Source organism: Drosophila tropicalis, unplaced genomic scaffold (genome assembly GCF_018151085.1).
Source record: "Drosophila tropicalis isolate 14030-0801.00 unplaced genomic scaffold, ASM1815108v1 contig_658, whole genome shotgun sequence".
Classification (NCBI taxonomy): domain Eukaryota; kingdom Metazoa; phylum Arthropoda; class Insecta; order Diptera; family Drosophilidae; genus Drosophila; species Drosophila tropicalis.
In genome coordinates this window covers 249,155-321,243 of record NW_027173139.1, presented here as the reverse complement: position 1 = coordinate 321,243, position 72,089 = coordinate 249,155, and the positions used below count along the sequence as shown (strand labels likewise).

At 41.9% G+C, this 72,089-nt stretch overlaps 1 protein-coding gene and 1 long non-coding RNA gene across 2 annotated transcripts; one reads left to right on the top strand and one right to left on the bottom strand.

Moving 5' to 3' along the window:
* The first annotated feature begins 41,843 nt into the window (after positions 1–41,843).
* Positions 41,844–50,598, top strand: LOC137578713 (uncharacterized). Its single transcript, XM_068292277.1, has 2 exons — positions 41,844–41,905; positions 49,521–50,598. The coding sequence occupies exon 2, from the start codon at positions 49,549–49,551 to the stop codon at positions 50,443–50,445; it is 897 nt and encodes a 298-aa protein (XP_068148378.1). The 5' UTR covers positions 41,844–41,905; positions 49,521–49,548; the 3' UTR covers positions 50,446–50,598.
* Positions 50,599–55,796: 5,198 nt separating this feature from the next.
* On the bottom strand, positions 55,797–57,223 carry LOC137578714 (uncharacterized). The gene is made up of 4 exons (XR_011032750.1): positions 56,973–57,223; positions 56,221–56,394; positions 55,984–56,109; positions 55,797–55,903 (listed from the first exon to the last, which is right to left on the bottom strand). It is a non-coding gene; the product is annotated as an uncharacterized lncRNA (long non-coding RNA).
* Between the last annotated feature and the right edge of the window lie 14,866 nt (positions 57,224–72,089).

The window sequence follows — 72,089 nt, the reverse complement described above, 5'->3', positions numbered from 1 at the left end:
GATCATTGGCGAGAGTTTAGCCAGCTGAGATCGACTTCGCAATGGTTTATTTGCGAGTAGCAATTTATAGTCATCCTGAAAGCAGGTTTGCGCGTTTCGCAAGTATACAATGCGTGCCGCGGTGATTTCCTCGAACGTAAGACTCTTTGAGCACTTGTCTCCAAATGGACCCTTAGTGCGCCGTAGAAAGCGTAGGACATAGACAACCGTATGAACGAGCGTCAACCATGAAGATACTTGTTGAACAAGATGATCGAGTGGATGATCAGGAGCTGCATTTACTAGTGCAGTCAGACAATTGATTTTGACTTCCTTTTGTATGTTCTTTTCTGAAATATTTAAACAGACTTGTGAGTTGTTTAACATTACCATATACTGATCCGCGTCACGTATCCATGACGGGCCATTCCACCATAACTGAAAGTCCTTTAGGCCAGCCATGAGACCTCTGGATGCACAATCAGCTGGATTTGATTTGGAGTCCACATGACGCCAATTATGCCTTGGAATGGTATCCAGAATTTCCGAAGTTCTGTTCCCAACAAATGTTTTTAGTCGAGAGGGTGCATATGATAGCCAATAGAGTACGATTGTGGAATCGCACCATGCAAAAACCGTGACCTTTTGATGTCGAAGTGCCGCCTTTATCGAACGTATGAGTTGACTTAGGAGCAGTGCCGCGCAAAGCTCTAGTCGACGCAGAGATTGCTGCTTTAGCGGAGCCACCCTAGATTTCGCAGCCATAATCGATGTAGAGATCGAGCCATCCTTGTTGATTACTCTGCTGTACACTACAGCAGCGTATGCCTTCGTAGATTCATCAGAGAATCCATGTAATTCAATGTTGTCGGTGTCGTTGACAACTAACTGGGGTATTTGAATGTGTTGTAGAATTTTCAAATCTGCTCGCCACTTGAGCCAATTGTTCGCTAGTTGCTTAGGGAGTTTGTCATCCCATCCCAAATCGAGAAGCCATAATTGTTGAAAGAGTATTTTGAATTGGACCACAATTGGTGCCAAAAGCCCAAGTGGATCAAAGATCCGTGAGACATCCGATAAAACTTGTCGTTTTGTACAATCGACATTTCCTTTTAGACCAACATTATAAGACAATGTATCAAGACCAGGTTGCCAGTAAAGTCCAAGAACCTTCAGTGGAGATGATTGTGTAGAATCAGTTCCTTCTGTTGGTATGCGAGGTGTGTTCGATACCCATTTCCCAAGCTCCAAATTAGCACATACATAAAAAATTATTTTGTATCAGTTCCTCCTCACTGTTTGACCCAGTGAGCACATCGTCAACATAAAAATCCTCTTGTAAGATTTTTGCAGCATTCGGGAATTCCTGCTGATGATCAGTAGCCAGTTGCTATAATACCCTAACAGCCAGGAATGGTGCACATGAGGTGCCATAAGTGACGGTGCATAGTTGATAGTGTTTGATTGGATCCGATGGTCTTTCTCTCCAGACAATTCTCTGGAAGTCGCGGTGTTTGTTGTTCACCCAAATCTGCCTTAACATCTTGACTATGTCAGCTGAGAATACAAATTTATACATCCGAAAGCGCAAGCAGACAGCAAATAGCTCGCATTGAATGCTAGGCCCTGTAAAGAGATAATCGTTTAGTGATTTGCCTTTGGTGTCGCAAAATGATCCGTCGAAAACTACTCTCAGTTGCCGACCCAAAACCGGGTGATGTGGTAGATAAAACCGTTGTCCAATATTGACTTCATCTGGTGGGAGTTCGCGCATATGCCCCAAATCGAAGTATTCCCTCATAAAGTTGACATATTTTGCTCTTAGATTTGCATCTTGATGTAAACGTCGTTCCACCGATTGGAAACGATTAAGAGCTCCTTGTAGAGTATCCCCAAATTCAGGATTAGTGACCTTGAATGGAAGTTCCACGATGTACTTCCCCTTTTCATCTCGAGTGTGCGTAGCGAGAAAGTGTTTCTCCACTTGTTCATCATCAGGTTCCAATTTGGTTGTGGAACTGATGTCCTCTAGCTCCCAAAACCTCTGGAGTGAAGCGTTAACATCAATGTAGGATGTCAAAGCGAAAGTGTTGTTAGGGGCACGTTAAAGCAATGACCCATCCGAAAATCGATGATATTGCAATGAGTTTGCCCGTATTGTCATACAACTTTTTCCCTGTAATTGCAGACCAAACGTGTTCACCACCCAAAAGAACGTCAATTGGAGCGTTTGTGGTGAATTCCGAGTCGGCGAGTTGAAGATCGCTAAAGACATCAAGTGCCGATGCGTCAATGTTCTGCCTTTCTAGTGTTGATGTGATTTTGCCAAGAACATGAGCCTGTACAGTTAAGTGATTGTTTGAATACTTTGACTTGATCTGAAGCGTGCTGCTTCCCCTTGTGGTGTCAGCCTGAACCGAAGAGATTCCTGTGACCAAAATGGATGATGCCGACCGTGGCAATCCAAGTGCTTGTATGCATCGTTCTGATACATATGAAAGTTCCGAACCAGTATCTAGTAAGATACGACATGTGATGTAGTCTCCATTTACCTTTTGAACATAAACCGTTGCAGTAGGCAATATGCTTCGATTTAAACCTTGTCCTGTTTTCGATTTCGCAGTGCTTTGTGAACAAACCGTTGCTGGTGCACTCCCATTATGAGCCACTAGACTTGTTGTAGACAAATCGTGATAAGAAGCGTTTGGACTCCGCTGATTCTCCAATTTACCTTGTTGCAAGTTCCTTAAAGCCATTGAGTTACCTGGATCATGGACCAGCGAATGGTGCTTACCTCTACAATATTTGCATGAGAATGATGATGGACAATTTTTGACCATGTGCCAATTAAATCCATAAATTGTTGACAGCCACACAACTTATGATCCGTCGCCTGACATTTGGTGCAGCTGCCAGCTTGAACTGCAACCATCAAGTGTGTGACCCTTTTTGTATGTATGATTTGCGCCGGCGTTTTGCCTCCAGACGCAATCTCCCGTTTGCTGAGCTCTAATTCCTCACAACGATCATCTAAGAACTTAAAGAATTCCTCCAGTGCTTTCCCATGCCTAATCCACCTGCGCCGTGTATCAGCGTCAAGCTTTTCCAATACCAAATATTGTATCCTGCAGTCCCGTCCTGTTTAATTGATCGCATCCAGACCGCGAACAATCTCATTTGTACCATCTGATACCTTGCGTAAGATGGATACATCAATTTTGTTTGTCGTTGGTAGACCCATAAATTGTTCCAAAACGAGTTTACAATATGGCGTGGCCTATTGTACCTTTCCTTTAAGCGTTCCCAAGCTGTGTTGTAAGCCGTGTCAGTTATCGCCAGGTGCCGCACCAAGTTGGCAGCATCATCGACAAGCAGGGTTTTCAAGTGATGAAACTTTTGAGTGTTGGTTAACTCCCTTTTGTTGTGTATCGTGCTCTCATAGATATCTTGAAAAGCTGGCCACTCTGTGTAGAGTCCAGCGAACCGTTTTATTTGAATCTTCGGCAATTCGCTGCCATGTAAGAATGCCGTCGTGTTGTTTCCCGAAGTTGAACCCGAAGCAGCCACCTCATTGCGAGCGGGCATCGACAAGTTCGAACTGCTCTGGTTTGTAGCTAACTGTTCAAAGAGTTGTTGTTGTTGTTGCAGCAAATGAACGATGTCGTCGTTATATGCGTGCAGACTCATGGCGCCATTGACGTCGCCAGACAATGGTGCTTGTTGCTGTACTAGCTGTTTTTTTCCTAGAAGTAAAGAATATGCCTTCAAGTACTTCTCTTCGTAGGCACGTGATCGACCTCTGGATCCACATAGCCGTCCACATCTTCCAGTAGGGCTATCGAATCCCCTATTCCATTAAATTCCTTCCACACGGACTGGAGTTGATCCATCCGAGCGGCTACCTCAGTAGTTGATGTAGTTTGGGTTCTTTCCGACCAATCCAGAATTCTTGTGATGCTGGCCTTGAGTCGGCTTTGTCGACCCACCAATGCCTTTAGTTCTTCCATTGCAAAGAACTATTCCAGAGTAATAACCCACCAAACTTTCCAATAGATCCAAAGAAATTCGAACGAAAAGCACCTTATTCGAACGAAAACCGATTCCCTTATTCGGCTCGAATGACCAAATTATGATTTGGTCTAGCAGTGGACTGTACCTTTAAATTAATTGGATAATTTTGCCTTGTGATTCTTTGCTACTGAATCAGTTGAGTGCCAATTTATTACTGAACGAAAAGAGAAAAAAGCGCCGACGCAGCAGCGCACAGATATGTGTGTGTGTACAATGCTTCTATATGTGTCGATTCTTATAAATACATGTGACTTATCGATAAACGCAATCCGTTCATGAACAGTAGCTCTTACGGTCTAGGAGGAGTTTGCGTTGATCCAGACGGACGGACGGACGGACGGACGGACGGACATGGCTAGTTGAACTCGTCTAACCAAAATAACCAATCTTTTTATACCCTTGCAAAAAGGGTATATTAATTTTGGTCAGAAGTGTGCAACGCATAGTACGAAGCATCTCCGACCATACAAAGTATATATATTCTTGATCAGCACAACGAGACGAGTTCATAGGATCGATCGGTGGAAAACAGTGACTTTGATCAATATCTTTGTTATTTCCTATGATTGTAGGCCTTTCTTTCGCAAGCATAAGCCTTTTTAGATAAAACGTTCTTCCACATTGATGGCTAATAGGTAAGGATAGAGTTACCAAAAAAGTTGCAAGGGTATACAAACTTTGACGCGGTCGAAGTTAGCCCCGGCCCTCTGGTTTTTTTTCTCTCTTTCGAAAGCACCAGGTGCAAATGAAATCTTATAACTTAAATAGTGCAGTCATAAACTATGCTAGGGCAATCCAGTGTATTCTGTAATCTTTTTCTTTCATTTTCGTAAATTTGTTTTAGGATATCTTAGAGTATAGATCATTATTAGAAAATATAAGATAGTGACTTCAAATTCACAATAAGGGAACGATATGATTTAAGATAAAATATAATTAAAAGTTAATCACGATATATTCTTAAAATATTTAAATTAATCAGATATTTGTCAAAATGGTTCTCACTAGGCGTGAAGAAAACATAGCTCATGAGATCTCAGATGCGTTATGCTCAATTTGTCAAAAAGCAGTATGGGCCACGTAAAATACAAATGGATTGATCAGTTAAAGTTGTAAGTTGTAAGAAAACTTCATGCCATCATCTATTTCATAAAAATTGTATATCAGAATGGATTGATCAGTTAAATGTATGTCAAGTTTGTAATGCGTCGATGCGTAGAGCAGATTTGGAAGTCCAAAACGTGCTATTTGCAGGGATAAAATCAGAACGTCCTGTCAACATAGATGCAATCACAACAGGAGCGGTGCCGAAAGGCCAAAATACACGCTCTCGTATAAATTTTAGTGGGGGTGAACAAGCTAATCAACTGCAAATATAGAGATGTCTGCAGGAGACCGGCCCTCAACGATAAGAAAAAAACGAGGAAGACCTCAAGGAAATGGGTCCAATATACCTCGTAGCAGCTTAGACGCTAGTAGAAGACCAGCGCGAGCCTCGATAGAAATTGATTATGACAGAATTAGCAGTCAAATAGAGTCCATAATAAACCGAAGGACGGGTCAACTGGGAATTGCAGAGCAACATATAAATTCGTCAGCGCAAAACCAAAGTATTCCTAGGAGTTCATCTACAGGCAGACCAAGCAGAACAGGTCCTAACCCAGATAAAAGTACACAGCTAATTCATAGTTGGAATGTAAAATTTGACGGTTCGTCAAAAGGAGTTACGTATTGCATATTCTTTTAGTAGGAAAAGCTGAAGAGTGGTATTAGAGGTACCGTAGAGATGTCGTAAACTTAGAGTGGTCAGAATTTTGTGCAGCCATGAAATATCATTATAAAGATTACAGAAGTGATGCAGATGTACTAGAAGATATTCGGGGGCGTAAACAAAAAGTAGGAGAAACCTTTGAAAACTTTTACGATGAGATAATGACTCAGATGTCACTTATGTCGAAAAGCATAGACGAAGAACAACTCATTCAGTTGCGTAATTTATTGCCAGACATTCGTCATTAATTGTTGTATATATCCTATTCTCTCTATACCTCATCTTCGAAAGCTAGTGCAAATGCGAGAAAATTTATTAGGGGATGTGGTCTCTAGGAGAGCAAATAAAACTTCAGCTAATTTTCAGTATGCTAAACGCAACATTGCAGAAGTAGAAGAGCCAGAAAAGTTCGAACTCTCCGAAAAGATGGATTTAAATGTGTACAATGTTGAAGGAGTACAAGCTCCGCTTAAAGTATTTCGGTGTTGGAATTGTGATGCAGAGGTACATGGCTGAGACAACTGCTTAGAACCGATATATGCGTGGTAGAATTTTGGCAGCAACCCAAGTTTCACCCGGTCACGACCAAAGAGATCTAGCTTTTACTTATTTCGTCAATGATTCATGAAAAGTCGGATGGAAGATTGTATGCGGAAGTATCATTTTTAATTTTCGTGAACAAGGTCTTTTAGATACCGACGCGAACATAAGTTGCGTCGTATTTCTTCCCAAGTTAAAACAGCCGATGGACAAGATCAACCGTCATCGGTTTCATTACGCTGGATATTACCTATAAAAACAAAACTAGACCGATAAAGTTATTCATCATACCATCCATTTAGAAAAGGATGATATTATGAATAGATTTTAGATTACGAAAGCGAATTCAGAATGCCAGATAGTAAGGAGGAACAATCATACCCATTATCTGACTGTCAAAAGAGACAACTTGAAGCCATTATTATTTCCGTCATTTGAAAGGAAAGGGCTTGGGCGAACAACGTTGATTAAACATCATATAGATGTCGGATCGGCAAAACCGATTAAGCAAAGGTTTTACCCTGTATCCCCAGCAGTGGAATGTATACCGAAGTTGATCGAATGATAGAATTAGGAGTTATAGAGTTATCAAATAGTCCGTGGAGTTCTCCGATGAGATTAGTAGTTAAACCTGAGAAAGTTAGATTATGTCTAGATGCTAGAAAAATAAATGCATGTACGACAAAGGATGCATATCCGTTGCCAAGTATTGATGGGATATTCGCACGGCTTCCTCGTGCCGAAATCATTACTAAAATCGATCTTAAAGATGCGTATTGGCAAGTGGAATTATCAGAAGAGTCTCGTGGAATTACAGCATTTACTATTCCAGGAAGGCCTTTGTACCAATTTCGCCTCCTAATAGGACATTAAAACCACCCATGGGTAAACAGGCAGTGTTTGAACGACCGTTTCAACCATTGTACATCGACCTCTTAGGACCATATCCAAGGAGTAAAAAGAAAAAACGAGGTTTGCTTATTGTATTAGATCATTTAACCAAATTGCAATGGCTTTGTCTTGTTTGTTCATGTTTGTTTCTTCAAAGTCAGACTTTTCTATCCTATGGAGTGCCTGAAATTTTAGTTAGTGATAATGGAGTGCAGTTTAAATCAAACGAATTTAATTCATTTTTAACTACGTTTGGAGTCCAGCATATACTTATACAGCTGCATATTCCCCTCAATCAAATGCTTCAGAGAGAGTAAATCGCTCGATCGTGTCAGCTATCTGTTCTATTTAAATTCTGATCAAACAGATTGGGATACCCATATCCAAGAAATATTGTGCCTTAAGAAATAGTTATCATCAAAGTTTTGTTATATATATCCCAAGACCGGGTTCCTTTGATAAAAATAGTATATCCAAGATGAACACGTCAGTGTCCATGCATATCGTTTTTAAAAGGATTCTTTATTCCAAATTATTATTTTGCTTAAGCTAAGTTTACATATATATTCTTATGCTGCGACTTATGCGACAGCTACAAAAGAGAGGGAGAGTGTCAGTACATACATACATATTGTTGGAGCGCTTGCATCAAAGTGCTTGGTCAGCGTTCACACGCTGGGCTGGCTCTAGCTCATGTTACGCTTGTGCATACATTGCTTATGTGAACATATGTATGTGCATATACAAATGTACATACATATATGATCATGCTTAGCTGTAGATTTATGTGAATATGTTTATGTACATACATCAATGTATATATATAAACATATTCAAGTGCACAATTATATTTTAGTCCGTATATGTTTAATTGTTTATACTTGCAACAGAGTGTTACAAGTTGAGCTCATTGTACTGAATGATTATTTGTATGAATATACTACACCTCCCCTTTTTAGAGAATAACGTAATATTATGGAGTTATTAATAATCATTAGTTAGTTAATTAAAGGTAAAATAAGTGTAAGGTAAATGTGTACATTAGGGAAAAAAAATTTTTTTTTTTTTGTGTTTTAGATTGTGTCTGCTTAGACAAATTTTCTTTCTCTCTTTTCTTTTCGAAATCATATGAATATATTTTCGATAATAGATGAATCCATAAAAAAAAATTTTATATACATATATATATATATATTTTTTTTTAATTAACTTTTGATATTATATATTTATTTTATTATTTTTTTTTTTTAATCTATCTTTATGTACTTTTTGTATCCTACCTTTATTGTTTCAAATTTTTATATTGTTATTTTTACCTATTTCTACAACATCGAAGGGTCCTAAATACACTGAATCAAGCTTATGACCAGTTTCGTTTTTTAAGAAAACCTTGTCTCCTATTTCTATTTTAAAATCCGATACTTTTTTATCATTTATTTCTTTTTGCTTAATTTTTTTGTTTTCTAAAATTATTCTAGCTCTTTTATACGCGTTTTCTAATCTAAACTTAACTTCCTTAGAATAGTCTTCTATATTATATATTGGATCTATAGTATTAACGCTATTAAATTGAATTGGTAGGTTACTTTGTCTACCAAATACAAGTTCATATGGACAATAATTATGTGTTACTGATGGTGTTGTGTTAAAACAATACACGAAATACTGTAACCATATGTCCCAATCAGTTTTATCTACTGAAATATATGAACGAATGTACTCGTTGAAGGTCCTATGACTTCTTTCAACGGTACCTAATGTCTGGTGATGGTGTGCTGTAGATGTTATGTTATCTATTTTCAAATATTTGCACAGCTCAGTAATAATGGAATTTTTATATTCTGTTCCCATGTCCGTAATGAACGTCTTCATTGGACCGTACTTCAGAATAAAAGATTCGAATATGGCTTTTGCTACAGTTGTTGCACTTTTGTTTGCAACAGGAACTGCTACTAAATACTTTGTCAGGTCACATATTAATGTGATCGCGTATTCATTCCCATTTTCCGAATGTGGTAGTGGACCGATCGTGTCTACTATCACTCTGTCAAAAGCATATAGTGGTGTTTCGGTTATAATCATAGGTGATCTTGTATGTTTTGTCGTTTTCGACGTCAGGCATTTTGGACATTTATTAATGTACTTTTTTACACATTTAGTCATGTTTTTCCAATAATATCGTCTCTTTATTTTTGTAATTGTTTTATTTATGCCTGTATGACCTCCTTGAATGGGATCGTCATGGAATGTAGACAATATAGCTTCTTTTTCTTTCTTATTATTTACTTGGGTCACCGGCTTGAGTAGCGCTACTCTTAAAAATTGTAAAATACTATTGCTCATATTTTTGAAAGATTCTATTGAAATAGTTTCAAAGATCTTTTCGCTCGGTGCCACTTTGACTTTGGTGATACTAAGTATACCGGCTTCTTTTTCGAGCCTTTGAAAAAACTGACCTAAGTCGAGAATTCCATTGGTATACATATCGCAAATGTCAATTCTTGCTATAACTTTCTTGCCATGTTTGAATGTGGTCGAGGAATCAGTTATTCGCAAGGTCACTACTTTTCGTACTTCGTCATTTACAATAACGTCATATACGTTGGGCTCGGAAGCTTTTTCAAGATTTTGCCTTGGCAATAGTTCTTGTTTATTTTCTGCGCAGAAATTGTTTTGTCTACTTTGGTACCTGGTAGTGACTTTCAGGATTTTTTTGTTCATGTCAATTAGATCGGATATTGTTATCCTTGATAGGGCGTCTGCCACAAAGTTATCTTTACCTCTCAAATACTCTACTGTAAAGTCGTACTCTTCCAATTCTAGCCGCATGCGTGTCAGTTTTGAACTCGGGTTGACCATGGAGAACAAATATGTTAATGGTCTATGGTCTGTTCGCACTGTGAAATGTTTTCCATATATATATGGTCGAAAATATGTTATTGCCCAGTGAATTGCTGCTAGCTCTTGTTCTGTAGTACTCTTGTTGCTTTCACCTTTAGTGAATGCTCTTGATGCATATGAAACTGGAAGCTGGAGTCCATTATAGTTTTGTGTTAAAACTGCTCCACATGCTTGCATCTGTGATTATGCAAAATTCTTTGCTAAAATCCGGGTACTGCAATAGATTAGGTTGAACGAGCTTTTCTTTTAAATATTGGAATGCATTTTCGCATTCTGCTGTCCATTCGAATGGAACATTCGTTTTACATAATCTTGTTATGTGCCGGGAATATTCGGCGAAATTTTTTATGAAACGTCTATAGTAATTGCAAAATGCAACGAAACGTCTAGCACTATCTGCATCATGTGGGACTGGATAATTCTTGATGACGTCAAATTTTGTGTCGTCTGGCAAGATTCCTTTATCTGTGCATTTGTGACCTAGAAATGTCACCTCATGCATAAAGAATGAACATTTTTCTGGATGCAGTTTTAGATTATTTTTTCTGCAGAGTTTAAAAACATCTACTAAATTTTTAATCATATGTTGTTCAGAACAACCAATAACGATTAAATCATCCATATAGAGGAAAGCTTGACTTGGCTCAAGCCCCGAGAATGCTATTGTCATCATTCTCTGAAATGAATTAGGTGCTATTTTTAGACCGAAAGGTAATCGTGTGAAACGATATGAGCCATTGCTTGTTGAAAAAGACGTTATATCTCTTGATTTTTCTTCTAGTTCAATTTGATGAAAACCTGACATTAAGTCAAGGCAAGAAAAATATTTTGCTCTTCCCAATTGATCAAGAATATCATCAATTCTGGGAGCGGAAACTTATCTGACAGCAATTTTTTGTTTATTTGATAGTCAATTACTAATCGCCAGTTTTTTTCTTTAGATCCCGAAAGTGTTTTCTTTGGGACTAGCAAGAGTGGGCTATTATAAGGCGAAACAGATGGTTCAACAATACCCTGTTCGATTAACTTTCCAACTTGTCGCTGGATCTCGTTTATTTGGCTATGCGGACTCCGGTAATTTTTCACATATACCGGTTCATCATCCTTAAGTCTTAATTTTTGTTTATAAAAATTATTTGTTGTGATCGGATCGGTGTCAAGTCCGAACACATCACTATACTCAGTGCATAACTTTTCGAGTTTGTCTTTGAATAGTATTGGGAAATTTTTCTTCAATTTATGAATTACAGATTCTTTTTTTATATCTCTGGTATTTTGAACTATATCGTAGTTCGAAAGTGATTCAAATTTTATATTGTTAACGCTTACTATTTGGCATTTATCTGTGGTATTTAAGAATCGGACAAAAGTACTTTGGGCTGTTGCAATAGTGTTTGCGACATAAACGCCCGGTTTAATTTCCTGATTCGGAATCAAAATGTTATCTTCTGCTGAAGATAGTTCTATTAGTTCTACCAGAATTGAATGTTATTGGAACATTAATTGGGTACGTTAATTTTTGTGGTCTCAGTATAAACCAATCTTCTGAATTGCTGTAATCTAATTTGCAATTAAAAGTTTTTATGAAATCTAATCCTATTATTCCATCGCATGGGATTGCGAAATCTGAATGAAGCATGTGAAATTCGTATGGAATAATTTATTTATCTGTCTGCAATTCTATTGAGACTAGGCCTTTGGAGTTTATTACTCCTTCTCCTATGCCTCGAATGTCTACAGTTTTGTTTACTTGGATGTCGTGAAATACATCAGAATTTTCTTTTATTATTGAAATGTCTGCACCGGTATCAATTAAGAATGTTATTTTCTTATTTCTTTTAACATTCTTAAATAATACGAAATTATTAAGACTTAGGTTAATGGAATAGACTTTATTTTTTAATTTTGAGCATTTGGAGGATCTTGTCCGTTTCCCTGGTCGCTTTGGGTAATTCGGACATTTGTGTTGTTGTAACCATTCTGTTGGTTATTTGTATTTTGTCTATTATTATTGTGTCCACCTCCACGGCCGCCTCTTCGGTAGCGTGAATAATTTCGGCCTCGTTGGGCTCTGTGGGCATCTTTATTGCTCCAATTCGAGTTGTTATTGTTCCAATTCGAGTTGCTTCTCCAGTTACCATTATTGTTATAGCGGCGTCTGCCGCGGTCATTATGCTGGGCATAAAAAATGGTATTATTTTGGAAACCTTCTGTGGAGCCCGTCTCTACTGAAAGAGTAGTGAATCTAGCAATGGCTTCTTTAGCCGAATCAAAGTTTCCTGATTCCATTAATAGCTGGACTCTTTGACTTTTGGTATGGCTTACCATAGCATTTACTGCCACTTTGGTGGTGTATTTTATTGCTTGTTCAGTTGGAAGACCATCCGAAATATATGCGCCTTTAAGGGCGTCGGTCAACTAAGTAATCTCCTTTGTGTATGAAACACAGTTATTGGGGTTTCTTTGCAGATTTTAAATTTTTGCTGTTAAAAGATCCACTGATTCCCCCTTGAAGATTGTTGATAGTTTTCGTATTACTTCATCAATCGTTGTTTCAGAACTTAGGGTATTACCCGCTTGACCTTTTAATTTTGATTTTATGATTTCGATAGCTACTGCTTCGTGCGTTTCTTTTATGCTGTTAAGTACGCGAAGCGCTCCAAGGAAACCAGGTAGATTTTTAATATCACCATCGAAGTATGGTAGCAGCTGGTGGCTGTGTTTATGAATTCTACCACTGTTTGTGTCATTTTGTTGTTTTCTTTGGGAATTGTTGGCTTGTTAAGACTTATTGCTGATGAATCTTCTTGACTTATTTCTTCATCAGCCATTAGTTGCGTTTTTTCTTCCAGTACTATTGAAGTTTCCAAATCTGATGTTTGTTTAAATTCAATATTGTGTCTGTTAAACACAGTTATTGCTTTTTGTTTGTAATCACTGTAGAACGCACTTGCGGCTGCTTTTTGCCATATCTTTAGTTTGCTATAGTGTTCAGTTAATACTGCTCTAATAGCTTGAAGATTCTCGGTTATTATCTTCGTTTGTTTGGTTACTGTGTCTTGGGATGTTTCTCTATTCTGCGAGAGGCACTTACAAGATTTAGTTAATTCTTGTGCGTGTATTCTAGCTTTTCCTATTATATCATCCCAAGTAACCATAGTTTGTTAAGATTAATTTCTAAGATTAATTTCTATTTCTATTTTGGATTCTTGAGAACCCATTTTACTAAAAAACCAGAGGGCCGGGGCTAACTTCGACCGCGTCAAAGTTTGTATACCCTTGCAACTTTTTTGGTAACTCTATCCTTACCTATTAGCCATCAATGTGGAAGAACGTTTTATCTAAAAAGGCTTATGTTTGCGAAAGAATGGCCTACAATCATAGAAAATAACGAAGATATTGATCAAAGTCACTGTTTTCGACCAATCGTTCCTAAGGGAGCTATATGATATAGTCACCTGATCTTGATCAAATTTGGCATAGTCGCTTATAGGCGTAGTAAACTCTCTAATATTAAGTTTCACGACAATAGCTCAGAAAATAACGAAGGTATTGAGAAAGTCACTGTTCGCGACTTGGCCGTTTGTATGGGAGCTATATGATATAGTCACCCGATGATCAAATTTGGCATAGTCGCTTATAGGCGTAGTAAACTCTCTAATATTAAGTTTCACGATAATAGCATAGAAAATAACGAAGTTATTGAGAAAAGTCACTGTTCGTGACTTTGGGGTTTGTATGGGAGCTATATGATATAGTGGTCCGATCCGGCTGAATCCGAGATATACAACGCCTGCAGTATATACAAGCCTACGTGCAAAATTTCAGCTCTGTAGCTCTTACGGTCTAGGAGGAGTTTGCGTTGATCCAGACGGACGGACGGACGGACGGACGGACGGACGGACGGACGGACGGACGGACGGACGGACATGGCTAGTTGAACTCGTCTCGTCGTGCTGATCAAGAATATATATACTTTGTATGGTCGGAGATGCTTCGTTCTATGCGTTGCACACTTCTGACCAAAATTAATATACCCTTTTTGCAAGGGTATAAAAAAAGAAATTTGTCGTTTAGACCTGTTGTTAATTTAAGAAAAAAAATTTGAAAATGTGTAAGGTTTTACTATTCTATGTCTATTATTTCTACATCTGAGTCTGTTAAATCTATTGGTTCTGCACTCGATTCTGATATGTTTATCAGCGCAATTGAGTCCTTGAAAAGTTCGTGGACCCATCCGGGTACGTCTTTTCTTAAAGGAGTCTTAAGTAACAATCTACTGTAAGCTACTTTTATGGATTTTTCCATAAGATCTACAATTTTTTTTTTTAATTTGTAGTGGTGGGCTATCCAATACCTTATTTCCTTGTATTTGTGATTTGTTTCACCTGATTGTATCAGGAAATCAAGGAAAGGTAAATATTTTTGGAGCTTTTTTGTTTCTGCTTTATCCATATTCTACACTAACTGCCTCAGCCTATTTAACTGATTATGGATGTATTTAGTTCTTTACTGCTTTGGTTCCTCCATTAGGTAGAAACGCAGTGTGCCTGCTGCGTTTGAAAAGCAGCATACATATGGTACAGTGAGAATGAAACTCATCTGTACCCTAGTGCCTCCTTTGACTGGGAAATCTTCGCCCGTTATGTCAAGGTAAGCTAACTTAATTTGTACTAAGTTTATGGAGCGTTGAGGTGAGGTACTTCCCTCGCTCCTAAAAACCTCAATTAAGTCGTGGACTATGCTAGGGTGCCTGTTGTTTATTTTTTCAAAGTACCTGTCACAATGGGTCATTTTTTTATTATTTTTTTTATATATATATATATTTTATCTTTTGTTAAAAAGGTTTTGATTTATAATTGCTTGTGTGCATATGTATTTTTAGATCTTATCTAGATCGTTAGCTTGGTTTAGAGCTCTTTTTGTTACACATTTATTGTGTAATAGGTAAGCCTTATATAATACATATGCGCACAATATTATGACAATTATTAAAAGTAGTATGTTCGTTAATCTCATATCAGCATTTGATGATTCAATTTTATTTATGACATTTGCAGTGGAGTCCACTGATTTTGTTTCGATTAACCCCATTGTGGGTATAACGGATATAACATCAAATTTACTTATACTATTATCGAACATATGTATGGGATTTTTGTTTTTATTTATTATAAGTATTCAAAAATATGAAATAAAGTTCATAAAGACAGGTTAAAAACTGTTTTTTAGCAATTACTTTAATTTTTTTTCATAAAATGTCTGAATTTGATTTCTATTTGAAATATTAAAATAAGATTGTTATGGATTCATGCGTATTTTTTTTATTTAAATTATTTGTGAAGAGAAAAAAAAAGTAAGAGAGAAATAAAATTTATCTCAACTGTGTCTTGCACAGCGAGCCAGAGACGTGGAAAAATTATAGAAAATGTGGTTGGCTCACAATTCAGGTATACATTTCATTTGTTTTATTGTTAAAAAAAAAAATCTCCAACCACATTGTTAGTAAAAGTTTAGTATGTTAAAGTAAAAGTTAGTATGTCGCAAGTTGCACTTTCGTGCTTCAACTTGCTATTAAGGTTATTATTACTATTATTAAATTAAAGGCAAGTTAAGGCTTGCGCATTTCTGCGGCCCCCTTGCGTTTCTTCGCTCTTTGGCGAAGTTCAGCTTTCAGTATGTCAATACGCTCTATGCAGCGTTGTCGGTCTTCCTCCGTCTTCAGAGTGGCCAGTAGGTCTACTTCCAGCCTCTTCTGCTGGAGTAGCTTTCTTACTTGGCCTCCTCTTTTTGTCTTCTTTGACTCTGTTGATTTGGTGTTGCGGGCCCGGTACTCAGCTATTGTGAGTGGGCGCGGTCCATCGTTGGGATACAACTCTAACGCTTCTTCTAGCGTCGGCGCATCCCTTTGCTCGATAGGAGCAGATTCCGCAAAGGGAATATCTTCACTGTTCATTGGTGTTCCTTGTTGATTGATTGGTTGATTTTCTTTTGGTTCGCTTGATTTATAAATGGTTCCAACCGCTGCTTCTGCTTTCTTCTGGGCATTTATTCCAATTGATTTAAAATAAAATTTTCATTTAAATAAATAAAATGTTCATGTTTTGTGTTGTGGTTAATATTTGCAGTTGTTGTTCTTCTGACATTAACGTTGATTGATGGTTTGATTTTTGCATTTGGTTTGCAGATTGCAGTTGTTGTTTTTGTTAGCAGATAGCGGGTCCTTATTATGTCACGGTCGCCATGTTATACATATATATCCCAAGACCGGGTTCCTTTGATAAAAATAGTATATCCAAGATGAACACGTCAGTGTCCATGCATAGTCGTTTTTAGAATGATTCTTTATTCCAAATTATTATTTTGCTTAAGCTAAGTTTACATATATATTCTTATGCTGCGACTTATGCGACAGGTACAAAAGAGAGGGAGAGTGTCAGTACATACATACATATTGTTGGAGCGCTTGCATCAAAGTGCTTGGTCAGCGTTCACACGCTGGCCTGGCTCTAGCTCATGTTACGCTTGTGCATACATTGCTTATGTGAACATATGTATGTGCATATACAAATGTACATACATATATGATCATGCTTAGCTGTAGATTTATGTGAATATGTTTATGTACATACATCAATGTATATATATAAACACATTCAAGTGCACAATTATATTTTAGTGCGTATATGTTTAATTGTTTATACTTGCAACAGAGTGTTACAAGTTGAGCTCATTGTACTGAATGATTATTTGTATGAATATACTACAGTTTAAAGATATCTCCATACCATGCGGTGTATGGATTAGATATGATAACACATTTATTTTACATTGTACTACATTGTTTTTCTGTAAATTGTAGCAATATGTTTATGTTTTCTTTGTTACAAATAAGTTTTAAGTTTTATGCAGTGGTACAGTACGAGAAGCGTGCTGTCTCACTTTATAAAAAAGAACAGAGAGATTGAAATAAAAAGAATGAGAGCGGCTCAGTTTTTATGGAGAGCTATAGTTTAGCAAAGAAAAAAAATATATATTAAAAAAACAATAATGGATTCAATAAATCCTGATGATTTTTCGAAGTCCCAGTTACAAATCTGGTGCAAAAACATAGGTTTACCAGATACTGGCACTAAAAATGTGCTAGCCGAACGTTTAAACCAACTCAGCCCTGTAGCGAGAAGGCAACATCCAAAAGATAGAGCTGCTCCTAACGGAGGACTAAGTAACCGCGCGGATCCCCCTGAAAAAGATTGCTTGGAGCACCTAAAGAGCATTTTGTATACATCGGACGATGGCGCCGGTCAGACGCAATATTTCGAGGCAGACTTGTTCCAAGGTCAACAGCAGCAAGAAGTAACGGCAAACGAACAGAACGAAGCAGAAAATGAACAGAACGAAGCAGAAAATGAACAAAACGATGCAGAAAGCGAGACGCAGACAGAAAACGAGAGCATTCTGAATGAGCCGCAAGAAATACCCAAAGCAACAAACGAGAAGTCAAATGAAAAGAGCAACAACGGAGAGCGCAACGCAACAAATGAGAAGTCAAATGAAAAGAGTAACAACGGAGAGCGCAACGGAACAAATGAGAAGTCGAATGAAGAGAACCAAAAAGAAGAAAACATAGTAAAGTACACTTTGGAAAAAAAGGTGGAACTACTTTGCTAAGAAATCGAACTGGTTCGTAGAGAGAACGAGTTTTTGCGCCTTGCTGGCAACCCTGAGTCTGGCCACTCAAGCAGCTGGCTCGCGACGAAGACAGGTGACCAGGTCTTGGCCAAAGATATGAAAGATTTTGTACTCGATTTTGACGGTAATGGAAATGTTTATAGTTGGATATCTTCCGTGCTTCTTTTGGAAAGATTATTCAACTTGAACGAAAATAATTTACGTTTGCTTGTCTTCGGTAAACTAAAGGGCAAAGCTTTGGATTGGATACACTCAAACCCTGAATGTTTGTGTCAGCTTGTGAAAACTATATTCGATGCCATGGGAAAAGTCTTCGGATCAAACAAGACCAATGTAATAATTCGACGAGAGTTTGAGGCACGCAAGTGGTGCGTCGGCGAACCGTTCCTGAATTACTTTAACGACAAAGTTGGCTTGGCTGGCGGCTTGCGTTTGCCGGAGGACGAGATGGTCGAGTATATTGTTGACGGGATACCAGACTGTCACTTGCGAGAGATGGCTTGTATGCAACGTTTTGGGTCTAAGGATGACGTGTTGGCAGCATTTGTCAACATAGCGCTGCAGCGGGAAAAACCTGTATCTCTGCCAAATGTTTCCGCAAAGAAGAAGCCGGAGCTGCTTGCAGACTACAAGCGGAAAAGAGCCAACCTAAATATGGTCAAGAGAAGTAAAGCGGACTGCTGGAAGAAGCTGTTCGCAGATGCAGATGCGCAGCCACATGGGACTGCCTATAAATTGGTTATGGGCAAACTCGCCAGGAGCAAAATGCCAACGGATCCAACGAAGTTGGGTCACATTGTAGCAACGCTATACCCTTCAAGGCCGACGAGGAACTTAGCAGCGAGCGGAACACCATATGCACCGATATTCACAGATGTTAGTGAAGTCGTGGAAGCAGGGAAGAGGATAAGCGTACATAAAGCACCGGGCCCGGACGGGGTACCGGCTCTTATAATCAAACTGCTAGTTTGGAAACACACGTCGACGTTTGTTGAACTTTTCAACACGTGCTGCAACGGGAGTTCCCTACGAGGTGGAAGCTACAAAGGTTGGTCCTGCTTCCCAAAGTTGATAAAATAGATGACCCATCAGCATACAGACCCCGTGTGTATGCTTGATGTGATTGGGAAACTTTTTGAGCGCATCATTTGTAACAGACTAGAGAAGGAACTGGAGCAATGTCATGGACTGTCGGACTGGCAGTTCAGATTCAGGAGGAAACGCAGCACTATCAACGCCATCAGTTCGGTGGTAGAGATAGCCGCTACAGCCATCGAAGGGCAACGCTGGAAAGGCGGCAACAAAAAATACTGCCTTATATCAAGGTTGGATGTACGGAATGCTTTTAATTCGGCCAGCTGGGACTCCATTATCGAGTCCCTAGACGATTAAACATATCTGAGTACATCATTAACCTGATATGCAGCTATTTCCGGGATCGGGTGCTACTCTACGACACAGTAGCTGGTCCACGGAAACACACCCTCACAGGCGGAGTACCCCAAGGATCAGTGATCGAGCCAATGGTGTAAGACGATCTCCTACCAGCTTCTTGATTCGTTTTTCCTGATACAATGTATCCCAAATGTGTATTTTGCGCCAGAGGCATACCACGTATTCCTCGATGCACTTCTCCTAACATCAGCTCAACTCCTTGTGGACTGAAGAAGTTAGGGTCGGCCAACGGTAAGCCCTTCAGATGAGTCCACTCTTCATATAGCAGTCGTTTGATTGGCATGCGCTTACTCACTAGAGGTATTACTGACGCGAGCAGCTTGTATTTCGTATGTGGTTTGTAGATTGATCTTATGACTAGCTTCACCTCTGCTGCCGCATCTGTAATTTTTGTATCTGCTAATCCAGTAATCGTGATGTGAGCCTGCTTGCGCCGTAAACGTGGCTGCTGAGTTGCATTCTCTGAAATAAACGAAACTTGTGAACCTTGATCCAAAAACGCTCTAAACTGAAAGGGATAGCCGTCTATCGACTCTACCCACACCATTGCTGTTTGTAATAAAACCTCGTCTTTATGCCATACCGCAATTTCTGTTGTACTCTTTCCAATTAAAGCATTCGCAGATGCTGTTGGGATAACTCCCTTCATTAGTGTGCCAAGGACCTCTCGCATCCTGAATTGTCTACTTGGAGTAGTGTATGATGCCGTCCTTGACATTTTTCGCAATTTACCGCATTGTCATATGCATCTATTCGGTGAGTTGGTCTAAGGCATATAAAACACAGTCGATGCCTCACTACACATGCCGTTCCGATAGCCTCATCTCCTGGAATAGCCTACATACTCCAATAAGGTGTGCATCCCCTTGACACACAATGCATAGGTCTGTCTCTCGAGTAACAAATGAAGCCTTTGTGTAGTTCTGGTTAACTCGTAACCCATGTACACCTGACCTTGCATTCCGATGTCTATACCGTGATAGAGTTCCCGTCGATATTACCTGCTGACGCCGTAATCATTGTTCTATACTGTGTTTCAAGATACTGACTGAGCTCCTCAAAGCTCGGCAGATTCTGCGTTGAAGATATTGACCGCTCCCAATCCACTCTTAATTGATTCGGTAATCTCTTCATCATGTAGTACACTAATATTTCAGACTGTTGTCGCATATTCACACCAGTCTTCTCCAATGAATTCACACATGAGCGGGAAGTTTGCACAAATCTTCTCAAACTTTCCGCATCTCCATATTTTATTGGTAATTGGTGATCGAACACATCCATGTAATGCAAAAATAACACTTGTTTGTTATCATACAAATTCATCAGCATTCTCCAAGCCACTTCATAGTTCGCCGCTATTAGCGTTAGATGTTCAATATCCTTAGCTGCGTCTCCAACCAATGAATCCTTCAAATAATGAAAACGATGTAAGTCCGTCAGCTTGTCACAGTGGTGTACTCTCATTAGAAACACCTCCTTATACGCCGGCCATTCAATAAATTTCCCGCTGAAAGTAAGCAGTTTAACTATTGGGAGTTTTACTTCCTCCAAACTTAATCCCGTTTATCTCCTCATTATCTCTTCTTGCACCAGTTGGTCATGATTGCGCTGAAAATCTGCGTGAAGGTGGGTCATCGAGTCCAATCTGGCTTCCAGACGACTCCCGGCTCCTCCGGTTTATACCGCGCCAATGACTTCTCCAGCGAAGTTAGCAATGTGATTTGCTTCGTAGTCAACGGTAACAGTTTTTCAGCCATAATGAACACCTACCCAGACACATCAACGTTAAATTGTACTCACCCGAATCAGTCTATCCACTGGCAATCACACTCCAAATCCAATCGCCAAGATCATTCCTCCCGGGTTTCGGCACCAAATAATATGTTGGCTAACGGCTGCGCCCTTACGCTTTATATGATGCGGCCTTCGGATGATTTCCACCGAGGCGGCTTCAAAGCACTTGCGATTTGGAACGAATGAGATGACCACGATGACTTCAATCCAGATGCTATATTTTCTTAACCTAAAATATAGTACAATTGTCGGCGGGCACAGAAGGTGCAACCGCTTCGAACGATATTAATTTCAAGAGTAAAATTCAAGTACAGCAAACCACGCTGTCTTTTACAAAATTCAAAGTTCTGGAAATTTCCATAGAAGAAATAAGAAAGAAAAGAATTGAAGTAACGGATCTCCAAGTTTGTCTCTTCAAAGTAAATTGTCTCGTTGGGTAGTCTGCTCCGAAACTTCCGCGAAGCTTAGGCCAAGCATGCTTTACTCCAGAAGATTTTGAAGATTTGTGTGAATGAAAATGAAATAAGACATGTTAAGGTAGCAACTGGTTTACCTCAAGCAAGCGGGCAAGTTGAATTAATTCAGCGGAGTTTAGGTTCGATGATAGCAAAATTGGTAGCTACAGAAAAAAATTTACATTGGGATGTAGTAGAACATGTTCTAAACAACACTTTACAAAGAACCATTAATCAATATCCGAGTTAAATGTTGTATGACTCTAGAAAGGAAAGACAACTGACACATTAGTTAACATAATAAAAAAATGGCAGATATAAAAAGACAAACACGCATATATATATATATATAGAAAAACTATTTAATTTTAGAAAAAAAAAATCAAAGAAGCTAACATCGGCCGAAGTTTATATACCCTTGCAGTCCTTGGTAATAATAATTTTACATGTTCAAAATTTGTTTTTTGCAACTCAATTCATCAATATACAAACAAAAGAAATTTATTCTCTATTTTACAATTTGTTCTTCTTCTTACACATTCCCAAAGCAAAGCAACGCACGCATACACATACACTTTATGTAGCGTTGATCCTGTGTGTGTATGCATGTACTCTTTTGATGACGAAAGACGTAGTAGACAGCAATCAGCGCTGCCGGCAGAGCTGGGAGCAGAGCCGATTTTTATATTGATTGTAACTTGTGTTATATATATCCGATGACATTCAAATTTTGGGATCTGGGGTTTTGTATCCAATATTATCACATATGTAAATTTCATAGCATACTCGATTTTTATGAAAATGTTTCTTCTAGTTCTTCTAGAGCTATATGATATAGTGGTCCGATCCTGATGGGTTTCATACTTTATTTTTGCCGGGTAATAAAAACCCCCCGAAAAATTTTTGTCCTCTATTTCTTTCTTCAAAATGTTTCTCGTCTAACTGATTAATTTCTCCTGTCTTTTTGAATGGATTTGTCGTTTTTGACTTTACTAATGGTGCTTGTTTAAATCTAGTGTCGATTTCGAAGTCGTGTCTATCTTCATTTAAATTGTTAATTTAATGTATTTTATTCGTTTGGGTTAATACCCACTATAACCGACTATAATTAGTCGGGGGATCCCGCATAGATAAAAATGTCCGCTGGTGTTCGTCTTATGGTTGTACGTAGAGATTTTCAAATTTGTTTAATTTATCTTCAATATCATTTTCACTATTTAAAATTCTGAGATTTTCATTTACTGTTTTATGCTATACACAGAAATGCTGAATCTATGTCTGATTTTATTTCTATTGGTTTGCCCATTTCAGTGAATACTTTCATAATTGCTCTCTTGGCTTCTAACCAATCTCTAGACTTTACTTCTACAAGTGTTGGAAATTTGGAGTAAATGTCAATGCATGAAAGGAATTGTGAATTGTCGATCATGTAAAGGTCCATGACGTATTTTTCTCTAATATTAAAAGTTTCTGGTGTTATTTCAAAAGTTAGTTTTATATTTCTATTTTCTGTCTTTGCGATATTGCATACTGAGCATTCATTAATAATGTTTTGAATTAGGTTTTGAAAATCAAGAAAATAATATTTTTCTTTAAACAAATTAATCGTTTTTTCGATTCCTGGATGTAATACTCCTTTATGTTGTTTTAGGATTATTTCTTTGATTTCTGCAAACGTTTGAAGGTCCTCTAACTTAATGCTAGATTTTGAGGTTTTTGTATTTGCATTCGATTGTATTATTTCAATAAAAGATTGTTGTGTGTTCTTACTGCAAAGATACCTTATGATTATATCCCTTGCGTAAGCATTGGTAATTTCTTTGTATGTTATTTTTATGTTTGTTTTATAAAAGTAAGTTGTTGTTTCTGCTTTGTCTTCTGAACCTCTAATGAATTCTATTTGCCTGTTGAAATAATAAATGGGGTTTTCTACTATTGGAATGTAATTTTCATTATCCTCATGAGCACTATGTATTGTAGTTGCTGTGCTTTCTGTTGATCCTGAAAAGTTTTCAACTATTTTTATTCTGGAAAGGGCATCTGCTACGTGGTTTTCTTTGCCAGGTAAATATTTAATTTTGTAATCAAACTAATTTAGTTTTATTTTCCATCTTTGAAGTTTCATATTTGGTTCTTTTATATTGTTCAGCCATACTAAAGGATTATGGTCGCTTAGAATCTTGAACTTTCTACCGAAAATAAAATAATATGGCTGAATAATTAAATGCATGTTGGTTAAGTGTTCTACTACCATAAGAAATAGGTCTATGGTCCTGTGAGAGGAACGCACCTAAAGCTATATTGCTAGCATCTGTGGTTAGGAAAAACGCTTTTTTGAAATCGGGATATGCAAGTATAGGATCATTCATAAGGAGATATTTTTATTTTTCAAAGGATGAAATATAACTTGGGTCGTTTATGTTTATTTTAGCTCCTTTCTTTAATCCTAAAGTTAAAGGTTTTGCAATATGTGCAAAGTTGGGTATAAATTTTCGGAAAAATCCGCATAATCCTACGAATGATTCAATTTCTTTTGAGGTTTTAGGGATCGGAAATTTTTTAATTGCTTTGACTTTATCTGAGTTAGGTTTTATACCTTATGTTGTTATAATATGACCAAGGAATGCTGTTTCCTTTTTCATAAATTCGCTTTTGTCGAGTTGGAGTTTAAGATTAGCTTCTCTTAGTTTGTTAAATACCTTTTTGAGTGATAGTATGTGTTCCTCCAATGAAGTGGAGTACACAATGATGTCATCCAGACAAACAAGGCAATCCTTATAAATAAGGTCTTCCAAACGACCAAATGGCATACGTGTATATTCGTAATGGCCATGTTTAGTTGAGAAAGCTGTTTTTGCAATAGATTCAGGATCCATTTGAATTTGATGAAATCCCTTAGCTAAATCAATGGTGGTGAAGTATTGGCAATTGGGAATTTGTCATCTATTGTGACTTCATTTAGATTTCGATAGTCAATGACTAATCTGAATTTTTGTTTGTTGGATGCATCTCCTTTTTTTTTTAACGATCCAAATGGGTGAACAGTAGGGGAGTTCGATTTTCGAATAATACCATGTTCAATCATTTCATTTATTTGTTTGTTGATTTTTATATCAAATGTTTGGGGATATTTGTATGGACGTTTATAAATTGGGTCCTCATGTTTTGTATGAATATGCTTTATTGTATCCGTGAAAGTCAAATTTTCACCTTCGCGGTACTGAATGTCACTGAACTCGTACAAGACTTTTTTAAGTTTTTCAGTTTCTTCTTTGTTTAAATGGTCGAGTCTATACTCATTGCTTTCTATTATTTCTGGGCCCCTCTCTATGGGTGGGTCCAAAAATTCTATATTTTGTTTTTCTTCGGACATTATATTAATTGTAGAGCCTGAGTCGACTACACATCTCAAAGGTTTATTGTTCATCATTATTCTGATGAAGGACTTGGCCCTATCTCTTCTTCCGATTGATCCGAGGCATTCTGATGAAAATTTTGGTTGTGTAAATTTTACTAATTCCTCTATTACTTTTTTCTTTGAATTTTTGTTTTGTTTTTTTTTATTTTATTGTTGATAATTCATTAGTTTTTGAGCCCTGCCAATATTTAATTTTTGTTGAAATTCTTTGAAAAGTTGTTGGTTTTGTGTTGTATCGGATTGTTTTGTACGAGACGGAGTTGTACTATTGGTACAAAGGGTTTTCCACCTTTTTGGGTTTGATTTGATTTTCTGATTTCTGTTATACTATTCTCGAATAACCCTTCTCTTTGAGCTACTTGTTTCAGCTTGCTGACTGTGGTTATATCATATCTAGCTAACGTCATAAAAAATCTATATGCTAATTTTTTGTTTATTACATTTTTTACAGTGTTTTTCAAAGCATTTGTATAAAGAATAATGGTTTTTGCGTCGTTTTCCAGACTTAGTTTGTTTCTAATAATATGGGATGGGTGTTCAATTCATTGATGAGGAGTGACCTTAGTTCCGGCCAGGTGTTGGCCTGTCCAATTTGTGAGAGATGTTGTGCCTCTCCAGTGAGCTGCATCTCGATTGCACTGAACAATATGTTATGTTGCCTTATATCATGGGTTGGATATAAGCACATAATGAAATCTATCCTCCTTATGAATGACGTCAGATTCTCTGGTGCTCCATCATAGTGCTTGATTGAGGTGGGCTTCGGTGAGTTCTACAGCCATTTTGTTTTTCTTTTTTATACCCTTTCAAAAAGGGTATATTAATTTTGGTCAGAAAGGTGCAACGCATAGAACAAAGCATCTCCGACCATACAAAGTATATATATTCTTGATCAGCACGACGAGACGAGTTCAAATAGTCTGGATCAACGCAAACTCCTCCTAGACCGTAAGAGCTACAGAGCTGAAATTTTGCACGTAGGCTTGTATATACTGCAGGGGTTGTATATCGCGGATTCAGCCGGATCGGACCATCATATAGCTCCCATACAAACCCCAATGTCACGAACAGTGACTTTTCTCAATAACTTCGTTACTTTCTATGCTATTATCGTGACTTAATATTAGAGATTTTATTACGCTTATAAACGACTGTGGCAAATTAGATCAAGATCGGGTGACTATATCATATAGCTCCCATATGAACGATCGGTGGAAAACAGTGACTTTGATCAATATCTTCGTTATTTTCTATGATTGTAGGCCAGAGGTAGGCACCCATAGCCCGTGCGGGCACTTTTCTTCGGCAAATGATCGTTTTTCCATCTGTGTGCATGCCGAAGTCAACACGAAGTGCGCTTGAGAGCGTAAAAACAGAATTAGTCTGCTGCAGCATTTCGACGCGAGCGCATCTATGTCGCGTTGTTGAATAAATGCACATGAAAAAATTAATTCACTTTTCATTTTTCGCAGTGTAAAGCACACACATACACTGACAGTTTAAGCTGGCTCTCTTTGTGCCTACCCCTGTTGTAGGCCATTCTTTCGCAAACATAAGCCATTTTATATAAAACGTTCTTCCACATTCATGGCTAAGGAAAGAGTTAACAAAAAAGTTGCAAGGGTATACAAACTTTGACGCGGTCGAAGTTAGCCCCGGCCGTCTGTTTTTTTTTGCTTTAGTGGTGTTTCGTTTTGTTGATTTTCTGGGTTTTAGTGGTGTTTTGTTTTGTTGATTTTCTGGCTTTTGGTTATGTTTTGTTTCGGTTTTTGGTTTTTTGTTCGCACACAAGTTGGCGTTTTTGTTCCTCAATTGGATTTAATGGTTGTAACACGCAGTTGATATTTTCGCGCACAGTTGGCGTAAATATTTTTTTCACTGTTGTACACTTTTGAGCACTACCCGTAAGTTCTTGATGTCGGATCGGAGTTTAATAGTGATTAGTCATTAATTCTATGTAACACACGGAGAACAATTCTATGTGTCACACGGGTAGAATAACAGGTTCACTATTGTGATTATTCACTCGCATAATAATTCTATGTGTATCACGGATAGAATAACTAGTTCACTTTTACCGATCCTACCAACTGCGCCAATTAAATATCTGGTTTTCCCAAAGAGAAAAAAAGATATTGTGAGTTAAAAGCAACGTACGTTATTATTTGAATGAAAACTTAAAACTGAGTTACAAAAATGTCTTATGGTTATATTTATAGGCTAAATTTGTGAGCCCTTTAGTGGCGTGATTGATATTGATGCGATTTGATTGGACCGAATTTAAATGCTGAATTAGCGTTCTCACGCTTTTGGTTTTTAGGAGGACAATATTTATTGCAAGTGTTTAATTGTTTATGTTATTATGAGATGGCGTTCACACGCTTTGATTTTGAGAGGGACAATTGTTATTGCACGTGTCCAATTGTTTATAAGAACGGATGTTTACTTTAACGTTTTGAATTTTAGGGGGCGAAAAATATATATGTTATCGGAGTTGGATTTGCACGCGACATAAGCGGATCAATACGGCGCACAACACGCTTAGCAGAGCTTGCCCGTTATTTGTAGAGGCTGGCAGTAACAGGAAGGATTAAGTTTCTACAGCTTAATCTAAACAACGGCAGGTCGGCACAGGACCTCTTAAAACAAACTGTACAGGACCTGGAAGTAGACTTCTCAATTCTGTGCGAGCCATATTCCCATATACAGGACCACAGCTGGACGCAAAACCATCGTTATGGCGCAACAATTTGGAGCAACAGGAGGACACATCTGGAAAATCAGCACAGCGCGGACGGATATGTAAGGTCGAGGTACAATGGAGTATAGTATGAGCAAACACATCGACGAATTCTGCAGCATACTGGATGGATTAGTGGAGGACGCCAGAACCCACACGTCAACCATCATAGCCGGCGTCTTTAATGCATGGGCATCGAAATGGGATAGCCAAAGGACTACTAGAAGGGGCAGGGCCCTGCTGGACGCTTTTGCCACACTCAACATCAGTCTGCTCAACGTAGTCAACACCCACACCTACAATAAGGCTCGCAGAGGCTCCGTGATCGACCTCACGTTTGCTAGCCCTTGCCTAGCCCGCAGCGGGCAGTATCGGATATCTACACGCACAGCGACCACTTCGCCATTGTGTGTTCTATCAAGAGTTGTCCACCTGCACACACCAACGACGTTCTACAGCTGGGCCCCAAGCACGCTGAGCGAAGAAGCGTTATTCACCATGATGACCCAAGTGACAAGGCGCAGCAGCACGGACGCGGACACCCAGGCCAACCACATGGGCGACATTCTTCGCAGGGCATGTGATGCAGCCATGATACGCAAACGGCATGGACTCAACAAATGTAAGCCAGTACATTGGTGGAATGCCAGGATTGCGGATGCCAGGAGGCAATGTCACAGGCCAGACGATGACAGCAACGTGCCCGCAGAATGCCCACGTTTCCGGAGCCGCTTGCAGACTACAAGCGGAAAAGAGCCAACCTAAATATGGAGATTCAGAGAAGTAAAGCGGACTGCTGGAAGAAGCTGTTCGCAGATGCAGATGCGCAGCCACATGGGACTGCCTATAAATTGGTTATGGGCAAACTCGCCAGGAGCAAAATGCCAACGGATCCAACCAAGTTGGGTCACATTGTAGCAACGCTATACCCTTCAAGGCCGACGAGGAACGTAGCAGCGAGCGGAACACCATGTGCACCGATATTCACAGATGTTAGTGAAGTCGTGGAAGCAGGGAAGAGGATAACCGTACATAAAGCACCGGGCCCGGACGGGGTACCGGCTCTTGTAATCAAACTGCTAGTTTGGAAACACGCGTCGACGTTTGTTGAACTTTTCAACACGTGCTGCAACGGGAGTTCCCTACGAGGTGGAAGCTACAAAGGTTGGTCCTGCTTCCCAAAGGTGATAAAATAGATGACCCATCAGCATACAGACCCCTGTGTATGCTTGATGTGATTGGGAAACTTTTTGAGCGCATCATTTGCAACAGACTAGAGAAGGAACTGGAGAAATGTCATGGACTGTCGGACTGGCAGTTCAGATTCAGGAGGAAACGCAGCACTATCAACGCCATCAGTTCGGTGGTAGAGATAGCCGCTACAGCCATCGAAGGGCAACGCTGGAAAGGCGGCAACAAAAAAATACTGCCTTATATCAAGGTTGGATGTACGGAATGCTTTTAATTCGGCCAGCTGGGACTCCATTATCGAGTCCCTAGACGATTAAACATATCTGAGTACATCATTAACCTGATATGCAGCTATTTCCGCGATCGGGTGCTACTCTACGACACAGCAGCTGGTCCACGGAAACACACCATCACAGGCGGAGTAACCCAAGGATCAGTGATTGAGCCAATGGTGTAAAACGATCTCCTACCAGCTTCTTGATTCGTTTTTCCTGATACAATGTATCCCAAATGTGTATTTTGCGCCAGAGGCATACCATCTTATGACTTATGACTAGTCTTATGACTAGCTTCACCTCTGCTGCCGCATCTGTAATTTTTGTATCTGCTAATCCAGTAATCGTGATGTGAGCCTGCTTGCGCCGTAAACGTGGCTGCTGAGTTGCATTCTCTGAAATAAACGAAACTTGTGAACCTTGATCCAAAAACGCTCTAAACTGAAAGGGATAGCCGTCTATCGACTCTACCCACACCATTGCTGTTTGTAATAAAACCTCATCTTTATGCCATACCGCAATTTCTGTTGTACTCTTTCCAATTAAAGCATTCGCAGATGCTGTTGGGATAACTCCCTTCATTAGTGTGCCAAGCGACATCTCGCATCCTGAATTTTCGCAATTTACCGCATTGTCATATGCATCTATTCGGTGAGTTGGTCTAAGGCATATAAAACACAGTCGATGCCTCACTACACATGCCGTTCCGATAGCCTCATCTCCTGGAATAGCCTACATACTCCGATAAGGTGTGCATCCCCTTGACACACAATGCACAGGTCTGTCTCTCGAGTAACAAATGAAGCCTTTGTGTAGTTCTGGTTAACTCGTAACCCATGTACACCTGACCTTGCATTCCGATGTCTATACCGTGATAGAGTTCCCGTCGATATTACCTGCTGACGCCGTAATCATTGTTCTATACTGTGTTTCAAGATACTGACTGAGCTCCTCAAAGCTCGGCAGATTCTGCGTTGAAGATATTGACCGCTCCCAATCCACTCTTAATTGATTCGGTAATCTCTTCATCATGTAGTACACTAATATTTCAGACTGTTGTCGCATATTCACACCAGTCTTCTCCAATGAATTCACACATGAGCGGGAAGTTTGCACAAATCTTCTCAAACTTTCCGCATCTCCATATTTTATTGGTAATTGGTGATCGAACACATCCATGTAATGCAAAAATAACACTTGTTTGTTATCATACAAATTCATCAGCATTCTCCAAGCCACTTCATAGTTCGCCGCTATTAGCGTTAGATGTTCAATATCCTTAGCTGCGTCTCCAACCAATGAATCCTTCAAATAATGAAAACGATGTAAGTCCGTCAGCTTGTCACAGTGGTGTACTCTCGTTAGAAACACCTCCTTATACGCCGGCCATTCAATAAATTTCCCACTGAAAGTAAGCAGTTTAACTATTGGGAGTTTTACTTCCTCCAAACTTGGTCCCGTTTATCTCCTCATTATCTCGTTCTTGCACCAGTTGGTCATGATTGCGCTGAAAATCTGCGTGAAGGTGGGTCATCGAGTCCAATCTGGCTTTTAGATGACTCTTGGTATGTCCCGGCTCCTCCGATTTATACCGCGCCAATGACTTCTCCAGCGAAGTTAGCAATGTGATTTGCTCCGTTGTCAACGGTAACAGTTTTTCAGCCATAATGAACACCTACCCAGACACATCAACGTTAAATTGTACTCACCCGAATCAGTCTATCCACTGGCAATCACACTCCAAATCCAATCGCCAAGATCATTCCTCCCGGGTTTCGGCACCAAATAATATGTTGGCTAACGGCTGCGCCCTTACGCTTTATATGATGCGGCCTTCGGATGATTTCCACCGAGGCGGCTTCGAGGCACTTGCGATTTGGAACGAATGAGATGACCACGATGACTTCAATCCAGTTGCTATATTTTCTTAACCTAAAATATAGTACAATTGTCGGCGGGCACAGAAGGTGCAACCGCTTCGAACGATATTAATTTCAAGAGTAAAATTCAAGTACAGCAAACCACGCTGTCTTTTACAAAACAAAGTTCTGGAAATTTCCATAGAAGAAATAAGAAAGAAAAGAATTGAAGTAACGGATCTCCAAGTTTGTCTCTTCAAAGTAAATTGTCTCGTTGGGTAGTCTGCTCCGAAACTTCCGCGAAGCTTAGGCCAAGCATGCTTTACATCAGAAGATTTTGAAGATTTGTGTGAATGAAAATGAAATAAGACATGTTAAGGTAGCAACTGGTTCACCTCAAGCAAGCGGACAAGTTGAATGAATTCACCGGAGTTTAGGTTCGATGATAGCAAAATTGGTAGCCACAGAAAAAAATTTACATTGGGATGTAGTAGACCATCTTCTAAACAACACTTTACAAAGAACCATTAATCAATATCCGAGTTAAATGTTGTATGACTCTAGAAAGGAAAGACAACTGACACATTAGTTAACATAATAAAAAAATGGCAGATATAAAAAGACAAACACGCATATATATATATATATATAGAAAAACTATTTAATTTTAGAAAAAAAAATCAAAGAAGCTAACATCGGCCGAAGTTTATATACCCTTGCAGTCCTTGGTAATAATAATTTTACATGTTAAAAATTTGTTTTTTGCAACTCAATTCATCAATATACAAACAAAAGAATTTTATTCTCCATTTTACAATTTGTTCTTCTTCTTCCCACATTCCCAAAGCAAAGCGACGCACGAATACACATACACTTTATGTAGCGTTGATCCTGTGTGTGTATGCATGTACTCTTTTGATGACGAAAGACGTAGTAGACAGCAAGCAGCGCTGCCGGCAGAGCTGGGAGCAGAGCCGATTTTTATATTGATTGTAACTTGTGTTATATATATCCGATGACATTCAAATTTTGGGATCTGGGGTTTTGTATCCAATATTATCACATATGTAAATTTCATAGCATACTCGATTTTAATGAAAATGTTTCTTCTAGTTCTTCTAGAGCTATATGATATAGTGGTCCGATCCTGATGGGTTTCATACATTATTTTTGCCGGGTAATAAAAACCCTCGAAAAATTATTGTCCTCTATTTCTTTCTTCAAAATGTTTCTCGTCTAACTGATTAATTTCTCCTGTCTTTTTGAATGGATTTGTCGTTTTTGACTTTACTAATGGTGCTTGTTTAAATCTAGTGTCGATTTCGAAGTCGTGTCTATCTTCATTTAAATTGTTAATTTAATGTATTTTATTCGTTTGGGTTAATACCCACTATAACCGACCATAATTAGTCGGGGGATCCCGCATAGATAAAAATGTCCGCTGGTGTTCGTCTTATGGTTGTACGTAGAGATTTTCAAATTTGATTAATTTATCTTTAATATCATTTTCACTATTTAAAATTCTGAGATTTTCATTTACTGTTTTATGCTATACACAGAAATGCTGAATCTATGTCTGATTTTATTTCTATTGGTTTGCCCATTTCAGTGAATACTTTCATAATTGCTCTCTTGGCTTCTAACCAATCTCTAGACTTTACTTCTACAAGTGTTGGAAATTTGGAGTAAATGTCAATGCATGAAAGGAATTGTGAATTGTCGATCATGTAAAGGTCCATGACGTATTTTTCTCTAATATTAAAAAGTTTCTGGTGTTATTTCAAAAGTTAGTTTTATATTTCTATTTTCTGTCTTTGCGATATTGCATACTGAGCATTCATTAATAATGTTTTGAATTAGGTTTTGAAAATCAAGAAAATAATATTTTTCTTTAAACAAATTAATCGTTTTTTCGATTCCTGGATGTAATATTCCTTTATGTTGTTTTAGGATTATTTCTTTGATTTCTGCAAACGTTTGAAGGTCCTCTAACTTAATGCTAGATTTTGAGGTTTTTGTATTTGCATTCGATTGTATTATTTCAATAAAAAGATTGTTGTGTGTTCTTACTGCAAAGATATCTTATGATTATATCCCTTGCGTAAGCATTGGTAATTTCTTTGTATGTTATTTTTATGTTTGTTTTATAAAAGTAAGTTGTTGTTTCTGCTCTGTCTTCTGAACCTCTAATGAATTCTATTGCCTGTTGAAATAATAAATGTTTTCTACTATTGGAATGTAATTTTCATTATCCTCATGAGCACTATGTATTGTAGTTGCTGTGCTTTCTGTTGATCCTGAAAAGTTTTCATCTATTTTAATTCTGGAAAGGGCATCTGCTACGTGGTTTTCTTTGCCAGGTAAATATTAATTTTGTAATCAAACTAATTTAGTTTTATTTTCCATCTTTGAAGTTTCATATTTGGTTCTTTTTTATATTGTTCAGCCATACTAAAGGATTATGGTCGCTTAGAATCTTGATCTTTTTACCGAAAATAAAATAATATGGCTGAATAATTAAAAGCATGTTGGTTAAGTGTTCTACTACCATAAGAAATAGGTCTATGGTCCTGTGAGAGGAACGCACCTAAAGCTATATTGCTAGCATCTGTGGTTAGGAAAAACGCTTTTTTGAAATCGGGATATGCAAGTATAGGATCATTCATAAGGAGATATTTTTATTTTTCAAAGGATGAAGTATAACTTGGGTCGTTTATGTTTATTTTAGCTCCTTTCTTTAATCCTAAAGTTAAAGGTTTTGCAATATGTGCAAAGTTGGGTATAAATTTTCGGAAAAATCCGCATAATCCTACGAATGATTCAATTTCTTTTGAGGTTTTAGGGATCGGAAATTTTTTAATTGCTTGGACTTTATCTGAGTTAGGTTTTATACCTTCTGTTGTTATAATATGACCAAGGAATGCTGTTTCCTTTTTCATAAGGTTTTCTTAGTTTGTTAAATACCTTTCTGAGTGATAGTATGTGTTCCTCCAATGAAGTGGAGTACACAATGATGTCATCCAGACAAACAAGGCAATCCTTATAAATAAGGTCTTCCAAACGACCAAATGGCATACGTGTGTATTTGTAATGGCCATGTTTAGTTGAGAAAGCTGTTTTTGCAATAGATTCAGGATCTATTTGAATTTGTTGAAATCCCTTAGCTAAATCAATGGTGGTGAAGTATTGGCAATTGGGAATTTGTCATCTATTGTGACTTCATTTAGATTTCGATAGTCAATGACTAATCTGAATTTTTGTTTGTTGGATGCATCTCCTTTTTTTTTAACGATCCAAATGGGTGAACAGTAGGGGGAGTTCGATTTTCGAATAATACCATGTTCAATCATTTCATTTATTTGTTTGTTGATTTTTATATCAAATGTTAGGGGATATTTGTATGGACGTTTATAAATTGGGTCCTCATGTTTTGTATGAATATGCTTTATTGTATCCGTGAAAGTCAAATTTTCACCTTCGCGGTACTGAATGTCACTGAACTCGTACAAGACTTTTTTAAGTTTTTCAGTTTCTTCTTTGTTTAAATGGTCGAGTCTATACTCATTGCTTTCTATTATTTCTGGGTCCCTCTCTGTGGGTCGGTCCAAAAATTCTATATTTTGTTTTTCTTCGGACATTATATTAATTGTAGAGCCTGAGTCGACTACACATCTCAAAGGTTTATTGTTCAGCATTATTCTGATGAAGGTCTTGGCCCTATCTCTTCTTCCGATTGATCCGAGGCATTCTGATGAAAATTTTGGTTGTGCAAATTTTACTAATTCTTCTATTACTTTTTTCTTTGAATTTTTGTAGGCTGGTCTGCTACATTATTTTTTCGATAATTATTTTGTTGTTGATAATTCATTAGTTTTTGAGCCCTGCCAATATTTAATTTTTGTTGAAATTCTTTGAAAAGTTGTTGGTTTTGTGTTGTATCGGATTGTTTTGTACGAGACGGAGTTGTACTATTGGTACAAAGGGTTTTCCACCTTTTTGGGTTTGATTTGATTTTCTCTTTGAGCTACTTGTTTCAGCTTGCTGACTGTGGTTATATCATATCTAGCTAACGTCATAAAAAATCTATATGGTAATTTTTTGTTTATTACATTTTTTACAGTGTTTTTCAAAGCATTTGTATAAAGAATAATGGTTTATGCGTCGTTTTCCAGACTTAGTTTGTTTGTAATAATATGGGATGGGTGTTCAATTCATTGATGAGGAGTGACCGTAGTTCCGGCCAGGTGTTGGCCTGTCCAATTTGTGAGAGATGTTGTGCCTCTCCAGTGAGCTGCATCTCGATTGCACTGAACAATATGTTATGTTGCCTTATATCATGGGTTGGATATAAGCACATAATGAAATCTATCCTCCTTATGAATGACGTCAGATTCTCTGGTGCTCCATCATAGTGCTTGATTGTGGTGGGCTTCGGTGAGTTCTACAGCCATTTTGTTTTTTCTTTTTTTACCCTTTCAAAAAGGGTATATTAATTTTGGTCAGAAAGGTGCAACGCATAGAACAAAGCATCTCCGACCATACAAAGTATATATATTCTTGATCAGCACGACGAGACGAGTTCAAATAGTCTGAAATTTTGCACGTAGGCTTGTATATACTGCAGGGGTTGTATATCGCGGATTCAGCCGGATCGGACCATCATATAGCTCCCATACAAACCCCAATGTCACGAACAGTGACTTTTCTCAATAACTTCGTTACTTTCTATGCTATTATCGTGACTTAATATTAGAGAGTTTATTACGCTTATAAACGACTGTGGCAAATTAGATCAAGATCGGGTGACTATATCATATAGCTCCCATATGAACTATCGGTGGAAAACAGTGACTTTGATCAATATCTTCGTTATTTTCTATGATTGTAGGCCAGAGGTAGGCACCCATAGCCCGTGCGGGCACTTTTCTTCGGCAAATGATCGTTTTTCCATCTGTGTGCATGCCGAAGTCAACACGAAGTGCGCTTGAGAGCGTAAAAAACAGAATTAGTCTGCTGCAGCATTTCGACGCGAGCGCATCTATGTCGCGTTGTTGAATAAATGCACATGAAAAAAATTAATTCACTTTTCATTTTTCGCAGTGTAAAAGCACACACATACACTGACAGTTTAAGCTGGCTCTCTTTGTGCCTACCCCTGTTGTAGGCCATTCTTTCGCAAACATAAGCCTTTTTATATAAAACGTTCTTCCACATTCATGGCTAAGGAAAGAGTTAACAAAAAAAGTTGCAAGGGTATACAAACTTTGACGCGGTCGAAGTTAGCCCCGGCCGTCTGGTTTTTTTTTTGCTTTAGTGGTGTTTCGTTTTGTTGATTTTCTGGGTTTTAGTGGTGTTTTGTTTTGTTGATTTTCTGGCTTTTGGTTATGTTTTGTTTCGGTTTTTGGTTTTTTGTTCGCACACAAGTTGGCGTTTTTGTTCCTCAATTGGATTTAATGGTTGTAACACGCAGTTGATATTTTCGCGCACAGTTGGCGTAAATATTTTTTTCACTGTTGTACACTTTTGAGCACTACCCGTAAGTTCTTGATGTCGGATCGGAGTTTAATAGTGATTAGTCATTAATTCTATGTAACACACGGAGAACAATTCTATGTGTCACACGGGTAGAATAACAGGTTCACTATTGTGATTATTCACTAATTCTTTGTAACACTCGCATAATAATTCTATGTGTATCACGGATAGAATAACTAGTTCACTTTTACCGATCCTACCAACTGCGCCAATTAAATATCTGGTTTTCCCAAAGAGAAAAAAAGATATTGTGAGTTAAAAGCAACGTACGTTATTATTTGAATGAAAACTTAAAACTGAGTTACAAAAATGTCTTATGGTTATATTTATAGGCTAAATTTGTGAGCCCTTTAGTGGCGTGATTGATATTGATGCGATTTGATTGGACCGAATTTAAATGCTGAATTAGCGTTCTCACGCTTTTGGTTTTTAGGAGGACAATATTTATTGCAAGTGTTTAATTGTTTATGTTATTATGAGATGGCGTTCACACGCTTTGATTTTGAGAGGGACAATTGTTATTGCACGTGTCCAATTGTTTATAAGAACGGATGTTTACTTTAACGTTTTGAATTTTAGGGGGCGAAAAATGTATATGTTATCGGAGTTGGATTTGCACGCGACATAAGCGGATTAATACGGCGCACAACACGCTTAGCAGAGCTTGCCCGTTATTTGTAGAGGCTGGCAGTAACAGGAAGGATTAAGTTTCTACAGCTTAATCTAAACAACGGCAGGTCGGCACAGGACCTCTTAAAACAAACTGTACAGGACCTGGAAGTAGACTTCTCAATTCTGTGCGAGCCATATTCCCATATACAGGACCACAGCTGGACGCAAAACCATCGTTATGGCGCAACAATTTGGAGCAACAGGAGGACACATCTGGAAAATCAGCACAGCGCGGACGGATATGTAAGGTCGAGGTACAATGGAGTATAGTATGAGCAAACACATCGACGAATTCTGCAGCATACTGGATGGATTAGTGGAGGACGCCAGAACCCACACGCCAACCATCATAGCCGGCGTCTTTAATGCATGGGCATCGAAATGGGATAGCCAAAGGACTACTAGAAGGGGCAGGGCCCTGCTGGACGCTTTTGCCACACTCAACATCAGTCTGCTCAACGTAGTCAACACCCACACCTACAATAAGGCTCGCAGAGGCTCCGTGATCGACCTCACGTTTGCTAGCCCTTGCCTAGCCCGCAGCGGGCAGTATCGGATATCTACACGCACAGCGACCACTTCGCCATTGTGTGTTCTATCAAGAGTTGTCCACCTGCACACACCAACGACGTTCTACAGCTGGGCCCCAAGCACGCTGAGCGAAGAAGCGTTATTCACCATGATGACCCAAGTGACAAGGCGCAGCAGCACGGACGCGGACACCCAGGCCAACCACATGGGCGACATTCTTCGCAGGGCATGTGATGCAGCCATGATACGCAAACGGCATGGACTCAACAAATGTAAGCCAGTACATTGGTGGAATGCCAGGATTGCGGATGCCAGGAGGCAATGTCACAGGCCAGACGACGACAGCAACGTGCCCGCAGAATGCCCACGTTTCCGGAGCTGCTTGCAGACTACAAGCGGAAAAGAGCCAACCTAAATATGGAGATTCAGAGAAGTAAAGCGGACTGCTGGAAGAAGCTGTTCGCAGATGCAGATGCGCAGCCACATGGGACTGCCTATAAATTGGTTATGGGCAAACTCGCCAGGAGCAAAATGCCAACGGATCCAACCAAGTTGGGTCACATTGTAGCAACGCTATACCCTTCAAGGCCGACGAGGAACGTAGCAGCGAGCGGAACACCATGTGCACCGATATTCACAGATGTTAGTGAAGTCGTGGAAGCAGGGAAGAGGATAAGCGTACATAAAGCACCGGGCCCGGACGGGGTACCGGCTCTTGTAATCAAACTGCTAGTTTGGAAACACGCGTCGACGTTTGTTGAACTTTTCAACACGTGCTGCAACGGGAGTTCCCTACGAGGTGGAAGCTACAAAGGTTGGTCCTGCTTCCCAAAGGTGATAAAATAGATGACCCATCAGCATACAGACCCCTGTGTATGCTTGATGTGATTGGGAAACTTTTTGAGCGCATCATTTGCAACAGACTAGAGAAGGAACTGGAGAAATGTCATGGACTGTCGGACTGGCAGTTCAGATTCAGGAGGAAACGCAGCACTATCAACGCCATCAGTTCGGTGGTAGAGATAGCCGCTACAGCCATCGAAGGGCAACGCTGGAAAGGCGGCAACAAAAAATACTGCCTTATATCAAGGTTGGATGTACGGAATGCTTTTAATTCGGCCAGCTGGGACTCCATTATCGAGTCCCTAGACGATTAAACACATGTGAGTACATCATTAACCTGATATGCAGCTATTTCCGCGATCGGGTGCTACTCTACGACACAGCAGCTGGTCCACGGAAACACACCATCACAGGCGGAGTACCCCAAGGATCAGTGATTGAGCCAATGGTGTAAAACGATCTCCTACCAGCTTCTTGATTCGTTTTTCCTGATACAATGTATCCCAAATGTGTATTTTGCGCCAGAGGCATACCATCTTATGACTTATGACTAGTCTTATGACTAGCTTCACCTCTGCTGCCGCATCTGTAATTTTTGTATCTGCTAATCCAGTAATCGTGATGTGAGCCTGCTTGCGCCGTAAACGTGGCTGCTGAGTTGCATTCTCTGAAATAAACGAAACTTGTGAACCTTGATCCAAAAACGCTCTAAACTGAAAGGGATAGCCGTCTATCGACTCTACCCACACCATTGCTGTTTGTAATAAAACCTCGTCTTTATGCCATATCGCAATTTCTGTTGTACTCTTTCCAATTAAAGCATTCGCAGATGCTGTTGGGATAACTCCCTTCATTAGTGTGCCAAGCGACATCTCGCATCCTGAATTTTCGCAATTTACCGCATTGTCATATGCATCTATTCGGTGAGTTGGTCTAAGGCATATAAAACACAGTCGATGCCTCACTACACATGCCGTTCCGATAGCCTCATCTCCTGGAATAGCCTACATACTCCGATAAGGTGTGCATCCCCTTGACACACAATGCACAGGTCTGTCTCTCGAGTAACAAATGAAGCCTTTGTGTAGTTCTGGTTAACTCGTAACCCATGTACACCTGACCTTGCATTCCGATGTCTATACCGTGATAGAGTTCCCGTCGATATTACCTGCTGACGCCGTAATCATTGTTCTATACTGTGTTTCAAGATACTGACTGAGCTCCTCAAAGCTCGGCAGATTCTGCGTTGAAGATATTGACCGCTCCCAATCCACTCTTAATTGATTCGGTAATCTCTTCATCATGTAGTACACTAATATTTCAGACTGTTGTCGCATATCCACACCAGTCTTCTCCAATGAATTCACACATGAGCGGGAAGTTTGCACAAATCTTCTCAAACTTTCCGCATCTCCATATTTTATTGGTAATTGGTGATCGAACACATCCATGTAATGCAAAAATAACACTTGTTTGTTATCATACAAATTCATCAGCATTCTCCAAGCCACTTCATAGTTCGCCGCTATTAGCGTTAGATGTTCAATATCCTTAGCTGCGTCTCCAACCAATGAATCCTTCAAATAATGAAAACGATGTAAGTCCGTCAGCTTGTCACAGTGGTGTACTCTCGTTAGAAACACCTCCTTATACGCCGGCCATTCAATAAATTTCCCGCTGAAAGTAAGCAGTTTAACTATTGGGAGTTTTACTTCCTCCAAACTTGGTCCCGTTTATCTCCTCATTATCTCGTTCTTGCACCAGTTGGTCATGATTGCGCTGAAAATCTGCGTGAAGGTGGGTCATCGAGTCCAATCTGGCTTCCAGATGACTCTTGGTATGTCCCGGCTCCTCCGGTTTATACCGCGCCAATGACTTCTCCAGCGAAGTTAGCAATGTGATTTGCTCCGTAGTCAACGGTAACAGTTTTTCAGCCATAATGAACACCTACCCAGACACATCAACGTTAAATTGTACTCACCCGAATCAGTCTATCCACTGGCAATCACACTCCAAATCCAATCGCCAAGATCATTCCTCCCGGGTTTCGGCACCAAATAATATGTTGGCTAACGGCTGCGCCCTTACGCTTTATATGATGCGGCCTTCGGATGATTTCCACCGAGGCGGCTTCGAGGCACTTGCGATTTGGAACGAATGAGATGACCACTTCAATCCAGTTGCTATATTTTCTTAACCTAAAATATAGTACAATTGTCGGCGAGCACAGAAGGTGCAACCGCTTCGAACGATATTAATTTCAAGAGTAAAATTCAAGTACAGCAAACCACGCTGTCTTTTACAAAATTCAAAGTTCTGGAAATTTCCATAGAAGAAATAAGAAAGAAAAGAATTGAAGTAACGGATCTCCAAGTTTGTCTCTTCAAAGTAAATTGTCTCGTTGGGTAGTCTGCTCCGAAACTTCCGCGAAGCTTAGGCCAAGCATGCTTTACATCAGAAGATTTTGAAGATTTGTGTGAATGAAAATGAAATAAGACATGTTAAGGTAGCAACTGGTTCACCTCAAGCAAGCGGACAAGTTGAATGAATTCACCGGAGTTTAGGTTCGATGATAGCAAAATTGGTAGCTACAGAAAAAAATTTACATTGGGATGTAGTAGACCATCTTCTAAACAACACTTTACAAAGAACTATTAATCAATATACGAGTTAAATGTTGTATGACTCTAGAAAGGAAAGACAACTGACACATTAGTTAACATAATAAAAAAAATGGCAGATATAAAAAGACAAACACGCATATATAGATATATATAGAAAAACTATTTAATTTTAGAAAAAAAAATCAAAGAAGCTAACATCGGCCGAAGTTTATATACCCTTGCAGTCTGTTCACGCCACCGGGTGAACAGCAGTGAGCGGCGAAGAGCAGTGAGCGGTGAGGAGTGAGGAGGGTTTTTTGATCCTCGGCATCTACGGTCACACCAGGAGGAGTGACTCGGTTTTTTCCAATGGGCACCGCCATTATTCTGAATCGAGCTTTTCACCCGAACACCCGTTCTTTTGCCTTTACGATTTGTCAATTTTTTCAACCCGAACCATTTTCGTGTGTGTCGGGCTCTCTGTGAATATTTAATAAAACATAAGTTGATTTAACCGAAGTTTTCGCGCGTTTTTAATTCACCACCCGCTCACCATACCTAGAAGAAATTGGCACCCGCCAACTACTTGTATTTGATTTGGATCCTTCCGCCCCTCCACGAACATTGGTCCTTCGAGCCGGATATCCTTCCGCTCCTCCAGCTTGCATCGGCGGAATTCCTGATAAGTACAAAATTTCATTATTCATTTCATTTCCAAACCTACTAAAAGTGTGAGGTTTTCCCCGCTTCTCCATAGCGACCTACACACTTTTACATATTGTATGTACATACCTGACCTGTTCCAAGGTTACATGGTAGTTCCTAATCCTTAGCGTGATTGTCCAACGTTCTCGTTTTACATTCCACGAGTATCCATTTTTTATTTATGTTTTTTCCTCGCACTCGTCCAAATCCACCTCTTTTTTTTACATATGCATTCACATGTACATGTATGTAATTTCCACAGCTGTTTGCCAAATCCGCGTAAAAGTTTAAAAAACAAAAAAAATTATTAAAGTGTTATAAAAACTAGGAAAAAATAATAATCAAAGTGTTCACCGCGTTTTCTTATGTGTTGGAATAATTACTTTTAATGCCAAACTTATTTCCGCACGCGCGTATCTACGTACATACATACATCGTCACCTGTTGATGTACGCGCATATGTACATATCCATATACATATAATCCCTTCGCACATTTACCACGACACAAAAGGAAAAAAAAAAAAAAAAATATTCTTTTTACAATAGCACTTAACGTATGCATCGCGATTTCTTGCGCGTTCGAATTAGGTGCGAAATTAATTTCCTCACGCGCGTCTTTGGATACCGGTGCACTTGCTTACATACGTACATACATAAATGCTTACATAGTCATTCATTGCACATACATATGTACATATCCACAACACATAATACATTTCGGTGTCGCGCATTGATTTAACACAACCCCACATCTAATTAAATTACAATTACTTACGTTTTTTTTGTTGTTGTGAACAACGCGTGTGCATACATATCTATATACTCACCTGTGTACTTATGCATGTACGTACATACATAGATCAAAGCATCTGTCCATATGCATTGATCGGTTGTTTTGTTTGCGCACAACACTCGCGGTGTGTAAAAGCGTTCTTTTGTTCTTGGTTTTTCCGCACAACCACAAAAAATTATTAACATAATTAAACAACAAAATCAAAAACCAAATATATAAACAGCGGCCGACAGCTGTTTTCGGAGTAGTGGTAACACGTGAGTCGAGTCGTGATATCGATAGGCGGCTCAAGCGCGCCAAATTCAAATCACATTATTTCCGATTCTCCTTTTTCGCCTAATTATAAATCCGCCCATATTTATGAAATAATACATATATATTTTTTCCAGCACTGTCGTGCCCACATTTATATATCCGTCCAGATTTATAAATTATTTATATAATTTTTCCGGCCAACTTTTTGCGCTCATATATATATCCGCCCATATTTATAAATAAATACATATATATTTTTTCCAGCACTATCGGGTCCATATTTATATATCCGCCCATATTTATATTTTTCCAGAACTATCGGTCCCATATTTATATATCCGTCCATATTTATAAATTATATATATAATTTTTTTTGTTCGGCCAGTATTTTGCGCTCATATATATATCCGCCCATATTTATAAATAAACACATATAAATTTTTTCCAGCACTATCGGGCCCATATTTATATATCCGTGCATATTTAAAAAAAAATATATATTTTTTTCCGGCCAACCTTTTGCGCTCATATATATATCCGCCCATATTTATAAATTATATATACAATTTTTTCCGGCCATTATTCTGCGCACATATATATATCCAGATCCAGATTTATATAAAAACGTATTTTCTTTTTATCCTATACATCTTTATTTATATATTTCATCCGTGTTTTGTTTTATACGTACTCCCATCGGTAATTTTCAATCCGCATTCGTGCGTTCGTATATTATTCCGCATCTATCCCCATTAAAGGGGCTTCGTTTCCGAGCCACACGCGAGAAAATCCTCCCGCAATCCTGCGGTGCACAGTGAGGAAGTTCTTGCGTCCCCATACAGTCCACTTCTCACTTCCAAAACAAAAAAAAGGGACGCGCACAAACGCGGTGTTCGTCGGTAAGGTCGTCCCCTGAGTATGTCCACGGAGCCGTCCAAGACTGCGCCGAAGTCCAACAGTCTTTCGTCTCCCTCTGCAACTCCGGAGAAGGTTCGGCCTCCGACAACTCCGGTGACCGTGAAGCGTACGGATATTTCGCGCAAGTTCTCGTCAGTTCGCAGCCGCAGCGAATCCCCAAGGTCCCGTCCGTCTTCGTCCAGCTTACCTGAGGGTCGCAGATTCTCGGTTAAAGACTCGAGGGAACACAAAGGTCGTTCCAAGCTTTCAACCCAGACCCAGATTCCGCACGTTGTTGTGACGCACTGTTCTGACGCTCCCGTCACCCGATCCGTATCACAACAGCGTAGAGAACACTCCAGAATGTCCCTCTCCGATTTCGTTCTAGCGTGCGACGCATTGACTCTGTTTGAAGCTCGCGAGAGTGAAGCTCTAACTTCTGAAGTGCCCTTGTTTTCCATTAAAATGCACTTAGAGCAGCTCAAATCCCTTTGGTCAACTGTCGAGATGGAATACTCCCGTTGTCACAAGGCCTTGACAATCCAAGCCGACGAGGAAAGCTTGGCAAACATAAGCCACATCAAGGCGAAGCACGAATCCGCTTACGCGGCGTATGTGCGATGTGGGACGTTGTTCGGAGAACGCATCGAACAGCTCTCGGCACAGATGACGACTCTTAGGCGTCAGCCAACCGCTCCGTCGGGGCCACCGGGGCATAGAGTTCCTCCGTGTGAGGTAGAGACATTTGATGGCGACAGCCTAGCATGGCCCACATTCCGCGATTTGTTCGCCGCCATTTATATCGCCAATCCGTATTTGTCACAAGTGGAGAAGCTCTATCACTTGAACGCCAAGACGCGAGGGGAAGCGAGAACCATCGTGGCTAAGTCCCCCCTGACGAATGAGGGTTTCCAGGCCGCGTGGGAGAACCTCACCGCACGGTACGAAAATAGCCGTCTGCTTGTCATGACTCAAGCCAGACAACTCCTTCAGATTCCCGCGGTGGCACAAGAATCGGGCAAATCCTTGCGAGAGCTGCAGACCGCGTTTCAAGGGTGTCTTACCGCACTTGAGCGGTCGGGTGTTAGTACTGAGAATTGGGATGTCTTACTTATCGCCATCTGCACTAGTAAATTGCCGAAGGCCACAATCCTCCTGTGGGAGCAATCAGTGCCCAATAAGACTGTCGTCTCAACGTGGTCCGATTTGAACCAATTTCTTACCGATCGGTATCGTGTCCTGGATGCCACCGAAGAACATAAGTCGGCCCCAAGTGTCCAAGCCATCCCCATTGGGCCCCGCAAATCCTCTGCAACGATGAAGGTCCAAGCGTTTCCAGCGAAAGCTCAGCTCAAACCGGCGTCTTGCAAGCTGTGCCATCGGGAAAATCACCCAATACGGCTCTGCCCTAGTTTTCTTGATATGCCTGTTCAGAGGCGGTTGGAAACCATTAGACAGCAGGGACTTTGTCTGAACTGTTTTGCCCGCGGTCATCAAGTGAAGGGCTGCTCCAGTGCGCATAATTGCCATACCTGCAAGGAACGTCATCATACGCTGTTGCATCCTAGTGATGTGTCCGTGCCCTCGCCATCCGCTGCGCAAGTCCCACCATCCAGCGCCACAGAGCGTCCGTCCACGAGCGACCAGCTCACAAATGCTCAAAGTTATTTTGCATCTACCCCAGGCAGAGGCCTTTTAGGCACTGCGATTGTCACTCTGCACCATCGTGGTGTGGATCATCATATTCGGGCGTTGATCGACTCGGGGGCCGATTCAACTTTTCTCTCCGAGCGTGTCTTCAGCATGGTCCAGCCCCCTTCTACCCAGTAGACGCCGCGGTTACTGGCATGGGCCAGAGTGATGGAGGCTGCGCCGACAAGGTGTGTCTGCTAATGCTGTCTCCCCCGTGTGACAGATTGAACAAGATTGAGGTCTCCGCCCTGGTCGTATCCAAATTGTCAGGGGCCATTCCAACAGCTCCATTCCTTAATACGGTTCCGACGCAGTGCCTCGATCGCCCCCTGGCTGACCCGTACTACAACAAGCCCGCGCCTATTGACATGATCATCGGTGTAGACCTGTTTCCCCACATCCTCGGAGAACGGATCAAAAAGGATATCGGTGATTTTGTCGGGCTAGAAACCATCTTTGGGTGGGTTCTGTGTGGGGCTATCACTCCTGACCCTCCGGTGTCTCGATCCGTTTTCGCGGCACAGACGCGAGTTAGTCCCGAAGCAAAACTTGATGTACTCCTCACCAAGTTTTGGGAGGTGGAAGACCTTCCCGCAAAGCCGGAAAAGGAGGATGACGCATTCTGCGAGCGGAACTTCCAGGAGACCACCCAAAGGGGAAAGGACGGCCGATATGTTGTGTCCCTACCGTTCAAAGGGCCGAATAGCGTTGACTTGGGTCACTCAAGGCCGATCGCGCTGGCTCAATTCCTGCGGAATGAAGCACGCCTTCTCAAGGATCCAGTCCTAAAAACGCAGTACGATGCCATTATTCAAGAGTACGAGGAATTGGGTCATATGATTCGGGTGACGCCGCCTCAAGATGGGAAAAACTTCTATCTCCCCCATCATGCGGTGTTTAAGCCCGATAGCACCACCACTAAGGTACGCGTGGTATTTAACGCGTCGAGCCCCTCCACACAAGGCGTCAGCCTCAACGATGTCTTGCACACCGGTCCCACTCTTCAGGCCGACCTCACGCTTCAGGTACTGAAATGGCGGTTCTTTCAATTCGTTTTCAACGCCGACATAACGCAGATGTATCGACAAATCCGAGTCGATCCCAGGCATACCCCCTTTCAGCGGATCCTCTACCGAGACCGCTGCGGCAATATTCAGGATTACGAGTTACAAACTGTCACGTTTGGGGTTAACTGCGCGCCATTCTTGGCGATCCGAGTCCTTTTACAACTGGCACAAGACGTGCAAGCGATGTATCCTCAGGCGAGCGAAATCCTTCGGAACTATATGTATGTTGATGATGTCCTTGCCGGCGCTCACACTGAAGCCGACGCCCGTCTCGCCATACGAGAGCTTCAAGCGGCCCTCCAATCTGCGGGCTTCCCGCTTCGGAAGTGGACTTCCAATAAGAAGGAAGTACTTCAAGCCATTCCGAGAGAGCACCTGCTGCGAGAGGACTTTCTCGAGCTGGAAGACGCGAGCACTGCAAAAACCTTGGGTATTCGATGGCAAGCTGCTGAGGACGTCTTCTTCTTCACCGTGGCGGACCCCCCTTGAAGGAGTCGATCTCCAAGAGGCAGGTTCTGTCCCATATCGCTAAGCTCTTTGACCCCGCTGGTTGGCTAGCCCCATTTGTCATCCGAGCGAAGATATTCATGCAGCAAATCTGGCTTACCGAACTGGGCTGGGATGATGTTCTGCCGCCTCTCCTGCTGCAGCAATGGCACGAATTCCTGCAGGATTACCCAGGCCTCAGTCGACTCCGCATTCCCCGTTGGCTAAACACCAGCGATAAGCTCTCGTGGGAGCTTCATGGCTTCTGTGACGCGTCACAGAAAGCGTATGGAGCGGCCCTATATGTGCGGGTTCGGTACGGCAATCAAGTAGACGTCCACTTACTAACGGCTAAGACCCGTGTAGCTCCAGTCAAAACAGTCTCGCTGCCTCGGCTGGAGTTGTGCGGAGCGGTTCTGCTAGCCGATCTCTGGGCGTCGATCGTTCCTGAACTCCCAATCCCGCCTGCAACCTCCCAGTTTTGGACCGACTCTACCATCGTGTTGGCTTGGCTCAATAAACCCCCGTGCAGTTGGTCCACCTTCGTGGCCAATCGGGTATCCAGGATCTCCGAAAGCACCAGTGGCCAAAGCTGGTCACATGTGCGCTCCGAGGACAACCCCGCTGATCTGGCGAGCCGTGGAGTCTCTGCGGCCGAGTTATCGGCCAGCAGCCTCTGGTGGCATGGGCCGGACTGGCTCCAGCGAGCCCCCGAGTATTGGCCAACTCCCCATAACGAACTCCCAGACACCCAGCTGGAGCAACGGGTCCAGTGCCACACCACCGCGACCACACTACTCGAGGACGTCAGCGAACGTTTCTCGAATTATGGTAGGGCACTACGAGTCATCGCGTACATCCTACGCTTCGCCACCAAGAGGATTTCGACGCCTTCCACGGTTCGCCTCACCAATGACGAACTTCTTTCCGCCGAGCGCGCCTTGATTCGGACCTCTCAGCGGCGGGAATACCTCGCGGAGATACGGGCCCTGGGTGAAGGGCGACCCCTACCATCATCCAGCACTCTACTCAATCTGAACCCATTTCTCGACCAGCATGGGTTACTCCGCTCCTGCGGACGACTCCGGGCCGCTGAATCCCTCCGATATGATGAACGTCACCCTATTCTCCTCCCCTATAGTACTCATTTCACTCGCCTGCTTGTCGAATTCGCCCACCGCATCACGTTGCATGGCGGCAATCAACTGATGGTGCGGTATTTGCGCACCAAATTCTGGATCCCACGGATAAAGAACATGGTAAAGTCCCACATCAAGGGGTGCAAGGTCTGCATCGTTCATCGTCGACGACTACAGACCCAGATGATGGGTGATCTCCCTCGAGAACGCATCACGTACTCCAGGCCCTTCACCCACACGGGCATTGACTTCGCAGGGCCGTTCGAGATCAAAAACTACACCGGGCGTGCGTGTCTCATAACTAAGGGTTATGTCTGCGTCTTTGTGTGTTTCAGCACGAAGGCAATCCATCTCGAGGCTACCTCCGACCTCACCACTGAAAGATTTCTTGCAGCCTTCTCTCGGTTTGTCGCACGGAGACAATGCCCACAGCGCATTTACTCCGACAACGGCAAAACCTTCGTAGGGGCCTCAAAGGCGCTCGAAAAAGATTTCCTGAACGCCACCAAGCTTGAAATAATGAAGGCATTTCCCCAGCACATTTTATCCTGGCAGTTCATTCCGCCAAGCGCGCCCCATATGGGAGGACTGTGGGAAGCAGGGGTCAAAAGTTTTAAGACCCTGTTTTACAAGTCCTCGTCCACTGTCAAATACACCTTCGAAGAACTTTCCACTCTCCTGTGTAGGATCGAAGCGTGCCTAAACTCCAGGCCAATCTCTCCCATGAGCGAGGACCCAGAGGATCTGCTGGCCCTAAGCCCGGGACACTTCCTGATTGGAGGACCACTCTTATCCATTGCGGAACCGGAAATTCTGGTCGAGCCTATGTCGCTGATCAACCGATGGCAGCGACTAAAGGCAATCCAGCAGGCTTTCTGCCGCCGCTGGAAGAGTGAGTACCTCAAGGAGCTTCACAAACGGAACAAGTGGAAATCACCGACTCGCAGCATCCAGACCGGCGACCTCGTGATCGTGTCCGAAGATCATCTCCCCTCCAACGAGTGGCGCTTAGGGCGAATTGAGCGCACTCTGCCCGGGGCTGACGGTCTTGTCCGAGTGGCTGATGTCACCACCGCGCGTGGGTCTATCCGAAGACCCGTAGCGAAGCTCATTCTGTTGCAAGACAGCAGGAGTCCTGAGTCTAAAACCTTATCGTGACTCCCAATCCCTCTATGTTTCCTCCGAATGTCCTCGTCTCCGTGCATGTTTCTCGTTCCCGTGCATAGACTAATCCACTCCCCCATACGTAATTTCTTTCGTTACAGTTCATTCAGCTCGCCCCTTCATAGCGACATGGCCCCCACGCGTCTGCCGCACCACCGCAGCAAACGAGCTCCACAGGGCACGAACGTGTACCGATGCCGGGTCTGTCGGGGGGTTCATGCACTCCGGCAGTGTCAGCGCTTCCTGAACCTCCGAGGGGAAAAGCGGCTTCGGGCGGTGCTCATCAATAAGTATTGTCCCAATTGCTTGGCACACGAGCATTCATCCGACGCGTGTCGGACTCGCCATGGTTGCCGACGATGCGGGCAAAGGCACCATACCCTGCTCCACATGGCCGACCAACCGCCGAGACAACGTGCCTCCGCCCGGCGTCGCAGCCAATCACCCCCCTCCGGGCGTGCTGCACCCCCGCTACAACCCCGTTCCCGATCATCGTCCGACCGCTCCGCTTCCCCAGAAGGCGCACCCGAGATTTCGCTGTCCTCCCTGCTCCACGCCAGGACGACGACTGTCCTGCCAACCGCAGTCCTCCGGTTGGGCAATGGCTCGAAATCCTTCGAGACCCGCGTCCTTCTTGATGCGTGTGCGGCTGAGAGCCGCATCAATCTCTCCTTTGCCCGGTCCCTGGGGTTAGCTGTGACCAAGGTCGGGGTCGACCAAGCCTGTACGGCCGTCCTCGAGTCGAGGTCCGACAAGACGTTCCGACGGAACGTTATATTCCGGGTCGAAGAGGACTTGCTCATCCGCACTCCCATCCGGGAAGTGGCGGTGCCGGTCCGAGAGAAGTTCGCCACCCTGATCCTGGCCGACCCCTATTTCTATCGGCCGGCGTCGGTATCCGTGGTGCTCGGGGCAGACCTCTATCCTGAGGTCATCCAACCAGGCTGTGTGCCCGGTCATAGCGGTACTCCCGCAGCCCAGAGCACCGTGTTCGGATGGGTCGTCTCCGGCTCCTGTGGGATCTAGGCGCTCCAGGACGTTGCCGTCCCCCATCCTTTATATGTCCAGGGTGGCAATTGCAACATGTTGCAAGGGGGGCGGTATGTTCACGCCACCGGGTGAACAGCAGTGAGCGGCGAAGAGCAGTGAGCGGTGAGGAGTGAGGAGGGTTTTTTGATCCTCGGCATCTACGGTCACACCAGGAGGAGTGACTCGGTTTTTTCCAATGGGCACCGCCATTATTCTGAATCGAGCTTTTCACCCGAACACCCGTTCTTTTGCCTTTACGATTTGTCAATTTTTTCAACCCGAACCATTTTCGTGTGTGTCGGGCTCTCTGTGAATATTTAATAAAACATAAGTTGATTTAACCGAAGTTTTCGCGCGTTTTTAATTCACCACCCGCTCACCATACCTAGAAGAAATTGGCACCCGCCAACTACTTGTATTTGATTTGGATCCTTCCGCCCCTCCACGAACACAGTCCTTGGTAATAATAATTTTACATGTTCAAAATTTGTTTTTTGCAACTCAATTCATCAATATACAAACAAAAGAATTTTATTCTCTATTTTACAATTTGTTTAAAAACCCCCGAAAAATTATTGTCCTCTATTTCTTTCTTCAAAATGTTTCTCGTCTAACTGATTAATTTCTCCTGTCTTTTTGAATGGATTTGTCGTTTTTGACTTTACTAATGGTGCTTGTTTAAATCTAGTGTCGATTTCGAAGTCGTGTCTATCTTCATTTAAATTGTTAATTTAATGTATTTTATTCGTTTGGGTTAATACCCACTATAACCGACTATAATTAGTCGGGGGATCCCGCATAGATAAAAATGTCCGCTGGTGTTCGTCTTATGGTTGTACGTAGAGATTTTCAAATTTGATTAATTTATCTTTAATATCATTTTCACTATTTAAAATTCTGAGATTTTCATTTACTGTTTTATGCTATACACAGAAATGCTGAATCTATGTCTGATTTTATTTCTATTGGTTTGCCCATTTCAGTGAATACTTTCATAATTGCTCTCTTGGCTTCTAACCAATCTTTAGACTTTACTTCTACAAGTGTTGGAAATTTGGAGTAAATGTCAATGCATGAAAGGAATTGTGAATTGTCGATCATGTAAAGGTCCATGACGTATTTTTCTCTAATATTAAAAGTTTCTGGTGTTATTTCAAAAGTTAGTTTTATATTTCTATTTTCTGTCTTTGCGATATTGCATACTGAGCATTCATTGATAATGTTTTGAATTAGGTTTTGAAAATCAAGAAAATAATATTTTTCTTTAAACAAATTAATCGTTTTTTCGATTCCTGGATGTAATACTCCTTTATGTTGTTTTAGGATTATTTCTTTGATTTCTGCAAACGTTTGAAGGTCCTCTAACTTAATGCTAGATTTTGAGGTTTTTGTATTTGCATTCGATTGTATTATTTCAATAAAAGATTGTTGTGTGTTCTTACTGCAAAGATATCTTATGATTATATCCCTTGCGTAAGCATTGGTAATAATTTCTTTGTATGTTATTTTTATGTTTGTTTTATAAAAGTAAGTTGTTGTTTCTGCTCTGTCTTCTGAACCTCTAATGAATTCTATTTGCCTGTTGAAATAATAAATGGGGTTTTCTACTATTGGAATGTAATTTTCATTATCCTCATGAGCACTATGTATTGTAGTTGCTGTGCTTTCTGTTGATCCTGAAAAGTTTTCATCTATTTTAATTCTGGAAAGGGCATCTGCTACGTGGTTTTCTTTGCCAGGTAAATATTAATTTTGTAATCAAACTAATTTAGTTTTATTTTCCATCTTTTGAAGTTTCATATTTGGTTCTTTTATATTGTTCAGCCATACTAAAGGATTATGGTCGCTTAGAATCTTGATCTTTTTACCGAAAATAAAATAATATGGCTGAATAATTAAAAGCATGTTGGTTAAGTGTTCTACTACCATAAGAAATAGGTCTATGGTCCTGTGAGAGGAACGCACCTAAAGCTATATTGCTAGCATCTGTGGTTAGGAAAAACGCTTTTTTGAAATCGGGATATGCAAGTATAGGATCATTCATAAGGAGATATTTTTATTTTTCAAAGGATGAAGTATAACTTGGGTCGTTTATGTTTATTTTAGCTCCTTTCTTTAATCCTAAAGTTAAAGGTTTTGCAATATGTGCAAAGTTGGGTATAAATTTTCGGAAAAATCCGCATAATCCTACGAATGATTCAATTTCTTTTGAGGTTTTAGGGATCGGAAATTTTTTAATTGCTTTGACTTTATCTGAGTTAGGTTTTATACCTTCTGTTGTTATAATATGACCAAGGAATGCTGTTTCCTTTTTCATAAATTCGCATTTGTCGAGTTGGAGTTTAAGATTAGCTTCTCTTAGTTTGTTAAATACCTTTCTGAGTGATAGTATGTGTTCCTCCAATGAAGTGGAGTACACAATGATGTCATCCAGACAAACAAGACAATCCTTATAAATAAGGTCTTCCAAACGACCAAATGGCATACGTGTATATTCGTAATGGCCATGTTTAGTTGAGAAAGCTGTTTTTGCAATAGATTCAGGATCCATTTGAATTTGATGAAATCCCTTAGCTAAATCAATGGTGGTGAAGTATTGGCAATTGGGAATTTGTCATCTATTGTGACTTCATTTAGATTTCGATAGTCAATAACTAATCTGAATTTTTGTTTGTTGGATGCATCTCCTTTTTTTTTTTAACGATCCAAATGGGTGAACAGTAGGGGGAGTTCGATTTTCGAATAATACCATGTTCAATCATTTCATTTATTTGTTTGTTGATTTTTATATCAAATGTTTGGGGATATTTGTATGATCAATCTTCCGATTGATCCGAGGCATTCTGATGAAAATTTTGGTTGTGCAAATTTTACTAATTCTTCTATTACTTTTTCTTTGAATTTTTGTAGGCTGGTCTGCTACATTATTTTTCGATAATTATTTTGTTGTTGATAATTCATTAGTTTTTGAGCCCTGCCAATATTTAATTTTTGTTGAAATTCTTTGAAAAGTTGTTGGTTTTGTGTTGTATCGGATTGTTTTATACGAGACGGAGTTGTACTATTGGTACAAAGGGTTTTCCACCTTTTTGGGTTTTATTTGATTTTCTCTTTGAGCTACTTGTTTCAGCTTGCTGACTGTGGTTATATCATATCTAGCTAACGTCATAAAAAATCTATATGGTAATTTTTTGTTTATTACATTTTTTACAGTGTTTTTCAAAGCATTTGTATAAAGAATAATGGTTTATGCGTCGTTTTCCAGACTTAGTTTGTTTGTAATAATATGGGATGGGTGTTCAATTCATTGATGAGGAGTGACCTTAGTTCCGGACAGGTGTTGGCCTGTCCAATTTGTGAGAGATGTTGTGCCTCTCCAGTGAGCTGCATCTCGATTGCACTGAACAATATGTTATGTTGCCTTATATCATGGGTTGGATATAAGCACATAATGAAATCTATCCTCATTATGAATGACGTCAGATTCTCTGGTGCTCCATCATAGTGCTTGATTGTGGTGGGCTTCGGCGAGTTCTACAGCCATTTTGTTTTTTCTTTTTTTATACCCTTTCAAAAAGGGTATATTAATTTTGGTCAGAAAGGTGCAACGCATAGAACAAAGCATCTCCGACCATACAAAGTATATATATTCTTGATCAGCACGACGAGACGAGTTCAAATAGTCTGGATCAACGCAAACTCCTCCTAGACCGTAAGAGCTACAGAGCTGAAATTTTGCACGTAGGCTTGTATATACTGCAGGGGTTGTATATCGCGGATTCAGCCGGATCGGACCATCATATAGCTCCCATACAAACCCCAATGTCACGAACAGTGACTTTTCTCAATAACTTCGTTACTTTCTATGCTATTATCGTGACTTAATATTAGAGAGTTTATTACGCTTATAAACGACTGTGGCAAATTAGATCAAGATCGGGTGACTATATCATATAGCTCCCATATGAACTATCGGTGGAAAACAGTGACTTTGATCAATATCTTCGTTATTTTCTATGATTGTAGGCCAGAGGTAGGCACCCATAGCCCGTGCGGGCACTTTTCTTCGGCAAATGATCGTTTTTCCATCTGTGTGCATGCCGAAGTCAACACGAAGTGCGCTTGAGAGCGTAAAAACAGAATTAGTCTGCTGCAGCATTTCGACGCGAGCGCATCTATGTCGCGTTGTTGAATAAATGCACATGAAAAAATTAATTTGGGGGTTGTTTTCTCAACTATTTTATTGCATCGATTGTGCTGGTTTGAGCGATTGAACCATATTTAATTCACTTTTCATTTTTCGCAGTGTAAAGCACACACATACACTGACAGTTTGAGCTGGCTCTCTTTGTGCCTACCCCTGTTGTAGGCCATTCTTTCGCAAACATAAGCCTTTTTATATAAAACGTTCTTCCACATTCATTGCTAAGGAAAGAGTTAACAAAAAAGTTGCAAGGGTATACAAACTTTGACGCGGTCGAAGTTAGCCCCGGCCCTCTGGTTTTTTTTGCTTTAGTGGTGTTTCGTTTTGTTGATTTTCTGGGTTTTAGTGGTGTTTTGTTTTGTTGATTTTCTGGCTTTTGGTTATGTTTTGTTTCGGTTTTTGGTTTTTTGTTCGCACACAAGTTGGCGTTTTTGTTCCTCAATTGGATTTAATGGTTGTAACACGCAGTTGATATTTTTGCGCACAGTTGGCGTAAATATTTTTTTCACTGTTGTACACTTTTGAGCACTACCCGTAAGTTCTTGATGTCGGATCGGAGTTTAATAGTGATTAGTCATTAATTCTATGTAACACACGGAGAAAAATTCTATGTGTCACAAGGGTAGAATAACAGGTTCACTATTGTGATTATTCACTAATTCTATGTAACACTCGCATAATAATTCTATGTGTATCACGGATAGAATAACTAGTTCACTTTTACCGATCCTACCAACTGCGCCAATTAAATATCTGGTTTTCCCAAAGAAAAAAAAGATATTGTGAGTTAAAAGCAACGTGCGTTATTATTTGAATGAAAACTTAAAACTGAGTTACAAAAATGTCTTATGGTTATATTTATAGTTTTTTTTTTGTTTGGCCGTTGGGGGGGGGATTGTTATGTGTTGTTTTTTGTTAGTTGGATTTTATTTATGTGTTGTGGTTTCTTTTTTTTTTTTTGTGTGGAGGAGAAATTTTTTTTGTGTTGTTTTTGTTGTTTTTTTTTTTTTTGGGTGTGTTCCCGCCGGGGGGTGAAGAGTGGGGAGCGGCGAAGAGCGGGGGGGGGGGGGGGGGGGGGGGTTTTTGATCCTCGGCGTCTACGGTCACACCAGGAGGAGTGACTTGATTTTTCCAATGGGCACCGCCATCACTAAGAATCGAGCCTTTCACCCGAACACCCGTTCTCTTGCATTTTTTTTACGATTTGTTAATCACTTTCAACCCGAACCATTTCCGTGTGTGCCGGTTTACCTGTGAATATTATATAAATAATAAAACCTACATTTAGTTAACCGAAGTTTCTCGTGCGTTTTAATTCACCACTCGCTCACCACAAACTGAAGAAATTGGCACCCGCCAACTCCTTGTATTTCATTTGGATCCTTCCGCCCCCCCACGAACACTGGTCCTTCGAGCCGGATATCCTTCCGCTCCTCCAGCTTGCATCGGCGGAATTCCTGATAAGTACAAAATTTCATTATTCATTTCATTTACATACTACTAAAAGTGTGAGGTTTTCCCGCTTCTCCATAGCGACCTACACACTTTTACATATTGTATGTACATACCTGACCTGTTCCAAGGTTTCATGGTAGTTCCTAATCCTTAGCGTGATTGTCCAACGTTCTCATTTTACATTCCACGATTATCCATTTTCATTTATGTTTTTTTCCCCCCCCCCCGCACTTGTCCAAATCCACCTTTTTTACATATGCATTCACATGTACATGTAATTTCCACAGCTGTTTGCCAAATCCGCGTAAAAGTTTAAAAAAACAAAAAAAAAAAAAATTATTAAAGTGTTATAAAAAATAGGGAAAAATAAAAATCAAAGTGTTCACCGCGTTTTCTTATGTGTTGGAATAATAATCTTTAATGCCAAACTTATTTCCACACGCGCGTATCTACGTACATACATACATCGTCACCTGTTGATGTACGCGCATATGTACATACATATCCATATACATACAATCCCTTCGCACATTTACCACGACACAAAAGGCAAAAAAAATATTCTTTTTTTTAAATAGCACTTCACGTATGCACCGCGATTTCTTGCGCGTTCGAATTAGGTGCGAAATTAATTTCCTCACGCGCGTCTTTGGATACCGGTGCACTTGCTTACATACGTACATACATACATATGTATATGCTTACATAGTCATACATTGCACATACATATGTACATATCCACAACGCATAATACATTTCGGTGTCGCGCATTGATTTAACACAACCCCACATCCAATTAAATTACAATTACTTACGTTTTTTTTGTTGTTGTGAACAACGCGTGTGCATACATATCTATACTCACCTGTGTACTTATGCATGTACGTACACACATAGATCAAAGCATCTGTCCATATGCATTGATCGGTTGTTTTATTTGCGCACAACACTCGCTTGTTTTTCCGCACAACACTTGTTCTTGGTTTTTCCGCACAACCACAAAAAAAAAAATTATTCACATACATAATTAAACAACAAAATCAAAAACCAAATATATAAACAGCGGCCGACAGCTGTTTTCGGAGTAGTGGTGACACGTGAGTCGAGTCGTGATATCGATAGGCGGCTCAAGCGCGCCAAATTTAAATCACATTATTTCCGATTCTCTTTTTTTCGCCTAATTATATATCCGCCCATATTTATAAAACAATACATATATATTTTTCCAGCATTATCGTGCCCACATTTATATATCCGTCCATATTTATAAATCATTTATATAATTTTTCCGGCCAACTTTTTGCGCTCACATATATATATCCGTCCATATTTATAAATTATATATATAATTTTTTCGGCCAGTATTTTGCGCTCATATATATATCCGCCCATATTTATAAATAAATACATATATATTTTTTCCAGCACTATCGGGCCCATATTTATATATCCGTCCATATTTATAAATTATATATATAATTTTTTCGGCCAGTATTTTGCGCTCATATATATATCCGCCCATATTTATAAATAAACACATATAAATTTTTTCCAGCACTATCGGGCCCATATTTATATATCCGTTCATATTTAAAAACTATATATATATTTTTTCCGGCCAGTATTTTGCGCTCAATATATATCCGCCCATATTTATAAATAAACACATATAAATTTTTTCCAGCACTATCGGGCCCATATTTATATATCCGTTCAGCTTTAAAAACTATATATATATTTTTTCCGGCCAGCCTTTTGCGCTCATATATATATCCGCCCATATTTCTAAATAAATACATATATATATATTTTTTCCAGCACTATCGGGCCCATATTTATATCTCCGTCCATATTTATAAATTATATATACAATTTTTTCCGGCCATTATTCTGCGCACACATATATATCCAGATCCAGATTTATATAAAAACGTATTTTCCTTTTATCCTATACATCTTTGTTTATATATTTCATCCGTGTTTTGTTTTATACGTACTCCCATCGGTAATTTTCAATCCGCATTCGTGCGTTCGTATATTATTCCGCATCTATCCCCATTAAAGAGGCTTCGTTTCCGAGCCACACGCGAGAAAATTCTCCCGCAATCCTGCGGTGCACAGTGAGGAAGTTCTTGCGTCCCCATACAGTCCACTTCTCACTTCCAAAACAAAAAAAAAGGGACGCGCACAAACGCGGTGTTCGTCGGTAAGCTCGTCCCCTGAGTATGTCCACGGAGCCGTCCAAGACTGCGCCGAAGTCCAACAGTCTTTCGTCTCCCTCTGCAACTCCGGAGAAGGTTCGGCCTCCGACAACTCCGGTGACCGTGAAGCGTACGGATATTTCGCGCAAGTTCTCGTCAGTTCGCAGCCGCAGCGAATCCCCAAGGTCCCGTCCGTCTTCGTCCAGCTTACCTGAGGGTCGCAGATTCTCGGTTAAAGACTCGAGGAACACCAAGGTCGTTCCAAGCTTTCAACTCAGACCCAGATTCCGCACGTTGTTGTGACGCACTGTTCTGACGCTCCCGTCACCCGATCCGTATCACAACAGCGTAGAGAACACTCCAGAATGTCCCTTTCCGATTTCGTTATAGCGTGCGACGCATTGACTCTGTTTGAAGCTCGCGAGAGTGAAGCTCTAACTTCTGAAGTGCCCTTGTTTTCCATTAAAATGCACTTAGAGCAGCTCAAATCCCTTTGGTCAACTGTCGAGATGGAATACTCCCGTTGTCACAAGGCCTTGACAATCCAAGCCGACGAGGAAAGCTTGGCAAACATAAGCCACATCAAGGCGAAGCACGAATCCGCTTACGCGGCATATGTGCGATGCGGGACGTTGTTCGGAGAACGCATCGAACAGCTCTCGGTACAGATGACGACTCTTAGGCGTCAGCCAACCGCTCCGTCGGGGCCACCGGGGCATAGAGTTCCTCCGTGTGAGGTAGAGACATTTGATGGCGACAGCCTAGCATGGCCCACATTCCGCGATTTGTTCGCCGCCATTTATATCGCCAATCCGTATTTGTCACAAGTGGAGAAGCTCTATCACTTGAACGCCAAGACGCGAGGGGAAGCGAGAACCATCGTGGCTAAGTCCCCCCTGACGAATGAGGGTTTCCAGGCCGCGTGGGAGAACCTCACCGCACGGTACGAAAACAGCCGTCTGCTGGTCATGACTCAAGCCAGACAACTCCTTCAGATTCCCGCGGTGGCACAAGAGTCGGGCAAATCCTTGCGAGAGCTGCAGACCGCGTTTCAAGGGTGTCTTACCGCACTTGAGCGTTCGGGTGTTAGTACTGAGAATTGGGATGTCCTACTTATCGCCATCTGCACTAGTAAATTGCCGAAGGCCACAATCCTCCTGTGGGAGCAATCAGTGCCCAATAAGACTGTCGTCTCAACGTGGTCCGATTTGAACCAATTTCTTACCGATCGGTATCGGGTCCTGGATGCCACCGACGAACATAAGTCGGCCCCAAGTGTCCAAGCCATCCCCATTGGCCCCCGCAAATCCTCTGCAACGATGAAAGTCCAAGCGTTTCCAGCGAAAGCTCAGCTCAAATCGGCGTCTTGCAAGCTGTGCCATCGGGAAAATCACCCAATACGGCTCTGCCCTAGTTTCCTTGATATGCCTGTTCAGAGGCGGCTGGAAACCATTAGACAGCAGGGACTTTGTCTGAACTGTTTTGCCCGCGGTCATCAAGTGAAGGGCTGCTCCAGTGCGCATAATTGCCATACCTGCAAGGAACGTCATCATACGCTGTTGCATCCTAGTGATGTGTCCGTGCCCTCGCCATCCGCTGCGCAAGTCCCACCATCCAGCGTCACAGAGCGCCCGTCCGCGAGCGACCAGCTCACAAATGCTCAAAGTTATTTTGCATCTACCCCAGGCAGAGGCCTTTTAGGCACTGCGATTGTCACTCTGCACCATCGTGGTGTGGATCATCATATTCGGGCGTTGATCGACTCGGGAGCCGATTCAACTTTTCTCTCCGAACGCGTCTTCAGCATGGTCCAGCCCCCCTTCTACCCAGTAGACGCCGCGGTTACTGGCATGGGCCAGAGTGATGGAGGCTGCGCCGACAAGGTGTGTCTGCTAATGCTGTCTCCCCGTGTGACAGATTGAACAAGATTGAGGTCTCCGCCCTGGTCGTATCCAAATTGTCAGGGGCCATTCCAACAGCTCCATTCCTTAATACGGTTCCGACGCAGTGCCTCGATCGCCCCCTGGCTGACCCGTACTACAACAAGCCCGCGCCTATTGACATGATCATCGGTGTAGACCTGTTTCCCCACATCCTCGGAGAACGGATCAAAAAGGATATTGGTGATTTTGTCGGGCTAGAAACCATCTTTGGATGGGTTCTGTGTGGGGCTATCACTCCTGACCCCCCGGTGTCTAGATCCGTTTTCGCGGCACAGACGCGAGTTAGTCCCGAAGCAAAGCTTGATGTACTCCTCACCAAGTTTTGGGAGGTGGAAGACCTTCCCGCAAAGCCGGAAAAGGAGGATGACGCATTCTGCGAGCGGAACTTCCAGGAGACCACCCAAAGGGGAAAGGACGGCCGATATGTTGTGTCCCTACCGTTCAAAGGTCCGAATAGCGTTGACTTGGGCCACTCAAGACCGATCGCGCTGGCTCAATTCCTGCGGAATGAGGCACGCCTTCTCAAGGATCCGGTTCTAAAAACGCAGTACGATGCCATTATTCAAGAATATGAGGAATTGGGTCATATGATTCGGGTGACGCCGCCTCAAGATGGGAAAAACTTCTATCTCCCCCATCATGCGGTGTTTAAGCCCGATAGCACCACCACTAAGGTACGCGTGGTATTTAACGCGTCGAGCCCCTCCACACAAGGCGTCAGCCTCAACGATGTCTTGCACACCGGTCCTACTCTTCAGGCCGACCTCACGCTTCAGGTACTGAAATGGCGGTTCTTTCAATTCGTTTTCAATGCCGACATAACGCAGATGTATCGACAAATCCGAGTCGATCCCAGGCATACCCCCTTTCAGCGGATCCTCTACCGAGACCGCTGCGGCAATATTCAGGATTACGAGTTACAAACTGTCACGTTTGGGGTTAACTGCGCGCCATTCTTGGCGATCCGAGTCCTTTTTACAACTGGCACAAGACGTGCAAACGATGTATCCTCAGGCGAGCGAAATCCTTCGGAACTACATGTATGTTGATGATGTCCTTGCCGGCGCTCACACTGAAGCCGACGCTCGTCTCGCCATACGAGAGCTTCAAGCGGTCCTCCAATCTGCGGGATTCCCGCTTCGGAAGTGGACTTCCAATAAGAAGGAAGTACTTCAAGCCATTCCGAGAGAGCACCTGCTGCGAGAGGACTTTCTCGAGCTGGAAGACGCGAGCACCGCAAAAACCTTGGGTATTCGATGGCAAGCTGCTGAGGACGTCTTCTTCTTCACCACAGCGGACCCCCCCCTTGAAGGAGTCGATCTCCAAGAGGCAGGTTCTGTCTCATATCGCTAAGCTCTTCGACCCCGCTGGGTGGCTAGCCCCATTTGTCATCCGAGCGAAGATATTCATGCAGCAAATCTGGCTTACCGAACTGGGCTGGGATGATGCTCTGCCGCCTCTCCTGCTGCAGCAATGGCATGAATTCCTGCAGGATTACCCAGGCCTCAGTCGACTCCGCATTCCCCGTTGGCTAAACACCAGCGATAAGCTCTCGTGGGAGCTTCATGGCTTCTGTGACGCGTCACAGAAAGCGTATGGAGCGGCCCTATATGTGCGGGTTCGGTACGGCAATCAAGTAGACGTCCATTTATTAACGGCTAAGACCCGTGTAGCTCCAGTCAAAACAGTCTCGCTGCCTCGGCTAGAGTTGTGCGGAGCGGTTCTGCTAGCCGATCTCTGGGCGTCGATCGTTCCTGAACTTCCAATCCGACCTGCAACCTCCCAGTTTTGGACCGACTCTACCATCGTGTTGGCTTGGCTCAATAAACCTCCGTGCAGTTGGTCCACCTTCGTGGCCAATCGCGTATCCAGGATCTCCGAAAGCACTAGTGGCCAAAGCTGGTCACATGTGCGCTCCGAGGACAACCCCGCGGATCTGGCGAGCCGTGGAGTCTCCGCGGCCGAGCTATCGGCCAGCAGCCTCTGGTGGCATGGGCCGGACTGGCTCCAGAGAGCCCCCCGAGTATTGGCCAACTCCCCATAACGAACTCCCAGACACCCAGCTGGAGCAACGGGTCCAGTGCCACACCACCGCGACCACGCTACTCGAGGACGTCAGCGAACGGTTCTCGAATTATGGTAGGGCTCTACGAGTCATCGCGTACATCCTACGCTTCGCCACCAAGAGGATTTCGACGCCTTCCACGGTTCGCCTCACCAATGACGAACTTCTTTCCGCCGAGCGCGCCTTGATTCGGACCTCTCAGCGGCGGGAATACCTCGCGGAGATACGGGCCCTGGGCGAAGGGCGACCCCTGCCATCATCCAGCACTCTACTCAATCTGAACCCATTTCTCGACCAGCATGGGTTACTCCGCTCCTGCGGACGACTCCGGGCCGCTGAGTCCCTCCGATATGATGAACGTCACCCTATTCTCCTCCCATATAGTACTCATTTCACTCGCCTGCTTGTCGCATTCGCCCACCGCATCACGTTGCATGGCGGCAATCAACTGATGGTGCGGTATTTGCGCACCAAATTCTGGATCCCACGGATAAAGAACATGGTAAAGTCCCACATCAAGGGGTGCAAGGTCTGCATCGTTCATCGTCGACGACTACAGACCCAGATGATGGGTGATCTCCCTCGAGAACGCATCACGTATTCCAGGCCCTTCACCCACACGGGCATTGATTTCGCAGGGCCGTTCGAGATCAAAAATTACACCGGGCGTGCGTGTCTCATAACTAAGGGTTATGTCTGCGTCTTTGTGTGTTTCAGCACGAAGGCAATCCATCTCGAGGCTACCTCCGACCTCACCACTGAAAGATTTCTGGCAGCCTTCTCTCGGTTTGTCGCACGGAGACAATGTCCACAGCGCATTTACTCCGACAACGGCAAAACCTTCGTAGGGCCTCAAAGGCGCTCGAAAAAGATTTCCTGAACGCCACCAAGCTTGAAATAATGAAGGCATTCCCCCAGCACATCCTATCCTGGCAGTTCATTCCGCCAAGCGCGCCCCACATGGGAGGACTGTGGGAAGCAGGGGTCAAAAGTTTTAAGACCCTGTTTTACAAGTCCTCGTCCACTGTCAAATACACCTTCGAGGAACTTTCCACTCTCCTGTGTAGGATCGAAGCGTGCCTAAACTCCAGGCCAATCTCTCCCATGAGTGAGGACCCAGAGGATCTACTGGCCCTAAGCCCGGGACATTTCCTGATTGGAGGACCACTCTTAGCCATTGCGGAACCGGAAATTCTGGTCGAGCCTATGTCGCTGATCAACCGATGGCAGCGACTAAAGGCAATCCAGCAGGCTTTCTGCCGCCGCTGGAAGAGTGAGTACCTCAAGGAGCTTCACAAACGGAACAAGTGGAAATCACCGACTCGCAGCATCCAGACCGGCGACCTCGTGATCGTGTCCGAAGATCATCTCCCTCCAACGAGTGGCGCTTAGGGCGAATTGAGCGCACTCTGCCCGGGGCTGACGGCCTCGTCCGAGTGGCTGATGTCACCACCGCGCGTGGGTCTATCCGAAGACCCGTAGCGAAGCTCATTCTGTTGCAAGACAGCAGGAGTCCTGAGTCTAAAACCTTATCGTGACTCCTAATCCCTCTATGTTTCCTCCGAATGTCCTCGTCTCCGTGCATGTTTCTCGTTCCCGTGCATAGACTAATCCACTCCCCCATACGTAATTTCTTTCGTTACAGTTCATTCAGCTCGCCCTTTCATAGCGACATGGCCCCCACGCGTCTGCCGCACCACCGCAGCAAACGAGCTCCACAGGGCACGAACGTGTACCGATGCCGGGTCTGTCGGGGGGTTCATGCACTCCGGCAGTGTCAGCGCTTCCTAAACCTCCGAGGGGAAAAGCGGCTTCGGGCGGTGCTCATCAATAAATATTGTCCCAATTGCTTGGCCCACGAGCATTCATCCGACGCGTGTCGGACTCGCCATGGTTGCCGACGATGCGGGCAAAGGCACCATACCCTGCTCCACATGGCCGACCAACCGCCGAGACGACGTGCCTCCGCCCGGCGTCGCAGCCGATCACCCCCTCCAGTCGTGCTGCACCCCCGCTACAACCCCGTTCCCGATCATCGTCCGACCGCTCCGCTTCCCCAGAAGGCGCACCCGAGATTTCGTTATCCTCCCTGCTCCACGCCAGGACGACGACTGTCCTGCCCACCGCAGTCCTACGGTTGGGCAATGGCTCGAAATCCTTCGAGACCCGCGTCCTTCTTGATGCGTGTGCGGCTGAGAGCCGCATCAATCTCTCCTTTGCCCGGTCCCTGGGGTTAGCTGTGACCACGGTCGGGGTCGACCAAGCCTGTACGGCCGTCCTCGAGTCGAGGTCCGACAAGACGTTCCGACGGAACGTTATATTCCGGGTCGAAGAGGACTTGCTCATCCGCACTCCCATCCGGGAAGTGGCGGCGCCGGTCCGAGAGAAGTTCGCAACCCTGATCCTGGCCGACCCCTACTTCTATCGGCCGGCGTCGGTATCCGTGGTGCTCGGGGCAGACCTCTATCCTGAGGTCATCCAACCAGGCTGTGTGCCCGGTCATAGCGGTACTCCCGCAGCCCAGAGCACCGTGTTCGGATGGGTCGTCTCCGGCTCCTGTGGGATCTAGGCGCTCCAGGACGTTGCCGTCCCCCATCCTTTATATGTCCAGGGTGACAATTGCAACATGTTGCAAGGGGGGCGGTATGTTCACGCCACCGGGTGAACAGCAGTGAGCGGCGAAGAGCAGTGAGCGGTGAGGAGTGAGGAGGGTTTTTTGATCCTCGGCGTCTACGGTCACACCAGGAGGAGTGACTTGATTTTTTCCAATGGGCACCGCCATCACTAAGAATCGAGCCTTTCACCCGAACACCCGTTCTCTTGCATTTTTTTTACGATTTGTTAATCACTTTCAACCCGAACCATTTCCGTGTGTGCCGGTTTACCTGTGAATATTATATAAATAATAAAACCTACATTTAGTTAACCGAAGTTTCTCGTGCGTTTTAATTCACCACTCGCTCACCACAAACTGAAGAAATTGGCACCCGCCAACTCCTTGTATTTCATTTGGATCCTTCCGCCCCCCCACGAACAATGAGATAGCGTTCACACGCTTTGATTTTGAGAGGGACAATTGTTATTGCACGTGTCCAATTGTTTATAAGAACGGATGTTTACTTTAACGTTTTGAATTTTAGGGGAAAAATGTATATGTTATCGGAGTTGGATTTGCACGCGACATAAGCGGATCAATACGGCGCACAACACGCTCAGCAGAGCTTGCCCGTTATTTGTAGAGGCTGGCAGTAACAGGAAGGATTAAGTTTCTACAGCTTAATCTCAACAACGGCAGGTCGGCACAGGACCTCTTAAAACAAACTGTACAGGACCTGGAAGTAGACTTCTCAATTCTGTGCGAGCCATATTCCCATATACAGGACCACAGCTGGACGCAAAACCATCGTTATGGCGCGGCAATTTGGAGCAACAGGAGGACACATCTGGAAAATCAGCACAGCGCGGACGGATATGTAAGGTCGAGGTACAATGGAGTATAGTATGAGCAAACACATCGACGAATTCTGCAGCATACTGGATGGATTAGTGGAGGACGCCAGAACCCACACGCCAACCATCATAGCCGGCGTCTTTAATGCATGGGCATCGGAATGGGATAGCCAAAGGACCACTAGAAGGGGCAGGGCCCTGCTGGACGCTTTTGCCACACTCAACATCAGTCTGCTCAACGTAGTCAACACCCACACCTACAATAAGGCTGGCAGAGGCTCCGTGATCGACCTCATGTTTGCTATCCCTTGCCTAGCCCGCAGCGGGCAGTATCGGATATCTACACGCACAGCGACCACTTCGCCATTGTGTGTTCTATCAAGAGTTGTCCACCTGCACACACCAACGACGTTCTACAGCTGGGCCCCAAGCACGCTAAGCGAAGAAGCGTTATTCACCATGATGACCCAAGTGACAAGGCGCAGCAGCACGGACGCGGACACCCAGGCCAACCACATGGGCGACATTCTTCGCAGGGCATGTGATGCAGCCATGATACGCAAACGGCATGGACTCAACAAATGTAAGCCAGTACATTGGTGGAATGCCAGGATTGCGGATGCCAGGAGGCAATGTCACAGGCCAGACGACGACAGCAACGTGCCCGCAGAATGCCCACGTTTCCAGAGCTGCTTGCAGACTACAAGCGGAAAAAAGCAAACCTAAATATGGAGATTCAGAGAAGTAAAGCGGACTGCTGGAAGAAGCTGCTCGCAGATGCAGATGCGCAGCCACATGTGACTGCCTATAAATTGGTTATGGGCAAACTCGCCAGGAGCAAAATGCCAACGGATCCAACCAAGTTGGGTCACATTGTAGCAACGCTATACCCTTCAAGGCCGACGAGGAACTTAGCAGCGAGCGGAACACCATGTGCACCGATATTCACAGATGTTAGTGAAGTCGTGGAAGCAGGGAAGAGGATAACCGTACATAAAGCACCGGGCCCGGACGGGGTACCGGCTCTTGTAATCAAACTGCTAGTTTGGAAACACGCGTCGACGTTTGTTGAACTTTTCAACACGTGCTGCAACGGGAGTTCCCTACGAGGTGGAAGCTACAAAGGTTGGTCCTGCTTCCCAAAGGTGATAAAATAGATGACCCATCAGCATACAGACCCCTGTGTATGCTTGATGTGATTGGGAAACTTTTTGAGCGCATCATTTGCAACAGACTAGAGAAGGAACTGGAGAAATGTCATGGACTGTCGGACTGGCAGTTCAGATTCAGGAGGAAACGCAGCACTATCAACGCCATCAGTTCGGTGGTAGAGATAGCCGCTACAGCCATCGAAGGGCAACGCTGGAAAGGCGGCAACAAAAAATACTGTCTTATATCAAGGTTGGATGTACGGAATGCTTTTAATTCGGCCAGCTGGGACTCCATTATCGAGTCCCTAGACGATTAAACATATCTGAGTACATCATTAACCTGATATGCAGCTATTTCCGGGATCGGGTGCTACTCTACGACACAGTAGCTGGTCCACGGAAACACACCATCACAGGCGGAGTATCCCAAGGATCAGTGATCGAGCCAATGGTGTAAAACGATCTCCTACCAGCTTCTTGATTCGTTTTTCCTGATACAATGTATCCCAAATGTGTATTTTGCGCCAGAGGCATACCACGTATTCCTCGATGCACTTCTCTCCCACTCTTCATATAGCAGTCGTTTGATTGGCATGCGCTTACTCACTAGAGGTATTACTGACGCGAGCAGCTTGTATTTCGTATGTGGTTTGTAGATTGATCTTATGACTAGCTTCACCTCTGCTGCCGCATCTGTAATTTTTGTATCTGCTAATCCAGTAATCGTGATGTGAGCCTGCTTGCGCCGTAAACGTAGCTGCTGAGTTGCATTCTCTGAAATAAACGAAACTTGTGAACCTTGATCCAAAAACGCTCTAAACTGAAAGGGATACCCGTCTATCGACTCTACCCACACCATTGCTGTTTGTAATAAAACCTCGTCTTTATGCCACACCGCAATTTCTGTTGTACTCTTTCCAATTAAAGCATTCGCAGATGCTGTTGGGATAACTCCCTTCATTAGTGTGCCAAGCGACCTCTCGCATCCTGAATTGTCTACTTGGAGTAGTGTATGATGCCGTCCTTGACATTTTTCACAATTTACCGCATTGTCATATACATCTATTCGGTGAGTTGGTCTAAGGCATGCCGTTCCGATAGCCTCATCTCCTGGAATAGCCTACATACTCCGATAAGGTGTGCATCCCCTTGACACACAAAGCACAGGTCTGTCTCTCGAGTAACAAATGAAGCCTTTGTGTAGTTCTGGTTAACTCGTAACCCATGTACACCTGACCTTGCATTCCAAAGTCTATACCGTGATAGAGTTCCCTCGATATTACCTGCTGACGCCGTAATCATTGTTCTATACTGTGTTTCAAGATACTGACTGAGCTCCTCAAAGCTCGGCAGATTCTGCGTTGAATATATTGACCGCTCCCAATCCACTCTTAATTGATTCGGTAATCTCTTCATCATGTAGTACACTAATATTTCAGACTGTTGTCGCACATACACACCACCGTCTTCTCCAATGAATTCACACATGAGCGGGAAGTTTGCACAAATCTTCTCAAACTTTCCGCATCTCCATATTTTATTGGTAATTGGTGATCGAACACATCCATGTAATGCAAAAATAACACTTGTTTGTTATCATACAAATTCATCAGCATTCTCCAAGCCACTTCATAGTTCGCCGCTATTAGCGTTAGATGTTCAATATCCTTAGCTGCGTCTCCAACCAATGAATCCTTCAAATAATGAAAACGATGTAAGTCCGTCAGCTTGTCACAGTGGTGTACTCTCGTTAGAAACAACTCCTTATACGCCGGCCATTCAATAAATTTCCCGCTGAAAGTAAGCAGTTTAACTGTTGGGAGTTTTACTTCCTCCAAACTTGGTCCCGTTTATCTCCTCATTATCTCGTTCTTGCACCAGTTGGTCATGATTGCGCTGAAAATCTGCGTGAAGGTGGGTCATCGAGTCCAATCTGGCTTCCAGATGACTCTTGGTATGTCCCGACTCCTCCGATTTATACCGCGCCAATGACTTCTCCAGCGAAGTTAGCAATGTGATTTGCTCCGTAGTCAACGGTAACAGTTTTTCAGCCATAATGAACACCTACCCAGGCACATCAACGTTAAATTGTACTCACCCGAATCAGTCTATCCACTGGCAATCACACTCCAAATCCAATCGCCAAGATCATTCCTCCCGGGTTTCGGCACCAAATAATATGTTGGCTAACGGCTGCGCCCTTACGCTTTATATGATGCGGCCTTCGGATGATTTCCACCGAGGCGGCTTCGAGGCACTTGCGATTTGGAACGAATGAGATGACCACGATGACTTCAATCCAGATTTTCTTAACTTAAAATATAGTACAATTGTCGGCGGGCACAGAAGGTGCAACCGCTTCGAACGATATTAATTTCAAGAGTAAAATTCAAGTACAGCAAACCACGCTGTCTTTTAAAAAATTCAAAGTTCTGGAAATTTCCATAGAAGAAATAAGAAAGAAAAGAATTGAAGTAACGGATCTCCAAGTTTGTCTCTTCAAAGTAAATTGTCTCGTTGGGTAGTCTGCTCCGAAACTTCCGCGAAGCTTAGGCCAAGCATGCTTTACATCAGAAGATTTTGAAGATTTGTGTGAATGAAAATGAAATAAGACATGTTAAGGTAGCAACTGGTTCACCTCAAGCAAGCGGACAAGTTGAATGAATTCACCGGAGTTTACGATCGATGATAGCAAAATTGGTAGCTACAGAAAAAAATTTACATTGGGATGTAGTAGAACATGTTCTAAACAACACTTTACAAAGAACCATTAATCAATATCCGAGTTAATTGTTGTATGACTCTAGAAAGGAAAGACAACTGACACATTAGTTAACATAATAAAAAAATGGCAGATATAAAAAGACAAACACGCATATATAGATATATATAGAAAAACTATTTAATTTTAGAAAAAAAAATCAAAGAAGCTAACATCGGCCGAAGTTTATATACCCTTGCAGTCCTTGGTAATAATAATTTTACATGTTCAAAATTTGTTTTTTGCAACTCAATTCATCAATATACAAACAAAAGAATTTTATTCTCTATTTTACAATTTGTTCTTCTTCTTCCACATTCCCAAAGCAAAGCAACGCACGCATACACATACACTTTATGTAGCGTTGATCCTGTGTGTGTATGCATGTACTCTTTTGATGACGAAAGACGTAGTAGACAGCAATCAGCGCTGCCGGCAGAGCTGGGAGCAGAGCCGATTTTTATATTGATTGTAACTTGTGTTATATATATCCGACGACATTCAAATTTTGGGATCTGGGGTTTTGTATCCAATATTATCACATATGTAAATTTCAAAGCATACTCGATTTTAATGAAAATGTTTCTTCTAGTTCTTCTAGAGCTATATGATATAGTGGTCCGATCCTAATGGGTTTCATACTTTATTTTTGCCGGGTAATAAAAACTCCCGAAAAATTTTTGTCCTCTATTTCTTTCTTCAAAATGTTTCTCGTCTAACTGATTTATTTCTCCTGTCTTTTTGAATGGATTTGTCGTTTTTGACTTTACTAATGGTGCTTGTTTAAATCTAGTGTCGATTTCGAAGTCGTGTCTATCTTCATTTAAATTGTTAATTTAATGTATTTTATTCGTTTGGGTTAATACCCACTATAACCGACTATAATTAGTCGGGGGATCCCGCATAGATAAAAATGTCCGCTGGTGTTCGTCTTATGTTTGTACGTAGAGATTTTCAAATTTGATTAATTTATCTTCAATATCATTTTCACTATTTAAAATTCTGAGATTTTCATTTACTGTTTTATGCTATACACAGAAATGCAGATTCTTTGTCTGATTTTATTTCTATTGGTTTGCCCATTTCAGTGAATACTTTCAAAATTGCTCTCTTATTTAAATCTAGTGTCGATTTCGAAGTCGTGTCTATCTTCATTTAAATTGTTAATTTAATGTATTTTATTCGTTTGGGTTAATACCCACTATAACCGACTATAATTAGTCGGGGTATCCCGCATAGATAAAAATGTCCGCTGGTGTTCGTCTTATGGTTGTACGTAGAGATTTTCAAATTTGATTAATTTATCTTCAATATCATTTTCACTATTTAAAATTCTGAGATTTTCATTTACTGTTTTATGCTATACACAGAAATGCTGATTCTTTGTCTGATTTTATTTCTATTGGTTTGCCCATTTCAGTGAATACTTTCAAAATTGCTCTCTTGGCTTCTAACCAATCTTTAGACTTTACTTCTACAAGTGTTGGAAATTTGGAGTAAATGTCAATTCATGAAAGGAATTGTGAATTGTCGATCATGTAAAGGTCCATGACGTATTTTTCTCTAATATTAAAAGTTTCTGGTGTTATTTCAAAAGTTAGTTTTATATTTCTATTTTCTGTCTTTGCGATATTGCATACTGAGCATTCATTAATAATGTTTTGAATTAGGTTTTGAAAATCAAGAAAATAATATTTTTCTTTAAACAAATTAATCGTTTTTTCGATTCCTGGATGTAATATTCCTTTATGTTGTTTTAGGATTATTTCTTTGATTTCTGCAAACGTTTGAAGGTCCTCTAACTTAATGCTAGATTTTGAGGTTTTTGTATTTGCATTCGATTGTATTATTTCAATAAAAGATTGTTGTGTGTTCTTACTGCAAAGGTATCTTATGATTATTTCCCTTGCGTAAGCATTGGTAATTTCTTTGTATGTTATTTTTATGTTTGTTTTATAAAAGTAAGTTGTTGTTTCTGCTCTGTCTTCTGAACCTCTAATGAATTCTATTTGCCTGTTGAAATAATAAATGGGGTTTTCTACTATTGGAATGTAATTTTCATTATCCTCATGAGCACTATGTATTGTAGTTGCTGTGCTTTCTGTTGATCCTGAAAAGTTTTCATCTATTTTAATTCTGGAAAGGGCATCTGCTACGTGGTTTTCTTTGCCAGGTAAATATTTAATTTTGTAATCAAACTAATTTAGTTTTATTTTCCATCTTTGAAGTTTCATATTTGGTTCTTTTATATTGTTCAGCCATACTAAAGGATTATGGTCGCTTAGAATCTTGAACTTTCTACCGAAAATAAAATAATATGGCTGAATATTTAAATGCATGTTGGTTAAGTGTTCTACTACCATAAGAAATAGGTCTATGGTCCTGTGAGAGGAACGCACCTAAAGCTATAT

Bases quoted from the DNA above. Each gene is read 5' to 3' on its own strand.
- LOC137578713 (XM_068292277.1), top strand. From the start codon at position 49,549: ATGGCCCCCACGCGTCTGCCGCACCACCGCAGCAAACGAGCTCCACAG.